General features: G+C 42.9%; 2 protein-coding genes across 2 annotated transcripts in view; one reads left to right on the forward strand and one right to left on the reverse strand.

Annotated features, from left to right (window-relative positions):
• AMMECR1 (AMMECR nuclear protein 1) overlaps positions 1–4,524 on the forward strand; it is a 137,557-nt gene extending 133,033 nt beyond the window's left edge. The window contains exon 6 of the mRNA XM_069100424.1: positions 323–4,524. Coding sequence (XP_068956525.1) covers positions 323–437 — 115 coding nt within the window. The 3' untranslated portion in view covers positions 438–4,524. The remainder of the gene's footprint in view (positions 1–322) is intronic.
• Positions 4,525–13,272: 8,748 nt separating this feature from the next.
• TMEM164 (transmembrane protein 164) lies at positions 13,273–60,596 on the reverse strand. The gene is made up of 5 exons (XM_069100425.1): positions 60,549–60,596; positions 41,180–41,246; positions 37,202–37,280; positions 19,222–19,322; positions 13,273–16,879 (listed from the first exon to the last, which is right to left on the reverse strand). Exons 2-5 carry the CDS (start codon positions 41,237–41,239, stop codon positions 16,673–16,675), a joined length of 447 nt encoding a protein of 148 aa, XP_068956526.1. The 5' UTR covers positions 41,240–41,246; positions 60,549–60,596; the 3' UTR covers positions 13,273–16,672.
• Positions 60,597–72,089: the final 11,493 nt, after the last annotated feature.

The raw sequence follows: 72,089 nt of genomic DNA on the forward strand, positions 1-72,089 counted from the left end.
TTCCTTTTTTATTCCCAGAGTTTAGCACCATTCCTGGCCCATAGTAGGTGCTTAATAAATATTGATTGATTGATCTTTCAATAAGGGGCAGTTGTGGGGAATGGGAGTGTAGAAAGAACGCTAGATTGATGAGTAGTTTAGGTTCATCTCTGTAGAAACCAGCTGTATGACCTTCAGTCAGAGAGTCACACCCCCCCTCTAGACCTCCCTTTACCTTTCTTTAAAATTGAGGCCAACTAAGCAGTCCCAGATAGCCCTTCTGGGCCTGTGTTTCTAGAGCTCTGTATTAGGCACAATTATCTTTTCACTCCTTGTCTTCCAGGTACCGTAGTGAGAAGATGACCATGAGCTACTCGGAGTATGTCGCCCACCGTCAGCATCATCACTTCCAGAATGGCATTGGGCACCCTCTGCCACCTTACAACCATTACTCCTGACACTGAGCCACGCGACCAGTCCCTGGACCTCTTTCCAGGAGCCCCTCCCCCTTCTTGGTCTAGCTATCTCTATTACTGTACCATTTTATGATGATAGTTTCCGTTGCCATAGTGAGACTTCTCCTTCATTGGTTAAGCTCATGATGGTAACGGGTGGGAAAAATGCATTTCTTAAGTTCAGCCCAGAATTGTTTTTATTCTTTTAGGTCATGGACTTTTTTTGCAGCATATATAATCTTTTTTTCTTTTTCTATAATATTATATCAAATTTGACTTCATTATATCAAAGCTTTTTTTTGTTTTTTACTGTGGATGGAAGGAAGCATTTAAAGTTTTGTGATTCTTTTACATATATACATATATACACACACATATTCATATTCACATATATATATGTGTGTGTGTGTATTTATATATACTTAACAGAGGTTGAATTTGTTTGGCTAGAGAACAATGCATATCAGATTCAGGTATTTACAGTTTACCCTGAATTCTGCCTTTCAGGGTTGACTTTCTTATGAAGACTTAGTCTATATAAGTCTTCCCCCCCAGAGTGATATTTTTCATATAGTCAAAATGTATATGAATTTCAGAGAGCTAATATCTAAAACAGAGAAGCCCCTATTAAGGTTTGTCACAAAAATCTTTTATGCCTGTGTGCCACTTATAAATAGGAAAAATGTCCTAATTGCATCACTGAGTCAATTAACAAACAAAAATATCATCTGTAAATAAGAAAAAAACTACCTTTCAAATATGTTACAAGAATCACTTTGAAGAGCATTGAATCTTAGGAAGAGAGCAGATGTAGATTTTAGTGCCTTTAACTGGGAAAGTGGAATCGTAGGGTGGGCAGATTAGGAAAAGACAATTTTGAGAAATCACTTGTAGCACTGTATGGTTTCTCTAGATGAATCCATGTACTAGACAATTTCCTTACTTTTTGGCGGTTGGTTTTGAAGCAAACGGCACGGCCAAAAAGTGACTCTACTGATGTCTTTTCACTTAAATGTGTTAGTTTCAGGTTGCATTAAATAAGGATTGGGCAAAGCTGAGACAAATGGTAATGATTCTCAAGTTAGTTATGCCATGACTTCAGCTCCTTCTGTCCAGAGACGGTGCTGGAGTCTTAGAATTACTAAGAAATAGCTTGAGTCTCTTTCTGCACTACACACTTGCAAAGAGAAACATAATTACTGTGTTGATAAGATTTTAATTTTTAAAGCTGTAGTAACAGAAATGGAGTTAGTTAAGGCACGTGTAGAAGACCCCCAATTATGGGGGGAGGCCAGTCTTCCCTTAATGTACATAAAGAAAACCTCTTCATGCCTTTGGGAGGTAAGTACATTGCCAGGAAAGTGACAAACCCTAGAAAACAAAAGAAATTTCTTCATTTAGAATAAGTGGAGATGAATGTTTTTAAAGCAAGAAACCAATATGTAAATGATGAATATAGGTATAAAACAAAATATATATTCTAAAGAGATAGGAAATGAAATTGAATATCCAATCATTATAAGCCATCCATTTGTTAAAGTGGTGGCGTGCTATTAGCCCAGAATGGGAATTGTGTCTCTCTTTTCTAAGATAGTTGGCAAAATTGTTGCCGCTCACCACTGTGGCCAAGCACCTCTGGTGGCTTTGGGCCTCGATGGTGGTTTTTAGAAGGTTATTGGTTTTCCTTCATCCACAGCATCCATTGTCTAGATAGTAATTTTAGTTATGATGCCTTAATTCAGAAGCCAACTGGGGGCCAGAAAGGGCCTCTCAGTCGCCAAGTCTATACATTAAGCTTAGAGATTTGCCAGGCAAGCATTAGCTATTGGGTTTTAGCAGCAACTTTGGTAGTATCATCTTGTTTCTACTTGGAAGCATTTCAGAACAGCATTGCCTTTCAGTGGAAACTTTTTTATATACCCTTATAGGGAAACTTGAGCACAAGCTGAATGATGATGTCTGCTGCAAAAAAAGAAAAAAAAGAAAAAGAAAAAAAAGACCAATATTGTTGTGAAACCCACATTGTCCATCATCTCAATACAGCCTGCTCCTCCTTTTGGGACAAGCTTTATTGTTAAAAGTTTTTTAAGAAGAGATCTCTTCTCTGTGTGTGTATTTAAGGTGCTAATCAACCTGGAGCAGGTCACATGACTGGTCATGCGGACTCTAAAATCATATCAGATTTTTTAAAATCCTTCATATATGCAGATGTTATCCAGAATTTCTTACCAGTGTAATAATACTATAGTGATGGTGTAACCATCCTGCCGGCTTCAGAGGACGAGGTCAGCAATACTCCATGGCCTGGAGGAGAAGGATAGTCTCTCTCCTTTTAGATACAGTATCATGCACAATTAATTTCTGTCTCTTAGTAGGTTTTGGCTTCAAGACTCTAGCAAAAAGGTCCTTCTCCAGACTGGATGGTGTACTTTAACCAAATCAATGCTGGGCCCACTTCATGTTTCCCGATATCTTATGAACTTTGTAATTTGAATTCACTTCGGACACATAGAAATGTATCATGTATTTGAAAACTCAGAGATTTTGATTCACTGAGTTGTGTTCTAACCAGTGGTAGGTTTATTTCTTTGGAAACACAAACTTGTATTGCACTTGTGATCACCCAGATCATTTTAATTCTCTTGAAACAGCCCAGAAATAATACTTGAACTCCATTTAAGTAGCACAAAGTTTACACGGCCCCTTTTAAATGTTAATTAGATTAGTTTCATTTTTACTTATAGAAATGTAACTGTGTAGTGCTTTTCCCCTTGGAAAAAAAAATTTTACTTGGATACTTCTCAAAAGGCTTCCATTTCTGGAAGGGTTTCCTTATTCTTCAATCAGACTGACCAGGTCTCAGTCTTTAACTGAAAAGCTCTTTTCTAGTCCTCCTCCAAGTGGCCTTCTGACTGCACCAACGTGTGGTGCTTCCCTCCCGAGCCTGCCCCAAACCTCCCCCCCCCCCATGAGGCCAACTGCAGCTTGGGACGGGGTCCCAAGTCTTCCTCCCCTACCCAGCCCCCTCCAAAGCACTCATTGTCCCAGAAACACATCCAGCCTCCTTTCCCAGAACACCAGAAGTTTGTTATACTAGTCTCTTGTCTTCAAATATGCAGGCTTTTGAAGCTGGCATCCAGAATAGGTTACATCTCTCGTGTGTTAGATCAAACCAAAGACACCTCCAGCCATGCCCAAATGCTGCTCCCACAGCCCGCCTTCCAGTCCTTACAAAAACCTTGCAGGATTCAGCGTGTTCACTTTTTTATTTTTGTACAGTTTCTAACTGATTTTTTCTAGTGATGTTAATTGAATTAAGTTTATTTGAGGAGTGTGAGCACATCCTCCAATTAAATAAACTGGTGACTTTCCTTTCATTAAAAAAAAAAAAAGAAACCTATTGTGTGCCTCTCAGATTTAAGGGTTTCTGATTACATTATTCTCAAGACCAGCAATGATTCTTTATATACAAAGATGTGTTTTCCATGTTTTTTATCGCTATTTCAAAAGAGAAAAAAAACCTCTTACTTTGCTCTGGACCCGCTAAACTGCGCTGGTACATGAACGCACTGAGAAAACGCTTTTGTAACAACCTATGACTGTTTTTGTATATCAAAGCTGATTCTTTTTGAAATATTTGGATCTAGTTTCTATCTAAGTTATTTTTGTGTTTTGTATGTTAGAAAAAAAATACAAAATTTCTTTGACTCGGTCACCAGCATAATGAATTCTTGGTAATGCAATGGTGAGACCTTCAGAGCGAGGGCTGCCTGGAGTAGCCTCTGCTTTCCTTTCTTAGTAACTCGATTACAAATTATATTATTATTATTACAATAATTAATCCCCTTTCTATTTTAACTAGATCCTCCTTCCTTCCACATTTAATTGCTATTAGTGTGAAGAAACTGTTGAAATGGGCATGTTAACATAAGTATGGCTTTTAAAAGGTTATAATGTGCAAAAAGACAAAAAAAAATAGGTTATCTGTGGGTCTGTGAGATGGCTGTGGAAAGATATTGTAGTAGTTTTAACACTATTGTTATTACCTTTTAAATCATTTACCCAATAAAATATAAAAAATGAGTCACCATTGGTAGTAGTCCAGTCCGTTTCTCTGCTTTTATACTTTGTCTTGGGAATGCTCCTGGGGATGTGCTACTGAGAAGGTAGACAAGGTATGTTATTAAATGCCACGACATAGGCTGAACAGGCCTAAGAATCCTGGTAGAAATGTGACCTCGGGCCAGCAGTAGCCTTACACCACGTAGCCTTCATCTGTGGCACTGAGAGATACATTGCTGGGTGCTTTATTGACCAAGACAGCCATCCTAGCCCCCAAATCAGGGAGGGAGTGGCCCCTCTCCAGAAGTTTAATCTGGTTCGTCCCAAATCAATGATCAGTGTAGGTTCTTCCACCTCATAGGGCTTGCTGGTGGGGTGTCTCTGCCATTTGCTGCACCCAAGGCATATCCTTTTCCTCTGCCATCAGGAGCTTTCCTGTTACTATGGATGTACAAAACCAAGGTATGGAAGAGTCCACTTCTTGAATTATAGGGCCACCTAGAGGTCACACACACACACACAAACACACACGGATTAACTTTTTTCCCAGGTAACTCCAGCACATCTACCACTCTAGAGCAGGGATTCTTAACCTGTTTCTGTGTCCTGGACCCCTTTGACAGTCTGGTGAAAACTTTGATCCCCTTTCTCAGAATTATAGCTTCAAAGAATTAAACAAAATGCTACATTTCAGTTACAGGTTAGTGAAAATAAAGATGCCCTTCCCCCTCGTCTCCCCCATCTACATTCACATGTTCCATTGAATCTATCCATGGACTTCAGGTTCGAGATCTGGAACCCCTACCCTAGACCTTGTACTGCTCAAAGACTGGCAAGTGATGACTGAATTCATTGTACCACTGGGCAGGGTAAAGAAAGGCCCCATTTAACTCAGTGGACTCCAGCTGTGTGATAGCTTTAAAGATGGAAAAAGCCCTAAAACCAAGGGATGAAGAAAACAAGATCAGGTAAGCCTTAGTCGTGGGCAGCAGAGGGCCATAAACAGTCTCCTTAGATTGAATTTTTCAGTGTTCTCTTGAAGGAGTTTTTGGGACAAGATAGGTAACACCTTGATTACGTTGAAATTGAATAGTTCAATATAATTAAAGGAACAGAGTAAAAAATATTAATGATGAATGTCACAAATGAAAACTTGACAGGTAAAACGAAGGTCCAAAGACAATTCCTGGACCGCAATGGCTAAGTTGTCAAAGGACAGAAGCAGAATTTTCAAAAGAACAAATTTATTAGTCATGTTGAAACTCCCCTGGCCAAAGAGATGCAAAGTGAAACAACATAAAGGTTGCACTTCACACCTGTCAAAATTAGCAAAACAAAATCATTTAAAGCAATAAAATTGGTGGGATTGAAGAAAAAGAGGAGATACCCATTCCGTCACCCAGATTTCCAACCACAGTCATCCTTGACTTGCAGCTTTCTCTGCTCCCTGTTCATCTCCATTTATGCCCATCTTGCTGATTGTGTGCCTTTGGTCTCATTTCTGCTCCTGTGGCTCCCACTGAGGGTCATATTCTTATTACCTCTCACCTGGCTAATAGTCTCCCATTGGCCTTTCTTCCTGCCTTGGGTTGCTCCCTTCTCCATTCCTTTCCATTCTCTGCCTAGCTGCCTAAGTGATTCCTAAAGCACATCCCCAGTTCTTTCTTCTAAGATTCAATATAAAGTCCTATGATTTTTGTCTCCCAATCTGCCTCCAACCTCCCTCTCTGGCTTAATTGCACATCTCTCTCCACACACTCTCATCCCAGCCAAACTGACCTCCCTGGTCTTCCCCATACAGGATACTCTCCCTCCTGTCTCTGCTCCTTTGCTGCCCCTGTACCTCCTGACCTAAACCTTAGAATCCCTGCCTTCCAAGCGCAACTCAAATGCCACCTCCTGTAGCAAAAGCCAACCTCCATTTCCTCAACTGCTAGGGCCCCTCCCCAGCTTTTCAAAAACAATATCGATTTTGTATAACCCTTTCTGTGTACAAATTTGCCCTTTTCCCCAGTAGAATGATCCAAGTTCTAGAGCTTAAAGGGACCCAAAGTCCTACCCTCTTTATTTTACACAGGAGGAAAGTGAGGCCTGAGGAGGGGGAGTTGTCTAAGGTCACTCAATCTAGAGTTGGAAGGAACCTCAGAAGCCAGCTAGTCCAACTCCCTCACTTTTACAAAGGAGGAAACTGAGGCCCAGGGAGAGAAAGGGACTTGTGTAAGGCTATGGGTAGTAGGTATCAGAGGTGGCATTCGAACCCAGATCCTCAGACTCTAGAGTTAATGCTTTTGCGTACCACCCTGCTTACCCCTACTTGGCGGTAAGGATTGTTTCACTTTTGTCTTCATACTCCAGTCCCTAACCCATTGCCTGGGATGAATCATTGCTGGTGGAATGGCAAACTCAGAAAATCTTTTTAGAAACAATCTGGAAGTATGCAACAAAAGTTGCAAAAACAGTAATTCCCTTTAACCTTATAATAATTTAATGTCTTTTTACCTTATCAGTCCATTGTTGAGAAGATACCCTTAACATGTCATTTTTAAAGTGATTGGGCTAAAGATTTTTCCTAGCAGTAACATAGGTAATTGCAAAAAGCTAGCCCGAGTTTGTCCAACAACAGGGTGGGGAGTGAATGGTTAAATAAGTTGTATGTTAAGGTATAGGGGTGCAATGAATAGAGCACCAGCCCTGGAGTCAGGAGGACCTGTGTTCAAATCTAACCTCAGACACTTGACACACTAGCCATGTGACCTTGGGCAAGTCACTTAACCCCAATTGCCCTCCAAAAAGCAAAAAAAAAAAAGTATAATGACTATATAACTACTAGAAAACAAGTGATGAAGAATCAGAGACAAAAATGAAACTGCACCTGCCCTCAAAAAGCTTACATTCTATTGGGGAAGACATGAACATATATATGTAATGCAAATAGAATAATGCAGTGGGCAGCTAGAAGGTACAATGGATAGAGCACTGGGCCTGGAGTCTGGAGGACCTGAGTTCTAATCCAGCCTCAGACACTTACAATCTATGTGACCCTTCACCCTGTTTGCCTCAGTTTCCTCATCTATAAAATGAGCTGAAGAAGGAAATGGCAAACCACTCCAGTATCTTGGCCAAGAAAACTCCAAATGGGGTCACTAGTCAGACAAATGGAAAAACAATTCCATAGGCATTCTTTCCAGCCAGTCTCCATATCTATCCCCCATCCAGACCCAAGCATGCTGTTGCTCTAATCATCTTCCTACTGAAGCCTCAACCTCCCACTGGGGCCCTGTACTCCTGATTGGTGAGAGTTTCCATGTCATAAAGCTTTCAATGGTATTTTTCATTCCTTCCTTCCTCCGTTCAATCATCATGGTGCCTTTCCCATAGTATCTTTCTAACACACTGGTCTGTTTAGGTCACTTAACTGCTTCTGATACTTTCTGATAGCTCCCCACCATGTCCCAAATAAAAGCATGCAGCAAAACACGGCTAATACAGAAATGTGTTTTGTAGAACTTCATATGTATAGTCGATATATTTCTTGCCTTCTCCAGGGGTAGGAGAGGGGAGTTTGAAATTCCAAATTTAAAAAAATGAATGTGAAAATTTATTTTACATGTATTTGGAAGATATTTAACAAAATGAATTTAAAAAAAACTTTATGGCAGAGCATGAAAGTCCCCTCTAATCTGGCCCAGTTTACCTCTTAGCTAGTATCTTATTGCAAGTGACTTCCCCTTTCTTGTCCTAAGTTAAGGCCTACTTTCTCACCTTTGTGTCTTTACTCAGTCCATCACTAATCTTATTTTTTTTCTGAGGTGGGAATGCAGGGCAGTTGAGGTTAAGTGACTTCCCCAAGGTCACACGGTTAGCAAGTGTTAAGTGTCTGAGGCCGTATTTGATCTCAGGTCTTCCTGGCTTCAGGGTCCCGTGCTCTATTCACTGCGCCACCTAACCAGTCTGTCACCAATCTTTCAAAACCTTTCCTACTGTTCAAAGTCCAATTCAGGGTCACCTCTTCCATGAAGCCTTCCCTACATAAGGGAGGAAGGAAACAAGGATTTATGAAACACCTACTATGTGCCAAGCACTTTACAAATGGTATTTCACTGGATCCTCACAACCTTGGAACATAGGTGCTATTATTATCCTCATTTACAGATGAGGGAATGAAGCAAAGGCTCATAAGTGACTTATCCAGGGTCACATAGCTAGTAAATGTCTGAGGTAGGATTTGAATTCAGGTCAATGGCAGACCACTGTACTATTTTTGCCAAGCAAACCCCAAATGGGATCATGAAGAGTCAGACTTGACTGAATAACAGAACTTCAGTTTCCAACATTGGGCATTTTGTGCATTATGGCGCCACCTGGTGGTCCACATAAAGCAAAGAGTGCTCTCCCTCAAAACTTCCCCAACTCTTTCTGTTTCCCTTCCACATTCATCTTGTGTCCTAATTTGTATGTCCTTGTCTTACCCTCCCTACTAAACTAAGCTCTCTGAATGCAGGGCCTGTCTCTGACTTCAAATCTGCACTAGCACTGCCCTCAATATGTGTTTCACCAATTCATTGTGCTAGAGAGTATCCCATAGCACATTATGTGCTTCCAAAGTGCCTGCAGTCTATTGTTGAATTGAATTGAAGCAAGCAGAATTCCTTATACTTTATCCTTTGCTGCTGGAGATTCCAAATGGAGGTTTACCCACTGGACATTAAACTTTCTCAGCATCTCTGGGCACTGGCCACCTTGACAAAGTTAATGCCAGCTTTGAGCCAGGTTTTAGCCATCAGGGCTGCTCACCAGCCTGACCAATGGCCTGAACATGAGGTCCAGAGTCACTGTTACACTTAACAACTAATTTTTTTTTACTTTGATCAGTACACTCTCCATTTAAACACAGTTATTTAAGGCAGGTGATCAAATCAGTTTCTTGAATATCAGATGATGAAGCTGCTATTTAACCATCCAATTCATTTAGGACTCATCAGATGATAGAACCATAGTGGTGGCTAGGTGGCACAGTGAATAGAGCACCAGCCCTGAAATCAGGAGGATCTGAGTTCAAATCTGACCTCGGACACTTAACACAAAAACTAGCCGGGGAACCTTGGGCAAATAACTTGACCCCAACTGCCCTCCAAAAAGCAAAAAAAAAGTGATTGAGCCATAGCTGGAAGAAACCTTTAGGGAGATCATCTAGTCCAATCTCCTTATTTTATAGGTAAGGTAACTTGAGAGAGGGAAGTGACTTGCCCAAGGTCACATGTAATAAGTGGCAAAGCCAGGATTGGAACCCAGGTCCTCTGATTCCAGTAATCCTTCCACCTACACCACACTGCCTTTCATTTCTGTTCTAAACAAAAGCTTGGAGCCAGTCATAAGGGAACCTCGGAGTATAATCCTCCCCTTTTGCATGAGGGGAAACTGAGGCCCAAAGAGGGAAAAGGATTTGCCCAAGGGAATCTCTGCTGTTAGTACAAATGCTAGCAATGACTTGCAAACTCCCTAGAAACTAACTTTCTGATCCCTAACATTTGCTTTGTAGTCGATTCAAATCAATAGCCAAGCAGCTATTTATTAAGCAAAACAGGCATCATGGTGTAGTGCAGTGATGTCAAACTCAAATAGTAATGAGGGCCACTACAGGCCACATGTTGATTTAGAAAAACCACATGTTAACATTGTCTATGTTTTATTGTGTTTTTACTTATTTTGTTAAATATTTCCCAACTACATTTTAATCTGGTTCAAGAGTGTGTATTTGACAGCTCTTGGTATGGATAGAGTCAGGAAGACCTGGATTCAAGTCCCACCCCTTGCACACATTAGCTCTGGGCCCCTGGCAAGGCATAATCCCTCGATGCACATCTAGGCAAGTCTTCAAGGTTATAAATGTCAAAGAAGCACCCCTTGCATTGGTGAAAGAAGTTTCCTCTCCTGGAAGTTCCCTATGCCAAGCAAATCACAGGCCCAGTCCCTACCCCTTAATGAAGCAAGGCATTGTGCTGAAAACAGAACACTTCACAGAAAGGTCCTTGAGACCAGGAACGATTAGTCTCCCTAGTACGTCCCACATTGCTCGAAGTTAAATGTTGTTGTCCAACTCTTCGTGACCCCATGTGAGGTTTTCTTGGTAAAGATACTGGAATGGTTTGCCATTTCCTTCTCCAGCTCATTTGGAGAGGGAAACTGAGGCAAACACTGACTTACCCAGGATTACACAGCTAGTAAGTATCTGAGGCTGGATTTGAACTCAGGTCCTCCTGACTCCAGGGCAAGTGCTCTATCCACTGCAGGACTGCCCTGTGGTGTTAAAATAGAAGGTCCTAAACATTTATTGATTGATTAGACTATATGTTCCCTGAGGGCAGGAACTGTTTCACTTTTGCCTTTGTATACCCAGCCCTTAGCGCACAACTTTTGCTTAACAAATGTATTGGTTGATGGAACCCTTAGAGAGCCTCTAGTCTAATCCTTTATCTTAGATATGAGAAAAGTGAGACCCACAGGGGAGAGGGTTTGGGGGTGGAGGCAGGGGAATGTGACAGCATAGAACAGTAAGGAACGGGAGGTGGACTTGCCTAAGATCACCCCCAGACTCCTCTAAATGCATGTAAAAAAAAAAAGACTAAAATTCTAGAGCAGCAGAAATCACAAAAAGACAGAGTGGAACAAATTTCCAGCCTGGAAGGCCAGTAGGAAAGGTCTGTTGCACCAGTGTGAGGGAAGAGCACAGTCCAGGGCAAAATGTGCCAGCACAGACCTGACCTGGGCAAACCCAGATCAGGCCTCAAGGCAATTGAATCAGTGGCAGCACTGGTGGTTTCCAGACCTCTGGGCCCACAGATGCCAAGGAAAACTTAGAAGGTCAGGAGGAAGGATCTGTCAGACTTGGGTGAGACAGGAGTGCAGCCCAGCATGGTCCAGGCCCCAGCAATCCAGAGCAGGCCTTGGGATCACTGGATTAGCAGTGGCACTGGCTGCTTCAGGAGCTCTCAGCCCACAGACAGTGAGGGGGTCGAACAAGCGGGTGGAATATTACAGAGGTCTCTTCGCTAGCACTGAGGCAGCACTCTGTTGTTTGCCCATACTTGGATCCTGGTCCCAGGCTTCGGTGGCAGTGCCAGGGTGGAGACGAGCACTAGCACACCAGAGCTTGTGGCCACCATGGAGGCAGGACCCTCCTCACAATCCCAAGGCAGAAAAGAGTGTTTGTGGTCTCTCACAGACCAGAGCATAGGCCAGGGGAGTAGTAAACGCTTCTCCTTAGAGGCAAAGAATTAGAAATTGAGGGGATGCCCATCAAGTGGGGAATGGCTGAAAAAGTTGTAGTATGTGATTATGGTGATTACAATGGAATACTATTTGTACTATAAGAAATGATAAGCCTGATGCTTTCAGAAAAACCTGGGAAGACTTACATGAACTGATGCAAAGTGAAGTGTTCTGTGTACAAAATAACAGCATCATTATAAGATGATCTGTTCTCAGCAATACAATGATCCAAGACAGCTCTGAAGTACTTTGGATGAAAAACACTATTGGTCCCCAGAGAAAGAACTGATGGTGTCTGAATACAGATTGAAGCATACTCTTAAAAATTTTATTTTTCTTGTTTTTTTTCTGTTTTCTTTCATAACATGACTATTATGGATATGTTTTACATGACTACACATGTGTAACCTATATTGAATTGCTTGCCTTCTCAATGGGAAAGAGAGAATTTGGAACTCAAAGTTTTAAAAACAAATCATAAGGAAGTTCAGGGTGGGTGAACAGAGCCTGCTTAGGAAAGAAGGTTGTGCCAGCCCTGTGTGAGGCCCTCTAGGGTTACCTAGAAACAAATGCTGGAGTCCCAAGTATTTCCTGGGAGGCCCATGAAAAGACTAGGCAGTCTTTAGGGGTTTGCAGCCTACTTGGAGTTCATAAATGTGACTGGAAAAGTTTCAACTGAATTAAAACAAGTATTAGTTGATTCCTACTGTGTACCCAGCATTGTACTGGAGAAATATGGAAGTATTGTACTTGGAAAAAAAATGTTTAATCTGTCAGGAGGGATAAGGGATTCCTTTTCCTTCTTTCTAATTTTTCTTGAGTCATTTTTTCAGTCTTGTCTGATTCTTCATAACCCCATTTGGAGCTTGCTTGGCAGAGATACTGGAGTAATTTGCCATTTCCTTCTCCGGCTCATTTTACAGATGAGGAAACTGAGGCACACAGGGTGATGTGACTTGCCCAGGGTCACACAGCTAGTAAGAATCAAGTGTCTGAGGCCATATTTGAACTCGGGTCCTCCTGACTCCAGGGCTGGTGCTTCATTCACTGCACCACCTAGATGCCCTGAGCAAAATGCCTCTTTGTGGTGTGGGAGGGTAACCTGAGTAAACTCTGGGAAATCTTGCCAGCTGTCAAGGCTTCAGGCATGGGTTTGATGGCAGGCTACATCTTTCATCCAAGGACTAGCCTAAGACCTTACCTGGCCAGTCACCAGTCAACAGGTCTACATACCACACAGAGAAATTCCAATCTGTGCCATTGGGAGCATTCCCAGCCACCAAAGAACACAGATTTTTGGAAAAGCTGGTAAGAGTTGGTATTTACATTATGCTTTGCTTCTAAAACACTTTCTTAGATTTTCTTGCCATTATCATTTTCATTTTACAGGCAAGGAAACCAGAGAGGTTGTGAGTGTTCAAGGGCCAAGGACCAAGTCCTTGGGCTCTTTCCTCCCCCTCATGCCATCTCTCCCACTTTCAAGGCCCAGAAATGAAGCAGACACAGCTGGGTTCTCATAAATCATTTAATGATGTCACCCTACAAAACATTTGCACAATAGATCCCCTAGTGAAGGCCCCACCTCACTCAGGGAGCTTCAGAAACAGAAATAGCCAAGGCTACAAGTCTAATTACTGCAAAAGAATGACCTGAGAGGCCCCATTCCAAGCAGGGTCCAAAGGCTACAAAACTTGAGAGAACAAAACACTTTTACGAAAACAATGACAACAACAGCAACTTAAGTTCCAAAAGGTAGGTGAAGGAAGGGCTGGAGGGAGTCGCTGAAGGCCAGTCCAGCGGGGTCAACGCTGTTCGCTTGTCCTGCAGGTTATGAAATACTGGGAGTGCCGCTGCAAAGACAGCGCCGTCTGCGGCTGTTGAGTGCCCTGTAGAGCCCTGCTTCTGGGATGGGCAGGGAAGGACTTGGCATTGCTTGCTCTCATATTCAGTAAAGGAAAGCGAGGTGCGGGGACACGCATTTTCCAAAAAGCTTGGTCTGTGATGACCCTAGCTGAGCCAGGAGCTACATGCCTGTGTGTGGGACTATGTCACTGCCAAGAAGAACAAATAAGGAGTGGGTATTTTCTTCCTGTCTGGGGCCTGCAGCTTCAGAGCATGCAGCTGGCAAGGAGCTATGTCCCGACCCACCGTGACCAGGCTTACTCTCCTGGTTGACCCAGCACCATCCTGCCTTCTGGTTTTGCGGCCCACACAGGATTTGGTTTGGGCCACAAATCTACCAGTAATTCTCTGGAGGGGAAAGTCCCTCTGCCCATTCAGCTTAGCACCCACTCTGAAATTTAGAAGACTTAGAGCATGGCTTGGGTCACAGAGAAGTGGTAAAGCCTGGGTTTGAACCCAGGTCCTCTGACTCCCAATCTAGCTCCCTTCCCACTGTACACTCTACCTCTCAGGGATCATTATTCTGATTTGGTTTTCCCCAAACCAACTTTACAATCTTGGAGCAGAGAGAGAAGTGACTGACCCAGGGTCTCACAGCCATCATATATCAGAAGTGGCGCTTGTGTCCAGGTCAACCTAACAGTAACCACTATGCAACACTAACATCCCTTCACCTCTTTTAAGAAAAAGCAATCTGAAAATCTCCAACTCATAAAGGAAAACACAAGCCCATCTTGTGAAACTGAAGGGGGTGGGAGGAGGGGCTGGGGAAAAGAAGCCCTGAGTGAGCGAGCCAGCTCACTTCCAGTGCAGGGCTGACCACAGATCACCCTAATCATGGGGAAGGGTCCCAGTTTATCAATCCCAGGATTATCAACCATCAGAGGTAAGCAAAACCCTGATTTTGGCTATAACAAACGGAATTCAATTATCTGGTCCAAGTTCCCAGTTCCACTGAGGTCCCTGGCCCACCCAGCTGCAGAGGGCATGGGGTGGGGAAGGGGATATCATTGGTGACCTTTGTGAACTTGCTCATTCCTCCCTGTGCAAAGGATCGCACACTGCCCCAGCTCAGCTGTGAGCTCCTCACACACCACCAACTCCGGCCAACCATACCTGGGGCTTTTGGCCTTGGTGCTGACTGGTCAGAAGGAAGCAGCCTCCCTTCCCACCTGTACACACTTTCCCCACATATCGATGAACAAGGACCATCAAATGGCACGTGTGAACTCAGACACAAGGGTTCGAGAGTTATCTTGGCACTGTCAGGAAAGCTGGGGGAGATACGAGGAGCATGGAGAACCATCCAAGACCTCAACTGCCTGCAGGAACAATGGGTGCTCACCCAGAATGCATATTTATGCAAAAAAAGTGCTGTCTCTACCTAGAAGGCTGAGCTTAGACACATGCAAGCTTTTCCTCCATTACTGCTTTCTCTTTCATTAATACCCACAATGGTAAACACACTAGAATTATGATAGGCTATAGAGAATGTCCTGAAGGACAGATAGTCAGGAGAAACTCCTTCAAGGGTCTTCCCCCTTTGCTAACTAAATTATTTTGGTTTGAATGGGGAGCCACAGAATGTTCAATCACAACCTTCTTTCCTGAGATACATCTGCAGCCGAGTTGACCACACCCAAGCAATGGATGTTACCTTCCCCTGCAGCTCATGCCAACCATGGTCTCGAGCCAGGGAGTGTGTGGATGGTACAAAACAAGCCAACACTCCCAAGAAACCACTCAACACCAAGTGGGCCAATGATGAGGGATATGGTCCCAGAAAACACGACCGGGAAGTGCTCCACCTTGAAAAATTCCTGGACACCCGAGTGGGCATCCTACAAAATCATCAGGGCTCTTCATGCTGGCCAAATTATGGATAATAATAGCACTTTCCCTATATTATCCCATCCTAGCCTCCCAACGACTTTGGCAAGTAGGTGCTATTAGAATTCCATTTTAGAAATAAGGAAACAGAGATGAAATGACTTGCCCAGGGTCTCCTATAACTAATACATATCTGAGGCAGGATTGAAACCCAGTTCTTCAAACTGTCTGCTGGGCCACGTGATGTGCCAGCCTCTCACATAATCAAGGTTTCTGGGGCCACTTTTCCTTGAAATATTCACTTGTTTAAAGCTCCAAGGCTTCTGGAATCCCAGCATTCTTTGTGCTCTTCAGATTCTGTGGCACAATAGCTAATTGACTAGCTTATTTACAGTCAGCATTTACATGGAGGTCTCTATCTTGATGGCAATGGGAGGGGCGAGGGGCTTTCCCAGTCTATGACACTTGGAGGCCACTGATGGCAACCTCCTCCCCACCCCTCATTTTTCAAAGGAGGAAATAGGCCCAAGAACAGGAAATGACTTGCCCAGGGTCCCACAAAAGGACCATAAAATCAGAGATTTAGAATAATAAGGGAACTCAAAAGCATTCTAGTTCAATCCCTTAATTTTACAGAGAATAACTGAATCCTAGAGGAATGATTTACCTAGGGTCATACTGCTCCCTAAACCACCCCCCCAAAAAAAAACCTAACTGTATCCTCTCATCCTCCCTGTGCCCTCCCACTCCCAGTCCCTTCCCCCCCACCCCCCAAAGGGCCTACTTTGGGATTTTGGGAACTTCCCCTTCCCCGATCCCCTGGGCTCACTGCTGGTACAGAGATGAGGTATGGGCCCATGGTGGGGGCTGTGCTAACAGAAGAGGACAGGCTTGGGGGTCCCTGGCAGTGGAAACATGTTTTCCTGGTTTTGCTGCTATAGCACCTTCCTTCCTCATGAAGAGAAGATCAGCTGCCACCCCCCCCCCCAGGTAAGGCCACCAGGAGGGGGGGAAAGAGAAATGGGCCCAGGGGGGCATGGCTTCAGGCTCTGTGAGCAGCCTAAGCCATGAGGGAGGGCAGGGGGACAGGAAGAGAAAGAAACACAATACACACAATGCCCCCTTCCTGATGTCATCAAGAAAGGAGCTTTCTCCAAGTGGGGAGAGCAAACTCTTCAGTCAATTTTCTTGGTTGGAAGGTGGAGCAAATCCAGCAGGTACTTGAACATGGGCCTGGCAGTGGAGGCAAGCAGAATGATCAGCTTGCCATGGGTCATGGTCATGAGGGTCTGGTGGCCTGAGGCCCAGATCCGGTACCAGGGGCCATAGAATGGATCAGAAATAGCTGGGCATAGCATGTTGTTCAGATTTACTTCAGTGGCCTGTGGGAACAAAAGAGGGACAATGGGTACTCACCTATGGGGGCCTCAGGCCCAAGCACTCACTCAAAGCCAGGGAGCCAGAGAGCTTTGCTCAAGCAATGTCAGGTTGGATCCCAAAGTTCTGTAATGTGCAGCTGACTTTACATTCATAACTCATTCTTTCTGCCCTGATTGGATAGATAGGATATCTAATCTCCCCAAGGACAGGAAAAAGTCATGAGAGGTTTTACTGACTTCTTTTGGAGGGGAGCACCACAATCATTTCTCAATTTATCCCTTCCCTTCTACTCCACCCAACCTACTCTCATAACAAAGGAAAACACTGAAACAAAACTATTTAATAAACAACCATAGTATATACAATAGTCTGCATCCAAAGTCCCCCACTTCTATTATGATTTTTTAATTTTCATTATTTATTTATATTTATTTATTTAGCTTTTTGGAGGGCAATTGGGGTTAAGTGACTTGCCTAAAGTCACAGGGCTAGTGTATTAAGTGTCTGAAGCCACATTTGAACTCAGGTCCTCCTGATTCTAGGGCTGGTGCTCTATTCACTGCAATACCTAGCCACCCCCCACTTCTATTATTATTAAGAGGAAGACAGTGTGCTTGTCTATCAGTTGTCCAGGATCAAGATGAGTCATTGGAATCAGTTTAATCGTGTATGCCTGATAATGTTGCTTTCATTTACATCAGTGTAGTTAGTGTGTGTACTGTGTTATTACTTCTGATTTTTTATTCCACCTCCATTCATACAAATCCTCCCATGTTTTTCTGAATTCCTCTTATTCATTGGTTCTTACCACACTACAGTGTTCTAATATGTTTCCAGGCCACAGTTTGTTTTGCCATTCCCTAGTGCAGGGCTGGGGAACCTTTGGCCTCGAGGCCACATATGGCCTTTTAGGCCCTCAATTTCAGCCCTCTGATGATTCCAAAGGGCTGCACTTGAGGACCTAAAGTGCAAGGATTTGTTCTGTGAAATTTGGATTCAGTCAAAGGGTCACACTTGAGGACCTAGAGGGCCACATGTGGTCTCAAGGCCACCGGTTCTCCACCCCTGCCCTAGTGGATAGGCATCCACTTTGTTCTTAGTCTTTTGCTACTGCTGAAAAGGCTGCTATGTGAGAAATAGCTTGGTGGTACAGTGAATAGAGCAATGGACCTGGAGTTGGGAAGACCAGGGTTCAAATCCTACCTCAGATACTTACTGGTTGTGTGACCCTGGACAAGTCACTTCACCTCTACCTGCCTCAGTTCCCCACCTGTAAAATGGGGATAATAACAGCCCCTCCCTCCCACAGTCGGGCTGTTGTGAGGATCAAATGAGAGAATATAAAGTAAAAACACTACACAAATCTCAACAGACTACGGAAATGTTAACTATTATTATTATCGTTTCTGTCTTTGACCTCCTTGGGGCCATAGGCCAAATAAATAACATTTGTATTGCCTGTTTGAGTTTGCTTTCCATACATTACCTCATTTGGACCAATTGACAACCCTGGGAGCTATGTACCATGGGTAGTATTGCCTTTCACAGATGAAGAAACTGAGGCAGAAGAGATTAAGTGACTTGTCCAGGGTCAAGCAGCTACTGTCTAAGGTGGGATTTAAGCCCACCTGTGGATTTTTGCAGTTCTTCTGCCCTGAACTTCATAATGCATAGCATGCTTATTATGTTTTTCATTTTTTTAGTGAATAAAAACCTATTTCTCTTCTTTTCACCAACCCCAACACACACACACACACAAATACAGCAGAATCAAATCAAATTTCCATATTGACAATGTCCAAAAAATATATGCCTGATTCTGCATCCTGTGTCTATCACCTCTGTCAGGAAGTGAGTAATATACTTCATCATAAGTCCTCTGGAATCAGGATTGGTAATTGCATTGATCATAGTTATTAAGTCTTTGAAATTGTTTGCTGCCTTTTCTCCTCACCCTGTCCCATTGGTAATCGATTCCTAAAGCCTCCATTTTGAGAAAGGACCCAGACAAGTCCATCTTCCATTCTCTAGATACCATCTGCAGGTCTCCTTCCCATATCTCTTCAGCTCCCTCCATTAGTGCTTAGTTTGGTACCTTGCTAAATCCTTCTTGACTTGATGTGACTTCCCTAACTCCAGATCCACTGGGCCAAGGACTGTGGATAAGTGAGTGACTTGAAAACTAATCATGAATTAAGACTTCTGAACCCTCTGGAGGGGCCAGCATTAATTAGTTGGCTTCTCAGACTTGAACAAGGCCTTACACATGAAGTCCTGGGAAAAAAGGAGTACAGTGCTTTGAGAGGAACCATCATTTGGGGGTAAAGGACATTGGGACACTCACCAGACCCAGGAACTGTAAGATGCTGAAATGATAGAAGAACATTAGGCCAGTTGCCAGGAGGGCCCACCAAAAATTGGAGAGTGGCTCGGGAGTGTAGACACCTGTATGAGAAATGAATCTGGTGAGACCAATCCAAGGAAGACTTTTGCAGCTCAGTGGCGAATGGAACCAACCCTATGTGGCCCATTTGAGAGGTGCATTCCTGCTGCCTTATGAGTCAAGTCACTGCCCCTCTGTCTGCCTCAGATTCCTCACCTGTAAAATGGGGATCATAAGAGTACCCATCTCCCAGGTTGTTGTAAGGATCAGATATTTGTAAAGCACTTAGCACAGCACCTGGAACATAGTAGGCACTATGTGACTGGTAGCTGGTATTGTTATCATCATCATCATTATTATTATTGCTTCTTTTGGAGGGGGGAGGGCAGGGCAATTGGGGTTAAGTGACTTGCCCAAGGTCACATGGCTAGTAAGTGTTAAGTGTCTGAGGCCGGATTTGAACTCAAGTCCTCCTGACTCCAGGGCTGGTGCTCTATTCACTCCAGCGCCACCTAGCGGCCCCTAGAGGGGATTTTTTTTTACACATATGTCAAGGGTGATGGGACCTCTGGACTAGTAGCTGGAGCATCCCGCCATGCAGTGGGTTGGAACCAATGACCATATTTTATATAATCATAACTAAATAGTGTGATGCACCACTTCAGAGGAATTTACTGTACTCACTGGGGCCTGGCTGTACTGTCACCTCCCTCTAATCAACCCCATTTTCACTCCAAAAAAAAAGTAGGGCAACCTCACACCTGCAGACCTGAGTTCCTGTTCCAGCTCCAACAAAATGGATCCCAAATTTAGATGCCCTGTTACTGGGATCCTGGGTGCTGGTACTGGAAGTGGGGGGAGAAGCTGATTCTGGGGTGGAAGAGATGGGAACCATCTTTACTCTAGTGAGGGAGGATCCATTTTTTCCACCATCCCCGGCAGGAAGTAGGTAGATCAAAAGATGATTGACCTTGAAATCAGAGGATATGAGTTCAAATCCCACTTGATGGAGGGGAAGGTGGCAGAGAGGGTCCATTCCTGCCTAAAGTGGATGGGAGAAGAGAGGAAATTCTGGGCAAAGTGTGACATGCTCTTAAAATTGGGGGAGAAAAAAATATAGAAGGGAAATGAAAGATTCTGGATCCCAGCTAAGCCTTAAGTGCCAAGGAAAAACTATTTGATGAAAGCAGATACTTTATTTTTCTTTTCTTTTTTTTTTAAAGCAATTGGGGTTAAATAACTTTCTCAAGGTTACATGGCCAGTTATTTTTGTGTGGGTGCCGAGTATCTGAGGCCGGAACCAATCCCGGGTCTCCCAGCACTGAGGCCAGTGCTCTTACTCACTGCGCCACCTGGCTGCCCTGATACTTTATTTTTCTATTATGAACTGATAACCAAAAAGTATTAAAAATAATGCAACTGAAATTACAAAAAAAAAGGAATGAAAAAAGGGGCTTTCTCTTATGTACAGGTTGTTTTTCTTTGAAGAACAGTCAGTGTTTAATGATACAATTCTGTCACATTAAGGTTTTGTTTCCACTATTTACATTTGAGAGATATAGGCACTGAACCTGTGAATTCACTGGTCTAGAACAGGGGTGGGGAACCTGCCTCAAGACCACATGTGGTCCTCTAGGTCCTCAAGTACCTCAAGTACTTTGACTTCTGTGAGGGTTGGATTCAGTCAAGGGGTTTGGATATAAGGAAATTCATTCTGTAAAGCCTGGATTCCATCAAAGGGCCACACTTAAGGACCTAGAGGGCTGCATGTGGCCTTGAGGCCACAGGTTCCCCACTCCTGGTCTAGAGGACTCTAGAGGGAAGAGGAAACTCCTCATACCAGCAGAGGGCAGCATTTTCTCTATAATTAGAGCTTTAGGGTAGGGATCTTAACTGAGGGTCAGGAAGTTTTTAAAAGAAATACTTTGACAACTCTGTTTCAATATAATTGGTCTTCTTTGTAATCTTAGGTATTTTTTTAAGCATTTAAAAATGTAATTCTGATAAGGGGTCCTTAGACATTCCCAGGTGGCCAAAAGGAATCCATGACACCCAAAAGGGTGAGAGAATTCCTGGTTCAATGACCTGTTCAGTGTTCCTTATACCCAGCCAGTAAGTGTCAGAAGTGAGGCATGACCCAGGATCTTGTTGACCTGGGTACTATCTCCCAATAAATTGCTTCTTTTTCTATGCTTGGAGAATCCCAATAGGGTCAGGAGCTCCATATCCTAACAAATGCCTAATAAAAGACATGTTGGGGCTTTGGGCTGAAGTGGAGTACCCTAGGGGCGGCTAGGTGGTGAAGTGAATATAGCACTGGCCCTGGAGTCAGGAGGACCTGAGTTCAAATCCTGTCTCAGAGACTTGACACACTTACTAGCCATGTGACCTTGGGCAAGTCACTTAACCCCAATTGCCCTGCCCTCCCCCCACCAAAAAGCCAAAAAAAAAAAAAAAACCTAAACCAAACAAACAAACAACAACAATAAAAAGAAAACGAAGTGGAGCGCCCTGGAAACCAATGGGATCAAACTGAAGTCATACAGAAGAAACCACTGTGGGCCACTGATTGACTTAGCTTTAAGAAGTAATAGTATCGGGGCAGCCAGGTAGCACAGTGAGTAAGAGCACAGGCTCCAGTGTCGGGATGACCTGGGGATCAAATCCGGGCTCAGATACTTAGCACCCACCCAGAAACACCTGGCCGTGTAACCTTGAGCAAGTTACTTAACGCCAATTGCTTTAAAAAAAAAAAAGAGAAGTAATAGTATCAAGGGTAGCTAGGTGGCGCAGTGAGTAGAGCACTGGCCCTGGAGTCAGGAGGACCTGAGTTCAAATCTGACCTCAGACACTTAACACAAAAACTAGTTGTGTGACCTTGGGCAAATCACTTAACCCCAATTGCCCTCCAAAAAGCAACAACAAAAAGAGAAATAATAGTATCCTATGTTTTCTTGTATTTTTTATTTATTTTGTTAAATATTTCCCAATTACATATTAAGCTGGTTCAAGCTGCCCTACAGACAACACCAAACCTTCTTCTCCCTTTCCCCTCCAATTTTCTTGGTTACTGCAAAAGGAAGGAATTAGTAGGGTTTATAGCAAAATTCCCTTCCTTCACCTAGATTCCATGGTATAAGTGTCTCATTCAAGAGCCAGCCTGGGGGGGGGGGGGGCGCGGAGCCAAGATGGCGGAGTAGAAGCAGGACCTTCCCGCTGCTCAGGCTTCCACCCTCCCCAATCCATGTAAAAGAGGACTCTAAACAAACTTTAGAGCTGCAGAACCCACAAAATGACACAGAAAAGCTAACCTCCCTCTGAGGACAGCCTGGCAGGATGGCAGGAATCGGCCAGTGCAGTGCTCTGGGAGCCAAGCCCAGCCCAATGCTGAGGCTTTAGCCCCAGGGCGGGCCTGACCATCCACTGGCCTGAGGGACTCCAGATCAGCAGCAGCTGTGGCTGTTTCCAGATTTAACACATAGATGCAAAGGACAAAGTGAGAGGTCAGTACAGTCTGGACTTTGGGACCAGTAGGTGGGAGTGCATGGCTTTTGCCCCCATAGTAAGAAGCCACTGAGATGCACGCACAGCTAGCCAGCTCCACCTGGCAGCTTCATCTCCTGGACCAAGGGGGACCAAGCACCAGTCTGAGGGGTAATCGCTATTGCTTTAACCTTCTTGGATCTGGATTGCAGTCTGGGGTGGAGGTCCTGGGGTGTGTGTCCAGCTTGCCAGGGCGTGTGGAGGCCTCAGAGATGGCACCCATCTAATACCTCCGGAAACTGAAAAAACCCCAGCGTTTGGGACGAAAGCTCCCCTGTCTGGTGGCAGAGTCTTACTGTGGCAAAAATCCCAGGGGTCAAGTGACTGAGGGGAGACATGACCAGGCAAAGGAAACAAAGCAGACAAAAGATTCCAACATTACACTCCTATTTTGGGGACAAAAAGGAGCAAAGCATGGAACAGGAGGAAAACAGTGAAGTCAGAACTCCTACACCAAAAGCTTCAAATGAAAATACAAGCTGGTTACAGGCCATAGAGGACCTTAAGAAGCAGATAAGAGAAGTGGAGGAAAATTGGGAAGAGAAATGAGAACAATGCAAGATAATTACAAAACAAGAGTCAACAGCCTGACTGAGGAAAATAATACCTTAAAAAACAGACTGACTCAAATGGCAAAAGAGGCTCAAAAAAGCAATGACGAGAAGAATACCTTAAAAAGCCAAATTTGCCAGATGGAAAAAGAATATCAAAAGCTCACTGAGAAGAATCATTGCTTCAGAATTAGATTGGAGCAAATGGAAGCTAATGACTTTATGAGAAATCAAGATGCTGTTAAACAGATCCTAACAAATGAAAGAACAGAAGGCAATGTGAACTATCTCATGGGAAAAACCACTGACCTGGAAAACAGATCCAGGAGAGATAATTTAAAAATTATTGGACTACCTGAAAGCCATGACCAAAGTAAGAACCTAGAAATCATCCTCCAGGAAGTTCTCAAAGAAAACTGTCCTGATGTTTTAGTACCAGAGGGCAAAATAGAGGTTGAAAGAATCCACTGATCACCTCCTGAAAAAGATCCCAAAAAGAAAACTCCTAGGAATATTATAGCCATGTTCCAGAATTCCCAGATTAAGGAGAGAATATTACAAGCAGCCAGGAAGAAACAATTTAAATATTGTGGAAACACAATCAGGATAACACAGGATCTTGCAGCTTCTACACTGAGGGATCGAAGGGCTTGGAATATGATATTCCGGAGGTCAAAGGAGCTGGGATTAAAACCAAGAGTCACCTACCCAGCAAAACTGAGTATCATGGTTCAGGGGAAAATATGGTCATTCAGTAGAATAGAGGACTTTCAAGCATTCTTGCTGAAAAAAAAAACAGAGTTGAATAGAAAATTTGACATTCAGATACAAGAGGCAAGAGAAGCAAGATAAGGTAAACAGGGAAAAGAAATCATAAGGAACTTATCAAAGTTGAACTATTAACATTCCTACATGGAAAAACAAAAATTGTAACTTAGGAAACTTTTCTCAGTAGTTGAAGGGATTAGAAATATATATATATATATATGTATATATATACATATACATATATGTCTACATATGAGGGTATATGGGCATATGAATACATATGTGAATGTGTGTATATAAGTTTATAGGTATACATAGATAGGGGCACAGGACCAATTTAACAGGAAGGGATGATACTTAAAAGGTGAAATTAAGAGGTGAGAGGAATATAATGAGAGGATATGGGGAGAGACAGATTGGGGTAAACTATCTCATACAGAAGACGCAAGGGAAGATGGTCACAATGGAGGGGAAGAATAGGAAGGCAAAAGGGAATGGGTCAACCTTATTCCCATTGAATTTGGCTTGAGAAGGGAATGAAATATACACTAAATAGGGTATCTCACCCTCCAGGAGAGTAGGAGGGAAGGAGATGAGAGGGGGGATGATGTGAGGGCAGGCTGGGGGGGAGGGAAGTTGGAAGCACCCACTTTTGAAAAGGGACGGGATCAAAGTAGAGAATAGAACAAGTGGGAGGTGGGATAGGAGGGAGAGAAATATAGTCATTCTTTTACAATATACCTACTATGTTATTGTTTTGCATTAGCCACACATGTACAACCTATACTGAACTGCTTATCTTCCCAGTAAGGGTGGGTGACAAGGAAGGAAGGGAATGAATCTGGAATTGAAAGTTTTAAAAGCAAATATTCAAATATATATGTATATATATGTGTGTGTGTGTGTGTGTGTGTTTATATATACTATTATTAATATCATCTTACATGTAATTGGGAAATAAGATATACAGGCACTGAGGCATAGAGATCCACTGGAAAAGTTGAAAGGGGTATGGGAGAAAATATGGGAGAGAGCAGATTGGAGGAGGGGATATCCTGTGGGACTGCTATTTTGGGGCGGTGGGTACGGGAAAAACAGGGAGAAAATTTATAAACTCAAAATCTGGCGGAAACGAATGACGTAAATCAGAAGTTAATAAAACATTAAAAAAAAAAGCCAGCCTAGGCTAAGGCCTCCTGTGGTGGTTTAAAAGGTTGGGTTTGAGCAGGCACCCATCCTAAAGTATCTTGAAGCCCTGATCATAGTCTCTGAGTCAGAATGAAGCAGAGTTGGCATCCTGAGTTGGGAAAAAGGAGGTTCTGGGAGTATCCAAGAGTGGAACAATCAGTGAGCATCCAGAGATTGTCTGGGGAGGGAGAGGAACAGAGAGTAGGGGGAAGGTGTGGGAAAGGACAGGCCTACCCACATAGTGACAAGAGTTCCAATATGGCCTCAAGGACCAATTTTATTTTAGTGAGGGAGGACCCACTTTTTTTATACCATCACCAGCAAGAAGTAGGCAAGTTAAAGGATGACTGGATCAGAGAAGCTGGGTTCAATTTTCACCTCATATTTCTTATTCATGTGACCATGGATGCGTCACTTCATCCCTTCCTGGGTCTCAGTTTTCCCCTCTGTAAAATGAAGGGGGTTGAGCTAGATGGCGTAGCTGTAGGAGCCTATAAGAAGCTCCATACTAATCCTTCCTTCCCTTTAGTATATCTCTGTGAATTTCTGTACCCATCCTAGCTGGGAAACTAGGTGGTGCTGCAGTGGATAGATTACTGGACCTACAGTCAGGAAGACCTGAGTTCAAATCTATCCTCAGACACTTAGGTGTTGCTGGACAAATCACTTTATTGCCTTCAGTTTCTTCAACTATAAATTGGGGAATCATAATAACAGCTACCTCCCAGGTGTTGTGGAGATCAAATGAGATCATATTTGTGTAAAGTGCTTAGCACAGTGCCTGGAACACAGTAGTAGGTGCTTAATGTATCCCTATTCTCTCCCTTCTTCCTATAGAAAGACTGAGGCCCTGCGAGGAAAAGTCCATGTAGATTATCCACATTTTATTTAATAAATCCAATAAATAATTTAATAATTCACATATTATTTCCAGTGGATTATCCACAAGGGTCACTGGGATTGCTTCAAAAAAACCATTTCTCTTCCTTGGATTATCTCCCCATCAGTTGACCAAGGAATTCCAGCAGGCCACCAATCCAAGAAATAGCGCACTCTACAGTGAAGGAGAAATGAGGTTCTAGGCTTGACTCGTTGAGAACGACCAGGCTCAGGCAGAGCCAGATAAGACTTAAGCTGTAAATGTTCCAGGACCCATGGGAGGGGCAGAAGTGCTGAAACATTAAGTTACTATCAAGGGTTTTCTGGCAGGTCCTTCCCTCAAATATATCCTGTGCTTTCAACCCATCTAACCTGCTTTGCTAATTAGCTTCCCATGCCCTTTGAAAAAGCCCAGTCCTGGTAAGACAGAACCCATGGTATCTCCATCTACCTCATTCTAAAAATAGCTACCCCTTCTCCTGCTAGTCACTGACAAGATGTCAAGGCAGACCGCTGGTCTCCACAGGCCTACTTGGGACACGGTTTGGGTACATAATTGCATAATCAATGTTCTCTGCCAAACATTCTGAAAAGGGTATGTAAGGAAGGATATGGGAGGTTGGGTGGATACCATGACCAGGCCTAAATCCCAAGAGACCAAAGAAAGAGGAAAAGGACCCATATAGACACAAATACATGTAGCAGTTTTTCTGGGAGTGGCAAAGAATTGGAAACTAAAGAGGTTCCCATTGGGGAATGGCTGATCAAATTATGGCATATGAAGGTGATGGAATATTATTGCACCTTAGGAAATGACAAAAGGGATGAATTAAAATGAAATCTAGGAGGACTTGTACAAACTGAGGCAGAGGGAAGTAAGCAGTAACCTAATGACTACAATGTTGTAAAGACAATCCTGAAAGACTTGAGAATCTGATCAAGGCAATGACCAACTATGATGCCACAGGACCAATGAGGAAGCACTGACCACCCACTTCCTGAACAAGAAGAGCCATACTAGTGGCACAGAATGAAATATACATGCTGGACCTAGCCGATGTGGGGGGGGGGGGGAGGACAAAAAAAAGGAAGAAAAGATATTTGAAAAATACTCACTCTCTGGGAGATCTTATCAGCTCCCATGGGTTCAAATATAATCTCTAAGCAGATAACTGACAAATCTATTTATCTTTCTCCTGGAACTCTACTCTTGCTGTCAGCTTGTCCTTGAGATCTCAAAATCACAGTGTCTAAAAGATACACATTCTACAAATCATCTATACCGGTCTCTTTGCTGATACTCACAACACTCCATCTACCATCTCCACACTTTTACCTTGGCTGTGCCTAATGCATGAAATGATCTGCCCCATTCCCTCTACCTCTTAACTTCCCCAGGCTTCCTTCAGTGCTCAGTTCAAAAACCCTCCCATCTAATTCTTCTATGCAACATGATTAATGTGTTTAATAGGAATGTATGTGTAGAGCCCATATCTGATTGCAAGCCATCTTGGGTAGGGAGGGGGAGAAAATTTTAAAACTTATGGAAGTTAATGTTGAAAACTAGAAATAAATAATTTTATAAAAAATAAATTTAAAAACCCCTCCCGTCTCCCCACTCTAGTCCTTTTCTTCTGAGAATGCCTTTTGTGTAGACTAAATGTACATAGTTATTCATATGTTGTTTCCTCATTAGACTGGGAACTCCTTGAAGGCAAGGACTGCTTTTTCTTTTTTTTTTTTTTACCTTTATTTGCTTAGCACAGGACCTGATATAGTAAGCACTTGTTGACTAGATAGTTGACCTCTAATCCACAATCCCCTCATCTGACACAAACTGTGTGACTAAATTGCGGAGAAGACACCCACCTTCATTGGGATAAGGCATTTTCCTCCCCTATATCAATGACATCACAGGTTGGTTCCCTCTGCCACAAAAACAAAAATATCCAGCATTTAATCTCCTAGAAAGCTGTTGTTCAGTCATTTCAATTGTGTCTGGCTCTTTATGTTCTTGGCAAAGATACAGGAGTGGTTTGCCACTTCCTTCTCCAGCTCATTTTACAGATAAGGAAACTGAGGCAAACAGGTTGAAGCATAGGTTCACACAGCTAGTAAGTATCTGAGGCAGGATTCAAACTCATGAGTTTTCCTGATTTCAAGGCCAGCAATTTATCCACTACAGTGCCACCTAGCTGCTCCCCTAGAAAATAAGGAACATAAATTTGCTTGTATAATTGAACCTGGACCTTTACCCAGTCTGTGTGACCCTTACCTTCTACAGAGTGCAGTTTGTGATGACTTAAAATGAGGGATTGGATCCTTCCCTCTTAGACATGCTTGGATCATATGATTCCTACCCCAAGAAACACATAGCCCAACCTGCCTGTGAAGGCTCAGTAGGCTTCCAGCCATCATCACCAAAGGCAAAACACAAGGCTCTCTCCTGCAGAGATAATTATCTTAATAACAGTCATGATGGCAACTTACATGGGGGCTTTATAGTTCCCATCCCTTTCGATTCTCATGGCAGCCCTGTATTTACTATCCAAATTGTACAGATAAGAAATGTGCCTAAGGTCACAGGCTTAACAACTCCCATCAAAGGCTTCTGACTCCTTGGGCAGAACTCCTTCCAATGTACGATCAGTCCCTCACACTGAGGCCATGGGCTGCAGAGAGTGCCTCTGACACTCAACTAGCTTTGTGATGTGAGGCATGCCCCTTCTCCTCCCTGGGCCTCAGTCTCCTCATCTGTAAAATAAGGACCTCTGAGGTCCTTAATCCATGATTACAAATATTTACTAAGCAACTATCATGTGTTAGATGTCCAGGGAGACACCTACTTTCAATATGACACAGTCTTAGCCCTTCTGGAGATCTTGGGGACAAGCCAGACATCCACACAGATACTACACAATATTCCATGATATGACATTGGAGAATGGTGCGAGAGAAAATGCAAGAGGGAAGATCATTACTCATTGGGGTGGGGAGAGGAGGAGGGGGATATATACCAAGGAAAACATAATGTAAGAGGTGGCCTTCTTATCTATTAAAGAATGAGCAGAAAATTCAACAGATACAGAAAGGGAAAGGAAGAAATTCCAGGTATATGGAAAAAAGGCATGGCATTTGCATGGGAGGAAGGGAGGACTGAGCACATCAGTGCCTTTCAAATAATCTGTTTTGGCCATTATATTCAATAAGACCAGAAAGGCAAAGGGGTGTCAAATTTTCAGATTGTTGGTCAATCTGTCAATTTTAGAACTTCTGAGACATTGTCATCTCTACTTCTTGATCACCCCACACAGTTAATCATTCCCCAAATTTCATCAGTTCTGTTGTTATTCAATCTTTTTTCAGTCATGTCCAACTCTTTGTAATTCCATTTGGGGTTTTGTTGGCAAAGATATTGGAGTGGTTTTGTCATTTTCTTCTCCAGTTCATTTTACAGATGAGGTTAACAGGGTGAAGTGATTTGCCCAATATCACACAGCCAGTAACTGCCTGAGACCAGATTTGAATTCAGGAAGATGAGTCTTCTTGGCTTTAAGACCAGTGCTCTATCCACTGTAGTGCCACCTAGCTGCCCTCCTTGGACGTCTTAATGCAGCCATAGATAGCATTCACTTTTTGGCCACCGAACAACAAATGCTACACTGATGACTTTTTTAGAACCTGTAAGACCCCCAGAGCTCTTTCAGACCAGCTGTTGTCTCAGCAGGCCTCCCCACATCATACTTACAAAAATGATTTCTTGAACACACCATAAGACTGTACATTTATCCCTAATGAATTTCATCTTATTAGATTTAACCCAGTGCTCTACCTTGTCTGTCAACCTTCTGGATACTTCCTGTCAACCAGTGTCAGCTCTCACTCTCAGCTTGGTGTGGTCTGGCAATCTGAAGAGTCTACCTTCTATGCCTTTATCCAAGTCACTGATAAAAATGGTAAACAGCTCTGAACAGATCCTTGAGGCACACCACCTCCTGCCTCACCGATATCAAACCATTGATGCTCTTTGTATCTGAGCATCCCATCAGTTCTGAATGCTTCTAATTAAACTCTCATCTTACCCACATCACTCCATCTTTACCACAAGAAGAACAGGGGATCCTTTATCAAATACCAGCTAAAATCTGGGTAAGCTATCTATAGTGCTCCTGATCTACCCATTTAGTAGTCCTGTCAAAAAAGGAAATAAAGCATGCTGGCTCTTTGAAATTTTCCTTTTTGAGATGTTCACAAAGTCTCTACATTATAAGCATTTTCCAGGGATCAAAGTCTTCCCTTCTTTGAAAACAGGGACAATACCCACTCTTCTCCAGCCCTGTAGTACCTCTCCTGTTCTCCAAGGTCTTTCAAAAAGCACAGATACATCTGGCTCAGCAGGTACATCCTGAAGTCTTGGGTACTTGATGATGCAGCTATCATGGTCTGGGTGACTCAAACCTAGCCAGGGCATCTGAAGACTCAGTTTTCTTCCTATTTCCTCAGCAATCTGGGGACCAACTCCCTCTAAGTCCTTTTTGTTCTGCTCTTTGTAGAGAACTAGTAACTGGTCTCAGGCAATTAACTAGCTCCTTGGCAGAGAAAACAGAAGCAAAGTAAGACCTGGGCACTTCAGCTTCCTCTCAGTTGTCATCATTCCATTAACTAGGAGCCATAACTGATGACAGAGATAAGGTAAATTGTTCATCCTTCCCCTTATACAGAGGTGGTCAAGTTGCTCAGTGGATAGAGCCCTGGCTCTAGTGGAGTCAGGAAGACCTGAACTCAAATTCCACCTCAAATACTTACTAGCTGTGTGACCCAGGGAAAAGCATGCTGCCTGCCTCAGTTTCCTCATCTGTAAAATGGAGATAATAAGAGCACCTACAAGTGCTTACCACAGTGCCTGGCACACAGTAGGTGCTATATAAATACTAGTTGTTGTTGTTGTTGTTAGTGTGTGTCTAGTTCTTCCGGTTCTGCTTTATTCATGTTACATTATTTCAAAAAGCCCTTTTCAGAATTTTTTTTTACTACTCCTCAAATTTGCTAGTCTGGTTTACATAAAAGAATTCCATTATATTACGGTCCCTCACTTGGTTTGACCATTCCCCTTTTATGTCACTTAATTTGACAAGGGCAGCTAGGTGGCGCTGCAGTGGATAGAACACTAGACCAGAAGTCAGGAAGAATCAATAGATTTCACTTCCTAGCTGTGTGATCCTGGGCAAGTCACTTAACACTGTGTGCCTCAGTTTCTTCATTTGTAAAATGAGCTGGAGAAGGACATGCCAAATGGGGTCAGATACAACTGAAAAACAACGAAACAACAAAAGTCTGACTCCAGGGTTTTTTTTTTGTAATGCTGCTATGAACATCTATGAAGAGATTTTTTAAAAAATTAACACTCCGGGTCTATTAAAGGCAGCTAGGTGGCATAGTAGATAGAGCACTGGGACCCTGGAGTCAGGAAGACTTGAGTTTGAATCTGACCTCAGTCATTTTCTAGCTATGTGACCCTGGGCAAATCACTTAACCTCTATTTGCCTCAATTTCCTCAACTTGGGTCTTTTTGACTTCTAAGTTGACTTGTCTTGACTAAGCTTTGACCTAAGTCTTGACTCCTAACCTTATCCATTACACAGTGATGGCCTGTTCTGTTTGGGCCTAGACTGTAGAACCAAGAGGAATACAAGGAAGGCACAGACAGGTAAACTGAGGCTTAATATCAGGAAAACAGTGAGTTTGGGTTCTTTGTTTATTTTAAACAACCTAGACTTCTTTTGACATTTTGTTTGTATCCTCTGATAATTAATCCAGGGCAGACAAAAAGTTACCTTTGTGAATGTTTGGCAGTTCTTTACAAATAGTATATGCCAAGTTTTTAATTTTGACACAAGCAGACTGTATAATTGTCCTTACCCAGGCATCATGTATATTTGCCATAAATATTTCTTTCCAGTCTGTTCTTTTCCTTTTTAATTATGCTTTTTTTATTACACAGAATTTTCTATTTTAATGTAATCAAGCGCATCTATGTTGGCTGAATAATTCCCTTTTATTTGCTGAATAGAACATTATTTCCCCTCTCCAAACCTCATTCCATTTTCTTCCATCTCTTTTTTTTATCATTTTTTCTTAATGTTTCAGGTCATTACAAGCTGCCTCTGAGGTAGACTGTGCAAGATCTAAATCACTTCCCCACCAAATTGCCACCTAATTTCCTTCCTCCTGCCCTTTTGTTGAACAATGAATCTTTCCCCTGCCTTATTTTCTCTAGGCTTATCAAACAATACCCGTGGTCTGCCATTTGCTTGGACATCAGTTCATGTCTTCTATCAATCTATTTCATTCTCCCTTTTTTTACTTGTACCAGATAGTTTCTTGTGATAACCAATTTTTAATATGCTTTCAAGCCTGAGAGTACAAGATGACTTTCATTCGTTTTTCTTTTCAGCATGCCCCAGGAGAGAATTGCCTGTTTGTTTTTCCATATAAATTCGATTATGGTTTTAGCCAGTTCTGTGAAGCAATCTCTTGGTGTTACATTATGTATGGAAAATCATTTTGAGAGTAGCACCTTTTCCATTCTACACTAAGCCAACCCATCAATCATCATGTAATATCCTTTCATTTGAGTCATTACAGGTTTATAATTGTCCTAAGACAGGCTCAGTGTATTTCAAGGTTGGTTAATTTTTGAATAGTGGATGGTTTTTGTTATTGTAAGCCAGGGTTCTTCATTATGTTGTTTTCTTAGTCTTTATTGTTAAGAAATAAGGATGCAAAAAATTGTCTTCACATTTAATTGGAAAAGATAAAATACTATTTTAAAAAAAGAAAAGAAAAAAGGATGCAAATTAGCAGAGAATGGGGAACTGGAGAGAAAGATAGTGTCTGAGAAGAGAACTGAACCAAAAGCATATGTGAATGCTACTCCCAGCCTGGAGAGTGGGGAGGAAAATGATTGACATGGTGTAGACCCACCCATGCATGTCTCATGAGGATTGGGGTATCATTGGAGATGTCCAGTCAGAAGAAGACTCAGGGAGAACATGATGAGTAACTTCCAGTATTGGAAAATGTCACATGGAAGAGGGATTTGGCTTCTTCTGTTTGAACCTATATTGTAGAACCAAGAGGAATGCAAGGAAGACACAGACAGGTAAATTGAGGCTTAATGTCAGGAAAAATTTACTAACAATTAGAGCTGTCTGAACATAGAAGGGGCTGCTTTGGGAGGTGGTGGTTCCACCCCTTCCCCTGAGCCTCTCCAACTAGAGGTCTTGAAGCAGTGGCCAGATAAGCACTTGAAGGGTAGATTGGAGTGCGGCTTGACCTGAGTGGTCATGGAGGATTTACAGAGTGGTGGAGGGGCAGGAGATGCTACAATAGGGAAGTGAGCCCAGAAGGGAGGCTTTAGTCAGGCTCAGGCCTGAGGAACCAGGCTGCAAGGAACTTTTAGTCACTATTGGTGGGACCATTTGGGTGGAAGAAGAGAGTTGGGAGTGACAGTTGACACTTTTGACGAATGTGGGGCAAAATGTGCCTGAAATCCCCCAGGCTTGGCTCAGCAGAGGAAGGAGGCAGCTGGCTCTCCATTCAGGCCTGGAGTCTGGGAGAGGGAGCCTTTGGTAGGAAGCTGAAACCCTCTCATATAAATGGACAGACAGAACCCGGAACCTGGGCCTGGAGTCAGGAAGACCTGGGTTCAAATCCAGCCTCAGACACTTACTAGCTATGTGACCCTGGGCAAGTCACTTCACCCTGTTTGCCTCAGGGTCCTCAGCTGTAAAAAGGAGATGATAACAGCATTGGTGCTCGTGAGGATCAAATAAGATATTTGTGAAATGCTTAGTCTAGTGTCTGGAGTATAGTAAGTGCTATATAAATGTTTGTTTTCTTCTCCTAAGCTCAGGTCAGATGCTGGAGTCAGGCAGACAAACCAGTAGGGTGTGTGCCTCTCCATGGACCTAGACCAGCCTTTCCCAGGAGGGAAAGTGGGAAAAGGCCTCAGCAAGCCCAGTCTCCTCAATCAACAGGCAAAGAGATAAATATTCTCCTATTTTGAATGGGACAGGGTGATAATGCCCCAGGATGGGGACATTTCAAATGAGATTAATCATTTAGCTTAACACAGTGTATGGCACATAGTAAGAGTTACATAAATGTTAGCTATTATTATTGTTACCACAGACTCTAGGCTACAGTACAACATAGTGCAGTGGAAAGAGCCCTGACCTTTCCAGGGCCTGAGTGCAAATCTGGATGCTGCCACCCTTCCCCTCCCTGGGCCTCAGTTTCCTCTCCTGTAAAATGAGGTAGCTGGACTCAGTGGTCTCTGGGGACCCTTCCAGCTCTAGAGCTAGGAGCCTATGTGTGACCCTGGGTGAGTCACTTCCCCTCCTTAGGCCTCAGTTTCTTTCTCTGTAAAATGAGAGGGCCTTCTAGCTGGACACCTTGGATCTGATCATCTGATAGTGCATTTACAGTCAGGAAAAATACCTAGGCTCTCTTGAGTTAATTATCTTAAATACTTCATAAAAGCAAAATCCCAGAAAGCCTCAGATGTCCTAATTAACAGGGCAATAACCCTCCCACTATTTACCACAAAGCTATCTCCATTGTGAGCCAACTCAATGTTTTCTGCTCAGGGGAAGCCTGTTTTCTCAAGTCAGCTGATCCCCCAGGACGACAGCAGATGGCAGCAGAGAGCCAGAAACCTCCTCGGGTTCTCCCTTGGCCCCTCCTCAGGCCACCACACTCAACACTTCTTCCATTATGGCCCCCAACCTGATCTGTCAGGCAATAAATTAGGGTAATTGCTCAGGCTTGGCCTTGAGCAAAAGGGCAAAATTCCCTCTCCGGAAAAGGGAGCTCAGTCTCTTCCCCTTCTCTGCTCGTGAACTGTTACGATGGCCTTATGGGAAAGGGACAGAAGAAAGATCCTGGGAAATTAAGGGGATGTAAAAATTTTGTAAAAATTAATTTTAAAATTTCATTTAAAAAAAGGACATTTTAGGACTACCCATATGACCAAATCACTTCTTTCTGGGCCTCAGTTTCCTCCCCTATAAAGTAAAATAAGGGGTTGAACCTCAAGATAAATACATATCCCTCTTATCTTATACCAGTGGGATACATGTCCACTAAGTTAGACCAGGTCAGATGTGGCCACCGTGAAGCTGATGGGCAAGGATGTGCATGGTCAGAGGGGTTCATCTTAATCCCTCTGGGCTGGACTAGGATTAAGGTTCAAACCGAGCAGCCATACTCCTCTCTCACAGAGGCCAGGCTGCCAGGCCTAGAGCTTTCCAATTTAGCCCAATCCGTCCCTGTTGAAAATTCTTATAGTCATTTCTGAGCACTATACCCTCATGGTTCATTCTTCCCATTTTACAGAAGAGGAAACTGAGGCTCAAACAGGCAAAGTGGTACCCAAGGTCATAATATCCAATCCAATCCAAATCACTCCAATTTGTCTACTACCTAGGATGGTGGTTACTTCCTCTCCTCCCAAATCCTATGATTGCTTACATCCTGGTCTCTTTGCCCTTTCCTTGGCTAAGAGAACCAACTTCCCAATGTGAACTCTATGTAGGCTTATTAGTTTCACTCTACTCCTTGGCCACATACAAAGCCCACACCCTGGTATCATGCTCTTGGTCACTAGGGAAATGATGGGGTTGGAAAGTGGGCAGATCTCCCCCTTCCCCATTGGAAAAACTCTAGTGTACAGTCCTTGCCTGGGGTAGATTAGCAGTGGGATCTTGCTATATGAAAGGGCTGTAGGGCTTCAAATCCCAAACTCTAAACAGTACTATTATTGTGGAAGCAAGAAATTAAGCTTCAAGTGGTAATTAAACCATAATTAAACTAGAAACCAAGGTCTAAATCTATGGCTAATCCAAAAGCTAAAAAATCCAGGGTCCCAATGTCTCATTTAAGCTTTATCGCCTGGTAACAGGAAGGTAGGAACAGCAACAGTCTGGAGCCAAATGTTCTTTGTTCTGGAAATGCAACAACCAGAAACTAGAGCTGGGAGTAGAAAATTCACCTTTGGGTTCTGAAGACTATTATTTTATGTCCTGCTCTACACCACAGACAGCCCTTCGACTGGATTTCTTAATTCCTCAAGATAAATATTCTGCCCTGATTCAGAACTGCACCCACTATGCTGGGCCAGAGATGGTTCCTAAGGCTGCTTGGGCAAATGTAGAAAACACTCCAGAATAGGCTGGCTACTAGAAGCTCCCTCCTCTATGGTTCCTTGTCACTGATTCACTTCGGGAGAGGCACTGTCCTTACATTTACATTAGCTAGGTGCCTGTCTGTCTGTCCGAGAGTCTACTGATCTACTCTCTACCTCCCATCTATCTATCTACCAACCATCCATCTACCTACCTACCTACCTACTGATCTACCAAGCTAGCTAGTTATCTACCAATTATCTACTTATCTACCTACCTCTTATCCTTCCTTCCTTCCCTCTATTCCTTCCTTCCCTCCATTCTTTCCTTCCTTCCTTCCCTCCATTCCTTCTTTCCTTCATTCTTTCCTTCCTTCCTTCCTTCCTTTCCTTCATTCCTTCTTTCCTTCCTTCCTTCCTTCCTTCTTTCCTTCCTTCCTTCCTTCCTTCCTTCCTTCCTTCCTTCCTTCCTTCTTTCCTTCCTTCCCTCCATTCCTTCCTTCCTTCCCTCCATTCCTTTCTTCCCTCCATTCTTTCCTTCCCTCCATTCCTTCTTTCCTTCCTTCCTATCTTATAGCTATCTACCATCTATCTGTGCTTTATTTATATACACACTATAGACACACAGATATGTATTTAAGTAAATAATAATATGACCCTAAATCCAGTCCAGAGGGTTTGTATTTTTCTTCTTCAGTCTTGTCCCATTCATACAGCCAGTTGGGGACCCTGGAGTAGACACTCTTTCCAAAAACACCACCGAGTCAAGACTGGGCCATGGTGATGGGCTAGTGGTGAGGGAGAAGTGTACTTGGTTGGGTCTTACCTCCTTTCCACAGCAGATAGACAGGCACCACGTAGAGCATGATGTGTTGAACATAGTAAACTTCCAACTCCAAGGGCAGCTGTGGAAAAAAGGAGGGGAAATCAGGAGAGTACTTCAGTGTAGGGGTTGGACAGAACCTCTGGGGCCATAGCTGAGAAAGAATCCTCTTAGTTAAAGATTTAATAAGGAGCCTTTGACTGAAGGGAGTCCAGCCCATAGCCTCAGATCATGCCTCAGTTGGCGTCTTTGCCACTCCAAACCACTGCTCCTTCTGCTATTTGGAGTCAAGCAGGACAAGTTGGATCTCTAATGCCAAGAAGCAAAGTCAAGCCTTCTGGCCTCTAAGCAGCTAAGCTATGGCTAAGAGTGCTGGACTTGCAACCAGGACAACCTAAGTTGAAATCCCATCTTGGAAACTTTCCAGCTGTGTTACCCTAGGCAAGTTACTTTACCCTCTTTGCCTCAGTTTCCTCAACTGTAAAATGGGGATCATAATAGCAAGTACCTCACAGGATTATTGTTGAGGATCAAATGAAACAATGTTTGTAAAGCACTCAACACAGTACAGTTGTTATTAAGTCATTTTTCAGTCATGTCTGACTCTCCGTGACCCCATTTGGGGATTTTCTTGGCAGAGATAGTGGAGTGGTTTGCCATTTCCTTCTCCAGTTCATTTTACAGATGAGGAAACTGAGGCAAACAGGGAGAAGCAACTTACCCAGGATGACATAGCTAGTAAGTATCTGAGGCTGGATTTGAACTCACGTCTTCATGACTCCAGGCCCAATAATCTATCCACTGCAGCACCACCTAGATGCTCTCTAGCACACAGTAGGTGCTATATAAATGCTTATTCCCCATTAATTGTAGATGGTTTTCTGAAGGACTGTCTTCCCCAGGAAGGGGAGGAGAGAGATAGGATAATAGCTAGTGGAATTGGACAGATCAAATGGGTTTGGTTGTTTTGTTTTGTTTTTTAAGGATGGAAGAGAGACATGGGTATGTTTGTAGGTAGCCAAACTCCTCGACATTTCTTCCCTCTAGCCCCCCCCCCCCAACCTTCAACAAATAGAAACATTAAAATGAATAGAAATGTTTAAAAAAACATGCAAGAAAATACAACATTAACAAATCAGGGTGCTAATTAATGGCATTTTAAAAATGCTGTTCACAACTAGATCAGCTAATATGCCAGAAGTAATGGAGATTAAGAGAGGGGGAGAAATGACTGCAAAAGCTATCCCAAGAAATGTCTCCAGGTGGAAAAACAATACTTTTTTTTAAAATTATGCAAGAATTGGCAAGGTTCAGAATATCACAAGACCAAATAAAGTGCTTTAAGGAAGGAGAAAATCGAGAGAGAAAAGTAAGCAAGAATTCAGAAATACACACATATACAAAGAATGAGATGATGTGATAAAGAAATTGATCTATAGGGAGGATACAATCCAAAATCTCAAAAAATAATAATAGCTAACATTTCTATAGTACCTACTATGTGTGAAACAGTATGCTAACAGCTTTACATTGATTATCTCATTTGAACTTCACAGCAGCCCTTGGAAATGGGTACTATCTCCATATGGAAATGGGTATTATCTCCATGTTACAGATGAGGAAACTGAGGCAGGCAGAGGTTTAGTGACTTGCCTGTGGTCACACAGCTAGGAATTACCGGCAACCAGATTTCAACTCAGGTCTTCCTGACTCCAGGTATGGCATTCTATTCACAGCACCACCTAGCAAGACTCCTACAGTAGAAAATCGAATTGCAACATGAAGCCAGCCAAGTAGAAATAGAGGCTCCAAAAAATATTACTGCATTATTCAAAGGATTGAAAAAAAACAGAGCCAAGTGACAGAGGTTACCAGAAGTGGGGAACCTGTGACCTCAAGGCCACCTATGATCCTCTAAGTCTTCAAGTGTGGCCCTTTGACTAAATCCAAACTTCACAAAACAAATTGCCTTAATAAAAGGATTTGTCTAGCCACTAGACCATAGAAGGTAGACCATGGTACAATGACTTAAGAATTACTGACATCCCAGAGGACTTAGGAAAACAAAATAATATTTCAGGAAATCAAAGAAAACTCCCCAGAATTTGTGAAAGCTAATGTTGAAATACCATAAGGAAGACTCCACAGGACTCTCCAAAGGAGAACCCAAGATAGAAGATGGCTAAATACATCATAATTAAATTGCAAAGCTATAAAGATAAGTGAAAAATATTGCCAGCTATAAGAAGCAAAGAAATGACTTGCCTCCAACTACAATTAGGATCACAGAAGACTTTTTGAGCAGGATAAGGGAGGTTCACAAGAATGGGAAGAAAACCTTTACAAAAAGAGGAAGCATAAACTATAATGTCGAAATTATGTCCCTATCCAACATTATACTCTATGAAGGCAGGAGAAAGTTATTTGAGAAACAAACAGACTTTAAGAAGTTAACACTTTGAGGAACTCCTAAAAGAACAAACAAGTGTTTTGGTCAATTCACAAAAACAATTTTCATAAGAATGTTTCTGAGAAGCAAAGCCAAGGAGATAAAAGGGAGAGAAATCGAAGCTGACATTCCTACCTTTGACAAAGGGGAAGTTTGATGACCTAGATGGTTATTTGTAGAAGACAGAGGAACTTTGTTTAAAGTAGTTCTATTATGCTAGGATTAATACTAGAATCAGTGAGGGGAAAGGTGTGTATCCACTTCCCAACGACCTTCTCTGATTCTCCACCACAGAGTGGAGGTGGCAGTGGGTTCTTATTGGTTTATGGTAGTGGAGCTAAGCCTGAGCTGGCTCTACCATGCCAGAAATGGTTCAGGAAAAAATCCTAGCAGCAGGCCAGAGAGGCCCATCAACATCCAACAGGTTGGGACGGCTTGGTCATAAGTGATTTGGGGTTTTCATTATTTCTTATCTCTCCTGTATATAGTTTCTTTGTACATAGCCACTTGAATGTTGTCTCCCCCATTAGATTATAAACTCCTTGAGGGCAGGGACTGTCTTTTGCATCTTTTTGTATCCCTGGGGCTAAGCACAGTGCCTGACACATAGCAAGCACTTAAAAAATGTTTGCTAATTGACTGACTCCAAGACCAGCCCTCCAATCTTCTGTGCCACCTTACCTGTTTGTGCCAAAAAGAACAGCATCAGGCGGAGAATCTAAATGCTGTCTTCCTCATTCGAATATAAACTTTTTGAAGGCAGGAATTGGTTTTGCATGTTTTGTAATGCACAGCACAGTGCCAGACACAAAGAAAGCTAGGCAGCACAGTGACTGGAGCTCTGAGTCTGGAGTCAGGAAGGTCTGAGTGCAAACCCAGCCTCAGACACTTCCTAGATGTGTGACCTTAGATGAGTTACTTAACCTCTGTTTGCTTTGGTTTTCTCATCTGTACAAAGGGGATAATAATATGACCTACTTGCCAGGGTTCGTGTGAAGATAAAATGATATATGTAATATTTGTAAAGCACTGAGCACAGTGCCTTACACATAGTAGGCACTTAATAAATGCTTGATCTTTTTGAAGGAAAGAACCTTGAAAGCAGGAATAGCTTCATTTTTGTATTTGTATCTCTAGTACCTAACTCAGTGGCTTAATAACTGTTTGTTGCTTAACTGATTCCTATGCCTGCTCTCTATTGGAACTCTCAAAACTCTTTAGAGACCCTGTCACTTAACACCACCAGGCAACAGTCCTCAGTGCCTAGCACATAGTAGGTGCTTAATAAATGTTGATAGACCGGCTGATTCCTATGCTTGGTTTCTGTCTACTGTAACCCTCAAGACCCTCTCAAGACCCTGTAGCCCAGCACCATCAGGCAACAAAGTCCTCAGTGCCTAGCATATAGTAAGTGCTTAATAAATGTTTGTCAATTGACTGATAGTACACCAAAATGGGCAAGTGCCCAAATTCATCATGTAAAAAGAAAGGTGGTGAACTCAAATGTTGTGTCTCTCTTCTCCAGCACTTACCAGCCGAGTGTTCACCACGGGAAAAAGCAGTGCAAGAAGGGCCCCATTCAACATGTGCATTTGTAGCCTGAAAAAGAGAAATGGGCAGAAGTCCATAATTACACTCACAGTCTGCTATGAAATGGGAAATCATTCAAGTGGAAAGCCTGTCCTGGGAAGAGGTCTGGATGTGGACTTATGGCTTGGGAAGGGGGGAGAATTTACACAAAATGGACACACATGGCTTGGGGGGAGAATTTGCACAAGATGGAGGCATGCCTTGTGAACACAGACGCTTTCTGAGGGGTGCCATTAGAATGGTCCATGTCCTCAATATTTCCCAAGAGCTACCTGGAAATCATTTTTTTTTAATTACAACATTTCCTTACAATTGACATATATGCTTCCTAATCACCTGCTCACACTCAGGGTCAAACCTGTATTAATAATAATGATATTTGGGGTGGCTAGGTGATGCAATGAATAGAGCACTGGCCCTGGAGTCAAGAGGACCTGAGTTCAAATCTGGCTTCAGACACTTAGCACTTACTAGCCGTGTGACCTTGGGCAAGTCACTTAACCACAAATGCCCTACCTTCCCTCCTCCAAAAAGCAAATATATATAATGAGATTTCTTGCTGAGAGGGAGGGGAAGGGCATGGTATAGGAGGATGGGAGAAATTCACATGACTAGAGAGATTTTAGCTTTGCTGTGGTTCAGTCACAAGCCCTTTGCTAAAAATCCATCTAGACTACATCTATAGCATTCCCTGGCCTTCTAATTTGATGTAAAAAATGGCACAACTAAGTTTTGATGAAGTCATGTTAGCTCTTTGTAGTTAACATTTTCTTTTCTAGATGTTCATTAAATATTTCTTAATAATACATTCTAAAAATTTTCCAGGAATTAAAGGTATATTCCCTGGCCTATGGTTTGCAGGCTTTCTTTGCTACCCTTTTTCAGATATCAGGATGATATTTGCCCTTTTCTCATCTTAGGGTGCCTCTTCTGCTTTCCACATGGCTTGGCCATCCCATATGTCAAGTCTATGACGACCTGAGGATGTCTTCTTCTCAGGGAGAGGCTTAGAATTCATCAAGGGCATCCAGATGCTCCTTTACCATCTCCTTAATTATCTTGAATGTCAGCTCCCTCTTAGCAATTTTTATACAGTCCATTCTGAAGCACAGATTGGTCTTTTTGGGCAGAGAAAACAGAAACAAAAAGAGTCAAGCAGCTCTGTCTTCTCTTTCCATTGTCACATTCAACAGAAGCACAGGATTATGTTTAGCAAAAACAGATAAACCAAGAGGCTCCATTCCTATTTTGGGCCACTCTTTGATCCCTCTCTTTCATTTTTCTTTTTATATGGATTTAGCTTGAGTATAGCCTGTTCTTCTGATCTTGCTTTTTTCCTTCCTTGTATTATCTCACAAAGGTTGCTTCAGATTTTTTTTCCTATCCTGCAAATTTGTTGGTCTTAATTGCATTTAAAAATTCACTATACTAATTTATTTATTTCCTTGTTTTTGGTCATTTAGTTTGACTCCAGTCTTTTATTACTTCTACGATATTGCTGCTATGGAAATCTCTGACAAGTTTTTTTTTGTTTGTTTCTAATGACACTTTTGGTATATAAATTCTTCCTGCTCTCTGCCAGAATGCTCTCTAAGAATCATTCTACAAGTTTATCACAGTAATGAATTAGTGTACCTGTCTTTTCACAGTCTCACCAGCATCAAGTCACACTGTTTTTAATAATTTTTGCTAATTTGATGGGCAGGATGTTATATTGATCATTTTTTCAAATGTTTATGTACAATTTGAAAATATTTTGTTTATGTTCTATGACAATAAGAAAAGGTAAAGGAATAAGTATTTTTATAGTATCCACTGTGAGATATAGATAGATAGATAGATAGATAGATAGATAGATAGATAGATAGATAGATAGATAGATAGATAGATAGATAGATATGAGAGATACTCACCTTGTGTCCTGCTTTTTGCTATCACAAAAGTACTTCAATAAACATTTATGTCTATCAATAACTGCATATCTATATATGTGATCCTTTCCTCTTATCTTTGAGCTCCTCCTTTGGCTATCTGGTCAGTAGTAGAATCACATGTTCAAGAGATAGGTACAGTTTTGTGACTTTTCTTGCTTGGCATACAGTAAGCACTTAATACATGTTTTTTTCATTGAAAAAACATTTTCAATAGTTTTCCTAAATGATTGGACCAATCAATGCACAGATTCAATGTCTATCATTCTATGATCCTCTTGTTACTTTTGTTGTTGAGCCATTTTTCAGTCATGTCTACTCTCTGTGACCCCATTTGGGGTTTTCTTGGCAGAGATACTGGAGTAGTTTGTCATTTCCTTCTCCAATTCATTTTAGAGATGAGGAAAGGGAGGCAAACAAAGTTAAGTGACTTGCCCAGGGTCACACAGGTATTAAATGTCTGAGATTTGAACTCAGGAAACTGAGTCTTCCTGACTGCAGGCTGGGTGTTCTGTGGTGCCACCTAGCTGCCCCCCTATGCTTTTCTAGCATTTACCATACCTGTCTATTGTCATCTTTCACAATCTGCTGGGTGTGAGATAAAATTTAAATTGTTTGCATTTGCATTTGTTTTATTATTAGTGATTTGCAGCATGCTTTTTATATAATTGCTGATAGTTTACCTCACTAGGTATGGAGTATAAGGGTTACCAGGAGCCCTTTCCTACTGTGGTACTGGCTGGACTCAGTTTAGGTTCAGAGGCACAGACTGGGGAGTCTGGCTTCCTGACCAAGCCAAGTCTCTGTCTCTTCCTAACCCCACCAACCAGGTCAAAGCCCTAGGGCAGCCCTGCCTCAATGGGGAGAGGGACGCCCCTGGCTTCATCTGTTACACACTGACCAATGCCTATGAAGTTTTAAGTCACCTTGTCCTACCCCAGCCAAGGGTGTACTCCCTACTCCACCAAATCAGGCTAAAGCCAGGATTCCCTTTGCACTGATTAGAGCCTCCCTCACACAGTCAGGCTAGAATGGATAATGGATAAATCAAAGAAAATAGGCCCATCCCTGTGGTTGATTTTTGGAAGTATACAGACATGAGCTGACAAGGATAGACTGTGCTCTATATCATGGGAAGAAGGGTAGTGTCCACACTGATGAGATCACAGGTCCATTGAAATATTCTTATTAAAATGATTCATATTTATACTTTTGTTCATGTTGATCCATTCTTACATTCCTGGCATAAATCCCAAGTGGCCATAATGAATAATTTAACATAATGCTGTAGTCTCTAGGATACTATTTTATATCATATTTTTGCAGCAATATTAGTGATATTCATTTAATGTCTTCTTTTGCCATTCTTTACTTCTCTCTGACTGAGCAGCCATCCTTTCTCTATTTGTATGAATACTTTATGTAGCATACAAGTTATTTATTGTTTAAATGCTGGAGAGAATTTGCTTTTATGTCCATCTGGATTGGGGAATTTTTTTTCTTTCAGAGTTCATTCACAGCTTGCTTGATTGCTCTAAGCAGGTTGTTTAGGGTGGGTCTCTATTTCCTGTTTGTTAATCTGGCATTTTCTATTTTTATTAGTATTTGTCAATTTAATTTATGTTTTCTTGGTGGGGCTGTGTGTGATATAATTGGGGTCTAGAAGTTTCTGATATCTTTCTTTTTTTCCTCTCCATTCCTTGTTTTCTCCCTTCTCATTTTTCTGTTTGGGTAATTTGCTTTTCCTCTGTTTTTAATTTTAGCAAATTACTCTATGCAGGTCACAACAACATTCTCCTTGCTCTCCATACTTCCAAGAAATAAGACCAGCAGTCCTCTGTCCCTGTTGGTAGCTCCCATGTGCCAAAAATAACTTCATCATCATAATACTAGCTAGCATTCATATGGTGCTTGAAGCTTGGAAAAGCAATTCACCAACGTAGGTCTTATGTGATCTTTACAACAACAACCCTGGGAGCTAGATGCTATTAGAATCCCTATTTTACAAAAGAAGAAACTGAGGCTGAGAGAGGTTAAGTAACTTGCTTGGGGTCATATAGCAAGCTGTTGTTTAGTCTATTATTCCTGTTCCCATTTGGATTTTTCTTGGCTAAGATACTGGAGTGGTTTGCAAACTGAGGTAAACAGGGTGAAGTGACTTGCCCAGGGTCACATAGCTAGTAAGTGTCTGAGGTCATATTTGAACTCAAGTCCTCTGACTCCAGGCCCAGTACTCTCTCCACTGGGCCACCTAGTTATAAGTAGGTATGTATGAAGCATATATAGCAAAGCAAGTAGGTGTGTCCAAGGCATCATTCAAATCTAGGTTTTCCTGATTGCTAGTCAGGACCTAGCAACCAAATATTAGGCATGGTCCAATCTCCTTGATCTTTCTCCTACTTTGGCTCAAATATAGCCTCCTTGCTCCTTTCCACCAATCTTAGCCTTTACATTAGAGCTACAATTTTTTTCCCTAGACTCAATCAACTGACAGTCATCACCAAACTGCCTCACTTTTGCTACTCATCCACTCTTTCTTTGCTATACATTATTAGAAATTTATTTGTGAATGAGTGTAACTAAAGATACTATGAATCTCTTCTCTGTGCTCAGCTAAAAAGTGTACAAAAGAGCCCTTTGCCAAGTACTTACTCTATTTACATAAAACCAGATACAGGGAAGAATTCCTCACTATTAAAAATTCAACTCTAGGTGACTCATCTTAAAGTCATCCTTTGTGAAGAGACTTATATAACACATCCAACCAAGGAAACGGAGGAATGAAAATAAAAAGAGATTAAGAAATATCCCCATTAATGCCCTAGATTACCATAGATTCCTTTGGAATGCCCTGCTTAATGGCCAAGTGAGTAACCCTCAATTCAACAAATATTTATGAAGTATTAAGGTTGGGGCAGATAGGTGGCGATGCAATGGATAGAGCCCCAGGCCTGGACTCAAGAAGACCTAGGTTCAAACTTGGCCTCAGACACTTACTAGCTATGTGACCCTGGGCAAGTCACTTTACCCAGTTTGCCTCAGTTTCCTCATCTATAAAATGAGCTGGAGAAGGAAATGGCAAACCCCTCCAGCATCTCTGCCAAGAAAAACACAAATGGGGTCATGAAGAGTCAGAAACAACTTTAACGACTGAGCAACTACATCTTTAAGGCACATGATACTGGGGAGACAAAGACAAAAAGGAAACAATACTTGTTTGCCTTCAAAGAGCTTACATTCTAAGAGGAAAATACAATACCAATAGCATATATACAAAGGAATTTCAAGAAGAAGAGTGTTAATGATGTAGGAGACAGTATCTAAGATAAAAGTTGTCTATAAGATGGAGGTGAGGAGGGAGTAACAAAGAGGCAAGAGATAAAATGTTAATATACAGAGAACAGGTCATTTGAATTGGGATGGAGAGCATATAAAGGGAGTAGAATGAATTCATACCAAAAAGGTCAGTTGGAGCCAGACTGTGAGAGACTTTGAATGTCAAAGTGACGATTTCTTCTTTTATTCTAGAGCCAATAGGGAACCAGTGAGGATGTTTTAGTAGAGTGGTGTGGAATCAGGCTTCTAGGTTTGACTTATTTTGTGTGCTTCTAGAGAGCTGAAAAGTACTTCAAGGGACTCTGGGTAGGCTAGCTATTGTTCCACTGAGAGATTATAAGACATTCTCTTTCCCATTGGAAATCTTACTGTCTGGAGGCAGAACAATGGGGAAGCACCTGCCTGACTTGCAGTCATCAATTTATCTGCTAAAATGTTATTTGGTCCCAAAATGTTCCCATTACATAACTCAGCCATTCTGTCCTTATCAATGCAACTCTGTATACTTTTCTCTCTCTTGTTTACTACCTTTGTAGCCTTGTCCCAGGACTGCCTTAGCTATCAGGAAAGACAAAGGATTCCCTGCTGGCCCCTTTCCACCTCTTTATCAAAGACTGACAATCATATTTACATTACCTTTGCTCCCATAAAGGGCGTGAAAATCTCCTGCCCTGGGGCTCCACTCAGAACTTCTGGTTTTCTGACCTATAGGCTACCTAGATCAAAAGTCCTTTCCATGGCCATGACTCCCCAGTCTGTCATTCCCATTCATGGCTACTCTAATCCTTCAACATCCCCATGCAATTCTTTCCTAGCTTTCTACTGTGCCCTTTGGGACCCCTGTTACATTATTAACAAACTGTCCTTCATATTAAACCTACGCCCTGCCCCTGGAAATTATTCAAAAGAGTATAGATCCAGAGTTGGAAGGGACCCCACAAATAATAGCTCTAGAACTGGAGAGGCCGGCTCTCCAACAGCTTCATGATATCCTTTTCAGTTTTATCTGTATAGCTAATATTTCCTTCATCACTTTCTTAGGTCTAGATAAGCAACAAAATAATCAATTAAGCCTAGTTTTAGATAATGTTTTAAGATTTTAATGTTTAATTTATTATTTAATATTTTACATAATGATTTCTGGGGTATAAATGCTGGCACTAAAAATTTAACAATGGCCTCTTGTATAAGCTGTTTCCAGAACATGCCTAAATATCATACTGTGAATCAGTCACTTAGGGCCCCAAATGGGATCATGAACTCTGTCTGCCTCCTTCTCTAATGCCTAAGGCAAAATAGCAATAGGAGAGAGATTCAGCTACAGATTTCCAAGCCAGCTCTGAGCTTTTATCCATCTAACTATACAATTAGTTTCTTTGCTAATTCTCTCGGTTTTCTAAGTAAATCAGCACATCATAAGCAAGTCTCACCATACTTGAAAAGTGACCTTTGAGACCACAGAGTTCCTACAAAGATGCTGCTCTTGCGCAAAGATAGCTGATTCAATTCTATTCAACATACTGAGTATAAGACATAGTTCAAGGAGTTTACAGTCTAAATAGGGAGATAATACTTGCCTAAAGATTTCCAATGCTAACACCTGGCTTTTAATTGTTACTTGAGAGTCACTGAGGTGCAATACTGCTCTGAAAGTCAAGAGGCATGGAATCTAATCCCATGCTTGCCATTAATGAGTTATGTGAGCTGGAGTCTCAGTTTCCTCACCTGTAAAATGAAGAAGTAGAACTAGGTAACTTCTAAGTTACTTCTAACTTCTAACGTCCAATGTAGCTCGATAGTTGATTTAACATATAAAGAAATTGCCTCTTAACCTTAACTCAGCTTGGCCAGTACTTATTAAGTAACTACTCTCTATAAGATACCATCCCAGTCACTGGGAAAAGATGAGAATCAGTCCTTGCCTTCAAGGATCTTACATTCCATTGGGAGATATAGTCATACAGATTGAGCAAATATGATGTAATTTGAGGAGGACAAAGGCACTTACAGCTAGAAAGTCAGGCAAATTTGGTACAGTAGGAAAAATAGTGGCTCTGGAGTTAGCAGACCTGACCCTTACTAGCTCTGTGACCTTGGGCAAGTCACTACACTTCCCTAAACCTCAGTTTCCTCTTTTGGAAAATGAGGGGGTTGGACTGGATGCCTCTGAGGCCCTTCCAGATCTAGAGGCAGGATTCTTTAGAAGGGCCTTGCCCAAAGCACAGAGGGCTGGGTGGCTGGGTGAGGAGAGGTGGGAGAGGAGAGAGTGGGAGGAACTATTTCTGCTGAGGGTGTCACTGACTTTCCAGACTCCAAACTTCCCTTTAGTTCCTCCTACTCTCTCCTCTCCCACCTCCTAAGAGTAGCCAAGTGCTGCCAATTCTGCCTCTATGGTATCACTCTCAGTTGGTCGTCCTTACCACTCACAGCCACTACCCTAGCTAACCACCATGCTTATCATTTCTCCCCTGGAGAATAGCCTCCTAACTGGACACCTTGCCTCCAGTCTCTCCTACTCTCTCTGCCACATAGCTGCCAAAATAATCATTCTCATGCACAGCACTTTAATCTTCTGCTCAAAAGTCTTCAATGGCTCCCCATTGCCTCAGCGTGGCCTTTTCCTTCTTTCTTTCTTTCTTTCTTTCTTTCTTTCTTTCTTTCTTTCTTTCTTCCTTCCTTCCTTTCTTTCTTTCTTTCTTTCTTTCTTTCTTTCTTTCTTTCTTTCTTCCTTCCTTCTTTCTTTGGTGAAAATCAGGGTTAAGTGACTTATCCAGGGTCACACAACTAGGCAGTGTCTAAGGCTAGATTTGGACTCAGAGGCTCCTGATTCCAGGACCAGGGCTCTATTCACTGTCTCACCTAGTTGCCCCAGCATGGCCTTTTCAAGTCTGGCTCCATCTCATTTCATCAGTCTTCCTTCATGGATTGTCTTCCAATCTATAATGCCCTCTCTTCTCTGTGCCATAGTGCCCACTATGCCACAGACCCAACATATGCTCCCTACTAATCCCTACGTTTGGAAACCCTTTTTTCCCCTTTAAAGCACCACTCAGGGGCTACCTCCTCCAGGTGATTTTTCCTGATTCCCTTCCCATCAACCCCCTGTCCCCAACCAAAAGTGAGGTCTCCCTCCCTGATTTCAGGCCACTCATCTGCTTCCTGTCCTCTTATTCATATCTGCCTTGTGTTATAGATATTTTTCAACATGCCTCATCTTACCCTACCAGACTGTAAGTCAATCTACCACACTGGAGAAGAAGGAGACTAGCCAAGAATTTAGACCACTTGCATTTGTTGGTTTCATAGATGACTCTGGCCAAAAAAGGCACAGGTCTTTGATTTGGAGGTCTCTGAATTCAAAAGGCAGCAGGAATCTGCTGCCTGGAGAACACCCCAAAATCCTCTACCATTGTATGGCCTGCCAAAGCTCTGTTGGCAGAACCCTTGAGAACACCAGGTCACACACACACACAAACAAGCACTGGGGTAGGGCTTTGTGGAGGTGATAGTGGGCAAGGAGAAAAGTCTGATCCCAGGTCCCACATCTTGTACCCATGTCAACACATGGCACCCCTGCTTGGGCAGAAGGGCCTAAAGATGAGCATCTTCCTCCAGGTAAGAGTCAGTCAGGCTTTCTCCTGCAATTTCCAGATAATCTCTATGACCTCACAATGGGTGCAGAGGTTCGGGTCGACCTGGTACAAAAACAAACCAAACAGTGAATCCTTCTGTTCTATCTATCACTTGTACCTACTAAGAGTAGCAGGAGCCCGTTGGTGTACCATATCCAACTAGCAGAGAAACAAGATGGCAGACATCACTCCCGCTCCAACAGAGCAAATTTCAATGCTTTCCTCTTTCTTTCCCATGCCACAATAATTTATGGATATTCTCCCCTCCTTAACCTTCCTTTGTAACAAGGAAAAACCAGTTAAGCAAAACAAGTCAACAGAGTAACCACACAGGTCAACAATGCAATGCTCCACACCAACCTCTGATAAGAGAAAGGAAGTACATGCTTCTTCAGCCCATTTCTAAAACCAAGATTGGCCATTCCAGTTAGTCAGGGTCCATCTTCCTTTAGCAATGACCACATTCACATTATTGTATGTTCTATGTTAATTGTGCCAATTTCTGTTTACTCTGCATAATTTCTAGAACTCTTCTCATGCTTTAAAATTTCTTTATCTTTGTTGTTTCTTGAGAGTTAGCTTTGGTGGGATGGATAGAGAGCTGATCTCAGAGTAGGGAATAGCTGGGTTCAAGTTCTGTGTCTGATATATATATATATATATATATATACTGTGTGACCCTAGGTAAGTCACTTAACTTCTCAATGCTCTAGGCTAGGGGTCAGCAAGGTACATACTGACCAAAGGTCCAATCCAGCCTGTCCATGAATGGTTTCTACATTTTTAAATAAAATAAATGCAAATTTTTATTTTTTAAATGCAATGAATGTAAAATTTTATTTTTAAATGCAATAAATGTAAAACCCATTCTTAGCTCATGTGCAAAAACTGATGGCAGGCCATAGTTCACTAACCCTCGATCAAGTCAACGAAGTATAAGTTATGGGGAAGGAACCAACCTTCATTGGTAGACTCCCTTATCTGGGAGTTACATATACAAATGAAATCATAGGTTCAGCTCCTACCCCACATCAGCCAGGCAATAAACATTCATCTAGCACCTACTATGTTTCAGACCCTGTGCTAACTGCTGGGAATACAAAGGGGAAAAAAAAACAATTCCTGCCCTCAAGGAGCTCTAGGAAACCACATACAAACAATTACATACAAACAGGCAGCTAGGTGGTGCTGTAGTGGATAGAGTGTGGGGCCTGGAGTCAGGATGACCCATCTTCTAGAGTTCAAATCTGGAGTCAGACACTTACTAGCTGTGTGACCCTGGGCAAGTCACTTAACCCTGTTTGCCTCAGTTTCCTCATTTATAAAATGACCAGGAGAAGGAAATGGCAAATCATTCCTGTATCTTTGCAAAGAAAATGTGAAATGGGGTCATGAAGAGTCAGACATGACTGAAAAACAACTCAACCACAACATACAAACAAGATACACACAGAATACATCGGGGATAGTCTCACAGGGAAGACACTAATGTGAAGGGGGATTGGGCAAGGCTTCTGGAAGAAGGTGGGAATTTTGGCTGGGACTTGAAGCAATCCAGGAAAACCAGGAGGTAGAGATAAGGAGGGAGACCATTCCAGGCAAAGGGCAGCCAGAGAAAATGCCTGGAGTGGGGAGATGGGAGTGTCTTGTACAGCAGAGGCCAGTGTCACTGGATCCCAGAGTACATAAGACTGAGATCTAAGAAATCTGGCAAGGTAGGGACAGGGGAAAAATGATTATGAAGGACTTCAGATGCCAAATAGAGGATTTTATATTGATCCTGGAGGTGATAGGAAGCCACTGGAGTTTATTTGGGGGAAGAGGACAGTGACATGCTCAGATCTATACTTTGAGGGAGACTAGCAAAAACTGGTCAAACAGCATTCTCTGATACTCAGTCCTAGGCCCCAGTTTGTTCATTAGATCTCTAAACCTGATGTGGGTGTTCGTCCACTTGGTTTGTAGTGTTAAGCTTTCGGAACAGGTACCACCCATGTCACTCTTATCTCAAAGCTAAAAGCCTGGGAGTCACTGATCTAGAGTAAGAGAAGAATAAAATCTTGAAACCCCCAAGGCTTCCTAGGGCCTTTCCAGGGCCTTTAGTCAGCAGATCCTCTGGGTCTCGGAGCTTGGCACAATAGATACCTCAGGTCAGAACCTTGTCAGTTGGATGCAATCAAGAACCCCAGACCCCAGTCAGAGTTACTGGGGGAACTCTCTCTTGCCAGCTAGGCTGGATTGGGGGAGCCCTGCAAGGCCCCCACTTCTCCTGGCTCCCACCAAAAGAGGAATAGACAAACACAGCTTAGCATGGAGAATGCTGCCTACAAAGCCCAACAGATCTATTTCCTGCAGAGTCTGGGCCCAGTGCCAAGAGGATAGGCCAGGTCCTGCTTAGTTCAGATGAGATCTTGGTGGGCCAACACCAGAGGCCAGCTGAACTACAGGACAGGGACCTACAGTGGTATTTAATGAACCAATGGGGCACACCAGCATTAAAGGTACCAATCTAAATGTCTCAAGATCTTTTCTTTTTGGAGATAGTAAGCTTTATTTGCATAGTTCATTTGGCAAGGAAAAGTAGTAAGGCTGAAAAATACTGATTTCTTGGAAAGAGAGTAGCTACAAAATAGATTTATAAAAAATCTCCATATTTTAATAAATATCAAGTCAGTAAGAGGGACCTTATAAAACATTACATTTTGTGTTGATAAAGCTTAGAGTACACTAGTCACTGCTTAATCTACTAAAAATTCATTTCTTTTAATTATTCTCCCATGATCACAATTTTAACAGCATGATTGTTTTTTTCATAAAAGGTCAAAAAGGGAAAACTATCAAGTATGAAAAAGAATTGCTCCCCCACGAAATGGACAATTAGAAGGGAGAACAAAAGACAGAAACAGTGGTATCTCACAGCCTCACAAAAGCTTTGGGGCAGAGAGGTCTTTGAATGGCTGCCATGGAGGGTGGGCCCAGAGCCACCTGTCTATGTATTGAAAGTTCCTGAACCATTATTCTGGTTGGACTCAGGCGCCCTGCATGAATCCTCCAATCCCGACTGGCAATCGGACAAAATATTACCATTTAGAGTTTAAAAGTGGAGGGAAAGGGGGAGTCCCTGGGGAATGGAATTTCTTTCCATCCATTTCAAACCATCTCTAAGAGTACAGTGGCAGAAAATGAGAGGCTTTTAAAATTGATGCCTCCCACCAAGGGCTTTGGGGTGGGGTCATTACATGCCTCTTAGGGACCCTCCCCCACTCCCTCAAGCATTTGCCAAGGGGGAAAGATGGATGACTAGACTGCCTTTGGGAGCTGATGGAAGAAAGAGGGGTGAATGTAAAGCAAAGCCAAGAGTATAGACCTCCAGTGAGGCTATCCACCCAAATACGGGAACATGGGGGAATGGAAGAGTTAGACCTCTGGCCAAATGACTTTGAAAGGTTTGACAAAAAGGGAAGGGACAGAGAGAAAACAAAAACCACCAAGAAAATGGTAAAGTCCTGATGACTCTGGATGGCTAGAGAAACAGTGGCTGGGTTAAAAAGTGAATCCTTCCCTTTTTTCCCCTTAATCTCCATTCCTGATTTTTACCTTCCCTGTTCTATCTCCCCATGTCTTAGGGTTACCAGTTACCCCTTTGGGCACAACCCACAGGAAGCTTAAGAAGAAAGGTCACAAGTGGGCCTCAAGGCCACATATGGCTTTCTGGGGCCTTGGGCTTGACCTTTTGACTGAGTCCAAGCTTTACAGAACAAATCCTTTTATTAAGGGGATCTGTTCTGTGAGGTTTGGATTCAGTCAGAGGGCTGCCCTTGAGGACCTAGAGAGGATTTGTTCTGTGAAGTTGGGATTCAGTCAAAGGGCTGCCCTTGAGGACCTAGAGGGTCACATGTGGCCTGAAGGCCCTGTCTCGGCATTTCTCCCATGGTGTACAGCTAGTGGGCATCCAGGTAAGCCTCTGGAGGCATGATCAGCCGTGCTGGGGTCACTGGGAGAAGGCAGCTTTGTGCTGTTTGAAAAGAACCCTTTGGGGTTTCTTGCCTCTTCCTGTCTTCCCCAATCTGCTCCACTTTGCCTTGGCTTCAGATCCACTACTCAGGGATGGGGCATGGACCTAGGCTTCAGAGATGCTCTGGCGCCTTTCACACATTCAGGGCCCACAAGGGTCTTGGGGAGCACAGCCAGAGCCGTCAAGCTGCTGCTTCCTCCAGTTGTCCCAAGGCCTCCCTGGAGAAAATGAGCCCCAGCTCTTGAAAGCTGAATTTGCTATGTAGATTCTCATCCACCTCCTCACCTCCTTCATCATGGTCTTAAATGTTCAGTGTTGACTAAACAATAACATGGAGTGGAGATGCTGAATTCACAGTAACTCACTTTTACAGAGCATTTTCCATACACCAAGCTTGGGTGGCAAGGAATGCAGGAATTATTATCTCCATTAAAAAGATGGGGAGGGGGCGGCTAGGTGGCACTGGCCCTGGAGTCAGGAGAACCTGAGTTCAAATCCGACCTCAGACACTTCACACACACACACACACACACACACACACACACACACAACTAGCTGTGTGACCTTGGACAAGTCGTAACTCCAATTGCCCTACCTTCCCCTCTCCAAAAAAAAAAGCAAAAAAAAGGATGGGGAAACTGAGGTTCTGGGAAGTGCTAAGACTTGACCCTCAAAGCCAGTGGGATTTGAACTCAGGATTCCTGACCTGAGGCCTCTCTCCTGCATCTCTCCATTGCCTCTCCTCTGTGACTTAGTTTCCTCCTCCAGGCCCCCTAAATGGAAGGCTCTGTCCTCAGCTCTCATGCCCTCCATGCTCACTGATGTTTCTGCAGACACTTCCCAGACCTCTGTCCCGGGCTCTCCCCCATTTCCTGTCCTGTATCTCCCACTATTTCAGGTTGGCCCCCTCAGCCCTGTTTTACTCTTTGCCCATCCATCTTCTCACCAGCCACCTGCCTTCCTGGCCATCCACACCTGGATGTTCCCCTGGTCCCTGAAGCTGTCAGAGCACCAAACCTCTCTCCCTCCCCACTGAACCTGCCCCTCCCTGGGATGGATCTGCTCTAATCAACCTTGGTGATGAGGCCAACTTCTGTTTGGAGCTGGGCTAAGGGCACTTTGGCCCCAGGGACTCCTTCTCTACTTGGCTTTTTAATTGGGGAGTTGGGGTTTGACCTAGCACAATGGGCTCTCTCTACACCCTCACTGCCAACCCTGGCAAAGAGTGAAGGGAAACCAGGAGACTGGCCACTCAGAGACCAGGCAGCCTCCCATGTCAGTGTGAGCTTTGGCTGGTTGGAAGAAAGGATGGAGCCAATTGTAGGAAGTGCCCAGTCATTAGTTCTGAGCTGGGGCATGTTGGGGCTCTGGCCAATCCCTATTGGGTGGTTGATTCTAAAATGTGCTTGGGATCCAGAGTTGCCCTGGGCTCCTTGGCCCCAGTCCATTGGCAATCCCAGCTAGACACTGCTTTTCCTCTTGCCTTTTTCACTGTCAACCTAGCTAGTTCAATTCCCTTTTCCCCCCTTGGGATTATAGGTTTAGAGCCAGAAGGAACTTTCAAGATCATATAACACAACTTGCTTATTTTACAGATAAGGAAACTGAGGGATGGGTCACTGGATCATAGATTTTGAGCTTACAGGGACCTTTGAGATTGTGTAACCCAATTACCTCATTTTACAGATGAGGAAACTGAGGCACAGAGAGATCTTAGAACAATCATAGATCTAGAACTGAAAGGAACCTCAGAGACCATCTGGCTCAATCTGTCCAACAAAAAGATTTTACAAAAAAGGAAACTAATCCCCTTAATAAAAGAATTTGTTCAGGGGCGGCTAGGTGGCACAGTGAATAAAGCGCTGGCCCCGGAGTCAGGAGGACCCGAGTTTGCTTCCAGCCTCAGACACTTAGTGCACAAGAAAAAAAAAAAACCACTAGCTGTGTAACCTTGGGCAAGTTACTTAACCCCAACTGCCCTTCAAAAAGGCAAAAAAAAAAGAATTTGTTCAGTAAAACTTGACCTCTGAGGCCCAAGGTTCCCCACCCCTGCTCCAAACAATCACTCTCCACATTTCCCAAAGTCGGTTGCTCCATCCCATCACACCTACTTTCCCAGGCCCTAGGACTGTAAACCTCAGGACCCCTCCCACCTTTGCCTCATCCAAGTCTGGTAGATTCTTCCTCCACACCCTATCTCACATCAGTCCCCCTCTCTCCACCCTTATGGCCATCATCACCGTTTGCCTAGACTACAGCAACAATTCCCTAATTGTTTTTACCTCTGTGGTCTCTTCCCTATTATATGACTAAATTGGACAGTAATGCAGAGGACAAAGAGTGATGGCACTAGGGTGTCATAAGATCTAGCACTTGTTAGCTGTGTGCTAATGCAAGTCTTCTCTCCCTAGGCCTCAGTTTCCCTTTCTGTAAAATGAGAGGGTGGGATTAATTGCCCTCTAAGGTGCCTTCCAGCTTTAGGACCCTCTGTGTGACTTTAGACAAGTCATTTCCTTCCTTGGGCCTCAGTTTCCTCATCTGTAAAATGAGCCGGAGAAGGAAATGGCAAACCAACTCCAGTATCTTTGCCAAGAAAATCCCAAATGGGGTAATGGAGAGTCAGACGTGACTGAAATGACTGGACAACAACAACTACAATAGATTAACCTGAGTGACCTTGGGTAAATCACTTCCCCATCCTGGGCCTCCAGGAGTTGTACTAGATGACCTCTGAGGTCCCTTCTAGTCCTAGGTCTATGCCCCTTTGGCCATATCAGGCCACTACGCTGCTCTCAAGACAACTCCATTATTTTCTTGACTTGGCTCACACTGTTCCCTCGGCTTGGACAACACCAACCACATCTCTGGCCACTGAAATTCCATCTAAACTTCAAGGTGCAGTTCTAATGCCCTGACTTCTATGAAGCCCTTCCTAAGCCCCCCATCACATCCGGGGCCATCACCAGTCGTCTTGACCTATGCCTTGCCACTGGACCCAGATGACCCAGGGGGAGATAGTGAGGTTGGTGACTTTGCACAGCCCTGCCTCACTTAAATCCAATTCACTTGGAATCAAGACATCCCCCTCCTGACGTCACTGGTCCCCTTGGAGAATGAAGGACAAACAGCAACAAATCCTGAGCCCCCTGGGTGCTGCCTGTCCATCATCTCTTGCACCCTGCTAACAACTTGTGTCCCTCTGATGGCACATGTGATTCCATATGATGGCTCCTTGTGCACCTGTGTGTTCTTTTCTTGTCTCCTCTTCTCCCTTATGGATACACTCCCTGAAAACAGGGACTGTGTCTCATTTCACTGTTTCCTCTCCCAATTGTACTTGGTTTGGGGGTTTTGTACAGAGCAGATACTCAGTCAATATTTGCTGACTTCGATTCAATGAAAATCAATTCAGCAAACATTTATTCAGCTGTTATTCATCTTCTTCCCAGTTGGAATACTCATCTCACCCAACTTCCACCCACTCCCTTCTGGCTCCATTTTCCCAATGAGGAGACTGTTACCCCAGAGCGGGGACATACACAAAAACAGATACTCCTAGCTGTCAGGCTGAAAGGGCTCTTAGAAGGCACCCAACCCAACCCTCTGGTTCTGAGGCTCCTAGAATAGAAGGAGTCTATCCCAGGCTGCTCCTATGAAGCGAAAGTTAGAACTAGAACCTCAGAAGCCATTTCATCCAACCCCTTTATGTAAGAAACGAGAATTGGGGAGGCTAGTTGGCACTGCAGTGAATAGATGACCAGCCCTGGAGTCAGGAGGACCTGAGTTCAAATCTGGCCTCAGACACTTGACACTTACTAGCTGTGTGACCTCTGGCAAGTCACTTAACCCCAAATTCCTTGCCTTCTCCCCTCCAAAAAATTTTTTAAAAAAAGAAAGGAGGAAACTGAGGTCCAGAGTGTGAGGTAATTTGTCCAAAATCACCCATAGAATCCTAAAATCCTGGAAGAATCTCAGAGCCAACTAGTCCAACCCTCTCATTTTAAGGAGGAGGAAATTGAGGCCCCAGGGAAGTGACTTGTTCAAGGTCACACAGCTAGTGTCTAAGGCAGGATTTGAACTCAGGGATTCCAGGGTCCAAGTGTAGCTCTTTGCCCACTATACTTTAGATCAAATAGTGACGCTAATAGAGTGAGGACTAGAATTTAGGCTAAGAGCTATATTGGTGTTTTTTTTTTTTAATGATGTGTATGTGTCTATAGGGGGAGGAGGGGTGATGTGGAATAGAGATGAGGTAAAAACAGACCAAATGTATATATCCCTAAACCTGTGTCATCCCATAAATTGACTGTATCATATTGATGGAGTTTAGGCTCTGGGAATCCCCTGGAATCTTCCCACTTGATGAGACATTTGCCTGAGGCCATAAGCCTTTCAAGGTCCTAGAACGAAATTTCTATTACTCTTAACCTAGCCTAGGCCTCCACTGTCTGTTATCTCCGGGTAGCCTTCAGTTACTTCCTAGCCTTAATCCCATTCTCTTGGCTCCTGGAGTCTGACCTGTAGTCACCCTAGTCCCATCAAGATCCTCCTTAGACTCCTCCTCAAAACCCTCCCTAGACCCCTTCTCTCAGACTATTAGACCACTCCTAGATCCAGCCCACAATCTTTCTGTATATAAGACCCATCCCCTTTCTGTGAAGGGGCTCAGATTCTATCTAGTCTGCCAAAGGCTGAGGTTATATCTGGCCCTCTTGAATCAGCAATACAAATGCTCAGCCTCCTTAAGTCTATCCAAAATGGTGAATCTTTAATAAACTTTGCCTTTCTTTGGCTGAGAGAAGGCTTGAGTTGAATTCATTTGGGCAGGAGCCAGTATGTCAGTATTTTCGGGTCCCTCAAAGCCTGAACCTCAACAGTCATAGCAATAACTTTTAAAGTTTTTTATACATTGGTCTAGTTGGTCAGAGTTCCCCTCTAATACTTTTTGGGGGAGGAAACTTTATTTATTGTGAACTAAGAAACAAAATGAGTATTTCCACAACAGTAGTAGAATAGAAAAAAAAAAGATGAAATTACACATGAAACTACAAATCTGTATGTACAACTTGCTATTCCTTCTAAATCCTGTTAGTGTGTGATCATAAGAATATGATTCTAAGGGAGTGTCTAGTGGTCTAGAAAAAAGGCAGTGGAGGGTGGGGCATCAACAAGGGTGAGCCCAGTATACCAGCAGGTTCCTTTGGGTTCTCTGAAAATGACTCAGAGCCTGCACAGGCATTGTTCTCACATTCAAGCTATCCCCTCCTTAGAGACCTCCAACTCAAGGTTGGATGACCACCAGTTGGATATGTATAACTGGGACAATTAAATTTTCTGTACCACATAGTTTTATTTCTGAAAAATCAGGTTTTGATAAAGCCCATTCAGATTCAAATGGAGCTACTTAACTACACCTTAAACTGAAATCACTCCGTTTCTCACAGATTTGGCCAATAATGGGCCCTAGCCCAAGCCTCACTTGTTCATTGTTTGGGTTTTGCGGGCTCAGAGTGAACCTAAATAGCAATTGTTTCTGTTCCAGCCAGAAACCCTTAGGGTCTCTCCTCCCAGATTGATTTTTTTTTGAATAGGTAAACTAGGCCATCTTTTGCCTCAGTTCTTACCTAGCCTTAAATCACTGAACGGGTGTTGCCTCAGATAAACCTGGGAAGGATCTTAGCTCAAAAAGGCCAAGGTCTCCCACTGCATTTGCGGCCATCTGCAGTCATCCTGACCTATGTCTTGCCACTGAACCTTGAAGACTCTGGAGGAGAGGCTGATAACTCTGCAGAGCCCTGCTATCAATTAAATACAATTCACTTGCAAGTCAAGACATCACCCTGCTGATGCCATTGGCTACTCTTCAAGGACTAAGAAGGAACAACAACTAACAACAGCAAGGAGATTCTTTTTCAGGAGAGAATGGATTAGATGTTTCTGAGACTCCTTCCAATCCTGAAATTCTTTTTTTCTGTGATTCTGGTATTTCTAAGATTGCTATGGCTTCTGACATGGTGCCACCTTTCTCTCTTCTTGTTAAAGGGCATGTCTTAAAAAACAGTACAAAGCAATTCTTCTCAGAACTAAGAACTGTATCCTTAGTGAACTAATTAAGTTCACAATCAAAGGCCCTTCAGGAAAAAGAATCAATCCTTCCCAGGGCAACATCTGAGGGCCTCCTGAAAAGTCTTGCCAGGATATCCACCTTCCCCAGGGAACCTGGCTTTTTCAGAAGGAAGAAGCTGACAGTTGGACACAAAGCAAGGATGTAGACACATTCCTGGCTTCTTCACTCCTCCTCTATTGGCCTTTGGCTGACCTGAATCTCAGAGATCCTAAGAAATGTCCCAAGTCAAGGCTGTGATAAGGCTTTCAAAGCAAGAGCCTATAACCTTACCTGAAGATGACCACAACACCTGGACAGGGAGGGCAGGCCAGGAGGAAGATCTGGAATGAAAAACAAATGATCTTGGGTTAAAACAGACACTGGAAAATCAAGGTGATTAAAATCAGAATGGAAACATCTTTGCAGGAAGTGTCTCTGTTAAAAATCTCATATCCGAGATATGACAAGAGTCATTCATTCCTCAGTGAATAGGATAGAGGATAGGAATAGGTAGTTCTCAAAGGGAAGAAATCCAATTGATCAAGTCATTTAAAAAATACTCTAAATGATAAGAGAAATGCAAATTAAAACAATCATACCTATCAGATTAGTAAAGATAATATCAAAGGAAATGACAAATGCTGGCAGAGCTGTGGAAGGGCAGGCACACTAATGAACTGATGGTGGCTTGTGGTTGTGAAATGGTCCAAACATTCTAGAAAGTAACTTCAAAATGATGCCCCAAAAGTCACTAAACTATGCTTACCCTTTGATCCAGAAATGCCACTACAAGGTTTATGCCCCAAAGAGATGAAAGAATGAGCAAAAGGAGCCCATTTGTACCAAAATATTCGTAGCAGCTCTTCTTATTATAGCAAAGAACTGGAAACAAAGAGAAAGCCACTCAAATGGGAAATGACTGAACAGAATGTGGCATGTGAATGTCATGGAATATTACTGCACCCTAAGAAATGATGAAAACAATTCCAAAGGACTCATTATGGAAAATGCCATCCACATCCAGAGAAAGAATTATGGAATTTGAATGCAGAGCAAAGCAGACTATTTTCTTTTTTTGTTTTGCTTTTTCTTTCTCATGGTTTTTCCCATTCCCATTCAACATGACTAATGTGAAAATGTGTTTAATAGAAATGTATATGTAAAGTCTATAGCCGATTGTAGCTCATCTTAGGGAGGGAGAAGGAAAAAATTTAAAACTTATAGAAGTAAATGTTGAAAACTAAAAGTAAATAAAATTTAAAAGAAAAAAAAAGAAATTATGAAAAAGATTGAGAGAAACCTGGGAAGACTTTATGAACTGATGCATAGTGAAGTGAGCAGACCCAGGAAAACAATGTATAGATTGACTACAACATTGTCAAAGAAAACTATGGAAGACTTCAGAACTCTGATGCAACAACCAACCACAACTCCAGAAGACCAGCTTTTCACCACTTAACAGAGGTGACTGACCATAGGTATAAAGTCAGACATACATTCACAGAGACCAATGTGTGGAATATCTTTTTTGGTTGATTATACTTATTCATTACAGGGGAGGGCTTCAGTTTGTGGGCTGGTAGATAGTGATATCAATCCACAACAAAGAACAAAAGAAAGTCAATGAGACATTTAAAAAACACAGAGAGCAGAAGAAAATTCAGAAGGGTACACAACTAAGAGGGGGAAGTATGGTCACTACTATGCTATATCTAATATACACTCAAAAATTATATAATAGATGATCCCAGTTTTCTATCCAGTTCTTTTTCCTGTTCTTCTTACATATCAAAATGTTTGTATCTGTAAAGTACATAATTTTTTAAAAATAATTTTTAGGGGCCGCTAGGTGGCGCAGTTAATAGAGCACCAGCCCTGGAGTCAGGAGGACCTGAGTTCAAATCCGACCTCACACACTTAATATTTACTAGTTGTGTGACCTTGGGCAAGTCACTTAACCCCAATTGCCCTGCCTTCCCCCCTCCAAAAAGCAAAAAAAAAAAAAACCATTTTAAAAAATTAAATTTAATTAATGAAAGAAGTTAATTTAGATGTGGTTATTGAGGGAATAGGTAGCTTAATCTGCTTGGAGAAGTTTTCTTCGGCTGTCTCAACCATTAGGACAAGACAAGATTTCTTGACCACCCTTGCTGGACCCCTAAAGAGAGAAGTAGGGGAATGGCTACGTGGCACAGTGAATAGAGTACTGGCCCTGGAGTCAGGAGGACCTCAGTTCAAATCCAGTTTCAGACATTTAATACTTACTAACTGTGTGACCTTGTCACTTAACCTCAATTGCCCTGCCTTCCCCTCTCCAAAAAAAAAAAAAGAGAGAGAAAGAATTTGTAGGGAGAGGGATAGAGAGAGTGCCAACACAACACATCACATCAGGATACAATGGAGAGAACATTGTCTCTGAAGTCAGAGGAACTGGGTTCAAATGCTGCTTCAGGCATTTGTGTCATTTGAGGTCATCTGTGTGACCTCTGGCAAATCACTTCACTACTCTGGGACTCAGTAAAATGAGGGGCTTAGACTGACTCCTGAGGTCCCTTCTAGATCTAGGATCCTGGGGGGGGGAGTGACCTTGGGCCTCAGTTTCCCCCTCTGTAAAATGAGGGGGTTGGGCTTGATGCCCTCTGAGGGTCCTTCCAGCTCTAAATCTAGGATCTTGTGTGTGCCTTTGGACAAGTCACTTCCCCTCTGTATGCTTCAGTTTCCCCTTCTGAAAAAATAGGGGTTTGGATTCAATGGGCACCTATGGTCCTGCCAGCTCTAGGACTGGGATCTTCTGAAGTTCCTCTCACAGAATCCTAGACTATAATGTGTAACCAGCCTTGGGGAGGGAGGGATGGGGGAATGGCAGGACTAAGCCAAGTTCCAAAGTTTCTGAGTAGCTAGAAGAGAACATGGGTGGCATTCAGCATCATGTTCACCCCTGGGGAAGCAGTGAGGGGGGACAGAGCTGAGCTTGGAGCACCCATACGTCCCCTACTCTCTCCTCTTCATTTTATTTACTTGGTCCTGTCTAGATAAACTCTCCCTATCTGGAGTCAGGAAGACTCATCTTCTGAGTTCAAACCTGGCCTTAGACATTTCCTAGTTGTGGGACCCTGGGCAAGTCACTTCACCCTGTTTGCCTCAGTTTCCTCATCTGTCAAATGAGCTAGAGAAAGAAATGGCAAATCCCTTCAGTACCTTTGCCAGGAGAATTCCTCAAATTGGGGTCATGAAGAGTTGAAAACAACTGAAAACAACATCTCTTCTCCAGACCTAATGTTGAAGGCATCAGGGTGGTCTGATGTACAGCTTGCCAGAATTAGAGTCAGGAGGACCTGAGTTCAAATCCTACCTTGGGGAGTCTTATTAGCTATGTGATTCTGGATAAAACATTTAATCTCTCAGTCTCAGTTTCCCCAGCTGTAAGATGGAGGAAATAATAAGATTTCCTTCCCAGGCTCAAATGAGATAGGAAAAACATAAAGCACTTTGTAAACCTTAGAGCAAATGTTAGCTCTTATTAGCTGTTGCTGTCTCTGAGTAGAAGGCCTGGCCTTTGGATATATGCTGGCAAGACTCTGACCCCAATGGACACAGAAGCTGACCTTTTAGCTCCTGGGGCCTGAGGCCTTGGCTGAGTTGCTGGAGGTCACAGGAAATCAGCAAGAGTGAGGCCTAGGGGGGCGGATAGGTGGCGCAGTGAATACAGCACTGGCCCTGGAGTAAGGAGGACCTGAGTTCAAATCCAGCCTCAGACACTTAACACAAAAACTAACTGTGTGACCTTGGGCAAGTCACTTAATCCCAACTGCCCTCCAAAAAAAGCAAAACAAAAAAAGAGTGAGGTCTAGGCTTTTTATCCCTTTGCTGTATCCATTAAACTACAGTTGGTGACAGAAGTACTGAGAAATAGCATTTGATACACTGTCCCAGCAGACTGAAATCTAGCCACTCTTGCCTGTGGATCATGCTGTGCTAACTGCATCGGGCCTTGCAAAATGACAGGGCCTCCTTGATGAGATCCATAGAGTTCCCAGAGGCACCCAGGAGAACTGGGCAGAGAGGAGACATTACTGAGATCAGGGGATGCAGCAGGCTGAGCAGCCTACTTGTTAGGCCATCAGATCTGAAAGAGGCCCGACAGAGGGGTGATGAACTAGGCCCAGAACTGAATAAGGAAAGAAACATTTAGTAAGCACCTACTATGTGCCAAGCACTTTACAAATGGTATCTCATTTGAGCTTCATATCTACCTTACAAGGTAGATGCCACTATTAACCCCATTTTACAGTTAAGGAAACTGAGGCAAACTGTTGCCCTGGGACACACAGCTAGTAAGTATCTGAGGCTGGATTTGAACTCAGGTCTTTCTTGACTCGAGGCCCAGCACTCTATCCACTGGGACCCTAAGGTCACACAATGCAAATAGTAGTAGAGGGGAAAGAAAGATCACTGTTTGTGAAGTCTGAGGACCTGGGTTCAAATCTTGACTGTTACTTACAAATTATGGGACCTTAGACAAGTCATCTAACTGCTCTGGCCTCAGTTTCCTCCTCTGTAAAATGACAGGGCTTGGAGAGGGGGGCTAGGTGACACAGCAAATAGAGCACCAGCCTTGGAGGCAGGAGGACCTGAGTTCAAATCCAGCCTCAGACACTTAACACTCACTAGCTGTGTGACCTTGGGCACTATCTACTTAACCCCAATTGTCCTACCTTCCCCTCTCCAAAAAGCAAAAAAATAATAAAAAAAAAATGACAGGGCTGAACTAACTGGCTCCTGATAACCCTTCTGTAATGTAATCCCAAGGAAAGGTAACTTCCCAAGGTTCAGAATACCAGCATAGGTGCTCTCCATTTTATTCAGAAACAAACCAAGAACAGAGAAGGTCAAAACATGACATCATTCAAAATACAGCATTTACTAAGGGTGATTAAATAATCTCCAAGTACTACCCCACCCCAGGACCTTCCATTCATTCAATCAATTACAAAGTCCCTGTTCTAAATACTACACCCCTAGGCTGTACCTTCATTTAGTCCACCACAAAGCCCCTCTTCTCAAATGGAGATTAGTTTCCAATCTAAGTAAAGTACATTCTTTTGTTCAACCATAGAACACAAAAAGGTCAAAAGTTCCCCACCCCTGGATTACAATTGAATCTACCCCAGAGTTACATCAAGTTTAAGCACAGCACTTAATACCCAAATGGAGGTCTTTTCTTCATCTTGACACGAGGCAAGTTCTCAGCAATCTTAGTTCCTGGGGAGACAAGGCTTAGCAAGGCCACAAGATACATTGCCAGTCTCTTCATTAATTCATCCTCTGTCTGCAGAACAGTCCTAGAACCCCTGAAAACACTAGCAAAACCCTCTCCCAGGATTTCTGTAAACATACAACAAGAAAATCCTTCTTCAGGGCTTCTGAACCAACAGAAAGGTTCCCAGACCCCTGCAACAACAGCACTGTCCTTCACCAGTGGACAGTATTCACTCTCAGTCTGCAGGACAGTCTCAGGAGCTCTTAGCCAACAGCCAGGTTCAATGTAATGGAAATGCAAATTTAAAGATCTTCCCTGCCCCTAGGCTAAAGTGCACCTGGAGCCTGGGGTGGGAGGCTTGTTTTTCAGTAGATACTTCTTGATTGGCCAGTGGGTCAATAAGGTTGTTACATTCTCTGAGCCAAGAGAAGGTTATATAAGCCCTGATGTGTAGCTTTGTTTTGGGGCTCACTTTGAGAAGTGTTCTGTGATTTGATATGGATTCTGCGAAGCCGTTGTCCTGAGCCCCCCGGCTTTAAAAAAAACCCAGATGTTAAAACCCCGATGTTGACTGGGTATGGATGTAATGGTTGGACAGTTTGGAAAGCTGTCTACTTGATCTGTTTCTGTCTTGATAATTCTGCCTGTATACTTTGAAGTTCAGGGTGCTGACCTTTTTCCCCTGAACTAGGTAAACGATACATATTTGACTGATTAAAGTAAACTTGTTAACCCATTTTGAGTTGCTTTCCTTTATCAAAGCAGATCCAAGAACCTGTGGTGGCAGCAAACCCTGAGGACCCTTGGGGTGCTTGCTGCTACACCTTCCAGCCCTAGATCTTAGATCCCATATGTGTGACTTTGGGAAAGTCCCTTCCCTTTCCTGTGCTTCAATTTCCTCCTCTGTAAAATGAGGGGGGTGTACTAGCTGGTTTCTGAGTCCCCTTCTAAACTCTATGGTCTTATAAGAAAAGTAGTTAAATAATGCAATGCAAAAAGTGATAGACTTCAGAGGAAGACCCAAGTTCAAATGCTGCCTCAGGCCCTTACTGGCTATGTTATGGAAGCTCTCCCAGCCTCAATTTCCTGCCTCATGGCATTATGAAAATCAAATGAGATCATAGAAAGTACTTTGCAAATTTGAAGGCACTAGAGGTTTTTTTGTCATTAGAAACAACTTCTAATCTGAGCTGCTTAGAGCCTTGAGAAATTAAGTCACCCAACCAGAATAAATTGAAGACAGGATTTGAACCTAGGTCTTGCTGATGATGAGGCCAGCTCTCCATCCACTAGGGCCAGTTGCCTTGCTAGCATAAAATGAATACTTCTAGGATGTGTTTATCATTCCCAGATAAGGGTTCCAGCAAAGTGAGGGAGATATAACCATTCTGGAAAGTAATTTGGAAGCATGTCAACAAAGAAGCTAAAACATCAATATCCTTTGACCCAGAGATTCCCCAGCTAGGCACACACCCAAGGAGGCCATTGGCAAAAAAAGGAAGTGCCCATAGACACTGAAATATTTCTAGCAGCTCTTTTTGTGGCAGTAAAGAATTGGAAGCAAAGTAGATGGATTGGAGAATGGCTGCACAGATTATGGTCTGTCAATGGAAGATTGCTGTAAGAAATGATGATTGTGATGAATACCAAGAAATCCAGAAAGAGCTGCATGAACTGATGCGGAATGGAACAAGTAGACCCAAGAAAACAATTTGAACAATGATTACAAAAATGTAAATGGAAATGCAACCACAGCAAATGAATGGAAATTGAAGGTTGCAAAATGATAAAGAATAAACTTGGCCCTAGAGGAGACACACAAGAAGATACCTCCTTTGCTCCTTTGCAGAGGTGGGGGTTCATAGGGGTGGGACATAGCACATAATGTTAGATATTTTTTCCCATGTAGTAATCATTTTTTACTGATTCTTTCCCCCTTTTCCTCTTTTTCATATTTTCTTTTTAAGAATCCTTTGTGGCAAGGGAGGATGGATACAAGGGAAAATGAGGGTGATATTGATTGGTCTGCATAAAGTCCCTGTCAACTTGGAGATTCTGTGAAACGCAGTCAGAAAGGTCTAGCCCATTCTGGATTCTGAGCAAGGCAAGATCATGTGTAGTTAAGAAAGGCAGAAGATAGGAGTGGCTAGGTGGTGTAGTGTATAGAGCACCGGCCCTGGAGTCAAGAGGACCTGAGTTCAAATCTGGCCTCAGACACTAAACAAAAACTAGCTGTGTGACCTTGGACAAGTCACTTAACCTCAATTTCCCTCAAAAAAAAAGAAAGGCAGAAGGAGGGGAAGTAGATTCTTAAGGAAGCCTTCTCTTTGTGATCAGATACTCTGACTTCTCTCCCCTCTAGTGCCTGATTCATAGATGGCCAGGAACATAGAAGAAGCTGGTGGGGTTGCCTGCCACAAGGCTCTCTGTACACCAGTCCATTCTCCATGCAGTTGACAAAGGGATTTTCCTAAAACACAGGTCCAACCATGTCACACACATTCCACCCCCCTCCCCCTGATAAACTCCCTATCACCTCAATGATCAAATGTAAAATTCTGTTTGGCTTTTAAAGTCCTCCATAAACCTAGCTCCCTCCACACATGATTGCACTATTCTCCTTGCCATTCCTTGAACCTGACACTCCTTTGCCCTGCTCTGTGAATTTTCTTTATTTTTTTTAATTTTGGAGGGCAATTGGGGTTAAGTGACTTGCCCAAGGTCACATGGCTAGTAAGTGTGCCAAGTGTCTGAAGCCAAATTTGAAATCAGGTCCTCCTGACTCCAGGGCCAGTGCTCTATTCACTGCGCCACCTAGCCACCCCTGCTCTGTAAATTTTCTCTGGTTGTTCCTCATGCCCGAAATACTCTCCCTCCTCACCTCTGCATCCCAGCTTCCCTGTCTTCCTTCAAACCCTAGCTTCTCCAAGAAGCTTTTCCCAGTCTTCCTCAACTATGAAGTAGCTAAGAGATGCCACAGTGTCTAGAGTGCTGGACATGGAGTCAGGAAGACCTGAGTTAAAATCTAACCTCTTACTATCTTACTTATATATTTACTGTTTTACTTACCTCTTACTACCAGGTCTCTTACTATTTCTCTTGTACACTTATTAGCTGCATGACTCTGGGCAAGTCACTTCACCTCTGTCTGCCTTAGTGTTCTCAACTGTAAAATGGGGATAATAATAGAACCTGCTTTGCAAGGTTGCTTTGAAGATCAAATGACATATTTGTCAAAAGCACATAGTAGAACGCCTGGCACATAGTAGGGACTACATAAATGCTTACTTCTTTTCTTTTCCCCTAATGCCTTCCCTCTAAAGCTGCCCCCAGTTTATCCTGTCTGAACCTTGTTTGTACATAGTTGTTTATATGTTGGCTCCCCTCTTAGACAGGGAGCTCCTTGAGAACAGGTCCTACCTTTTCCCCTTTTTAGTATCCTCCATGCTGGGCACAGTGCCAGAATTAATAAATATTGTTTGACTTAGGTTCTCTGAGCCTCAGTTCCCCTATGGGCCTCAGTTTCCTCCTCTGTAAAATGAATTAGTTTGACTGATCTCTGAGGGCCCTTCCACATGAACTTCTGAATGCTGGCACTGTCCATTCAAATCTAGGACACTGAGGGGAGTGAGAAGGAAAGAAGGGTGTGGTGGGCCTTGGCTCTTCTAAAGCCAAAGCATTCCTGGACTGGCTTTCCTCAGGTCTAAGCACCAGGAGTTAGACAAGTCAGCCTCATTAGGCAAAATGGCCTGCTTTTCTCTTTCTCTAGGCCAGGGTAGGCTGTCCTTCTGTTTTCAACTCTCTCCCAGAAGAAGGCTCAATCCCACAGAAACGTATGGGACCCCAAAGCCCTCTAGAAGAACTAGTCTAGAACACAGCAGGCTCACAACAGATACCTGGTAAATAAATGAATGATTTTAGACAACTTTTACTTAATGATCCTCATTAAATTCAAATCAAAAATTCCTCATTAATGCTCTCTCTCTCCCCCCAAATTATTTAATTCTTTTGACCTCCTTTTCCCACCCAAAACTATTAAGCTTCTTGAGGTTCAGGGACTTCTAATCAGGAGGACCTAGGTTTGAATCCTGTCCTCAGAGATTTACTAGTTGTATAACCCTGAGTGAGTAATTTACCCACCACCTGCTTCAGTTTCCTCATCTGCAAAATGGAGGGGGATGGGGAAGGAGAGAAAGTGATACTTGAAAGTCTCTAAGAACAGTAATCAAATCAACACTACCATTCTGGGCAAGGCCATATGACCTCTGATGCCAGATACCATCCTTCTTACTTCCCTGTCCAAAACATTGCTCCCAGGTCACCAACCTCTCCATAACCCTTCTTTCTCCCTATTAGAACGAGAACTCCTTGGGGGTGGGAGCAGTCTTATTTGCTTGTATTTGTATCTGCCAATGTTTAGTATTGTCTTTGTTACATTGTTAGTGGGGGCAGCAAGGTGGCACCATAGTTCATAGAGTGCTGGGCCTGGAGTCAGGAAAATCCTGAGTTCAAATCTGTCCTCAGACACTTACTAGCTGTGTGATCCTGGGCAAGTCACTTCACCTTGTGTGCCTCAGTTTCCTCATCTGTAAAATGAGCTGGTGAAGGAAATGGAAAAAAACTCCAGCATCTTAGCCAAGAAAGCCTCAAATGGGGTCACAGAGAATCGGACAAAAGTGAAATGACTGAAGAACAACACTTTAAGTGCCTATTTGTTCATTTGCATTCAATTCATGACCCCATGAATCATGGCACACCAGGCCCTTCACCCTTTTCAATCATTCATTCAGATATTCATCCTTAGAATACTTCTAGTTTGGAATCTATGAGCCTATGATCTCTCCCCTACTTTTTTGGTCCTTCTTTGGCACCCTAATGGGGGAGAAAGATTTCTCACAAATATACATGCCCTCCAGGCCTGAGGTAGGCACCAAGGTTCAAGGCTGGGGAAAATAGAGTCAGAGTTTTCTCAGACAGGCATTCCCTTTGAAGTACCCACCCCACTCCTCTACAAGAACAAGGGACAAACCACAACACCCAATCCTTACTGATTTCACACAACCTAACATCATTGACCTTAAATGATGACCTTAAAGAGACAGACTCTTGGGTGGGGTTGAAGTTTCTGTAAGGAGTTTCCTGAGCTGGGAGAGGCTGTATTTGTGCTCAGAGAGTGTAGAACAATGGGCCAAAGGACAATAAAAAGGGATTATTTAGTCATATAGACGTGAAAAGCGGGGGGAACTAGTAAGAAGTAAGGCCCCAGCCTGTAGGGAAGAGGTAGATGGGATGAGCAAAATCAGAGGAAACTTGGAGTTCTTATGTTTTGCTTCTAAAGTCACTTCCAAGGAAAATAGTTGGGTGGGAAAAGACATCAAAAATAGGGAGTAAAAACTCTACTATTTTCAGTTACTAATAATATTAGTGTGTGTACACAAAAAAACATACATATGGAGTTTACATACGCTATTTCACTTGATCTTCTGAGGTAGGTGCCATTATATTATCATTCCCATTTTTAAAATAAAGAACTGAACCTGAAAGTACTTAAATGCAAGATTCTAACTCAAGTCTTCCTATTACCAAACCCAGAACTCTATCTACTACAACATCCAACGGATTTGATTGCTGAACTATTATTGTTCTTTGAAAGACCATGGAGGAAAACATATAAAAAAGAAGTTGTGAAGAATGGGAGGGGTGTTTCAGGTCTAGAGAAGGGCAAATGTCCCATTTTTTTTAATTAGAAGAAAGGAGGATCTGTAAACCATAGGCCGGAGCTAGACATTGAATCTTGGCAAAATGCTAGAATGCATTTATTAAAGGGATGTTTGGTGAAGTCTGAAAAAGGAAGCAACAATCACCAAGTACCGACCTGGCTTCATGGAGAGAATCAAGTTTTACCTGACTGCCCTCATTTCCTTCTTTTAACTGTCCGGTGATTAGTATAGTTTAAATAAGTTTTAGCAAAGCATTTGACAAGTTCTCTCATTTCATTCTTGTAAAAAAGCTGAAGCATCTGGGCTCATCTTGTGGTGATACTTAAGCCCAAAGAGTAGTCCTGAGAAGTTCTATGTCAACTTGGAAGGATTTCTTCAGTGAAACGGCTAAGGGATCCATACATGGCCCCATGATGACAGATATTTTTATCAATTACTTAGATCTTGGCCTTACAGATCTACTGGGAGACAAATCTAATTTGGGTAGGGTCAGAATCTCAAAAGATCTCACCAGATTAGGATATTGAACCAATCAAATAATATGAAATTTAACAGGCATAAATATAAAGTGCTATGAGTAGGTTCAAAAAATCAACTTCACAAGGACAAAAGGGGGCAGGCGTGCTTAGGCAGAAGTTCATCAGAAAGAACAGGGAGATTTAAGCTGGCTTCAAGTCTAGAATGAGTTGATGGGACAGTCTGATGGGGTGATGGCACATGGATCACTAAAAGGAAAAAAACGTGTTTTTGAAAGCAACCCAGTCCCTGAATTTTCCTACACATTTCAGCAGCCCCAACTCATCCAAGGCATCAGGCCCATTCCAGCCCACTTAAATACTCAACCATCCTTTC

The sequence above is a fragment of the Petaurus breviceps genome, unplaced genomic scaffold (assembly GCF_028583685.1).
Source record: "Petaurus breviceps papuanus isolate PSGF00001 unplaced genomic scaffold, PetGlider_PUasm1.0 400, whole genome shotgun sequence".
Classification (NCBI taxonomy): domain Eukaryota; kingdom Metazoa; phylum Chordata; class Mammalia; order Diprotodontia; family Petauridae; genus Petaurus; species Petaurus breviceps.

Bases quoted from the DNA above. Each gene is read 5' to 3' on its own strand.
- TMEM164 (XM_069100425.1), bottom strand. From the start codon at position 41,239: ATGCACATGTTGAATGGGGCCCTTCTTGCACTGCTTTTTCCCGTGGTG. The intron at 37,281-41,179 runs GTAAGTGCTGGA...TTTTTTCCACAG, and splicing joins CCGTGGTGAACACTCGGCTG to CTGCCCTTGGAGTTGGAAGT. The intron at 19,323-37,201 runs GTAAGACCCAAC...TTTCTCATACAG, and splicing joins CTATCTGCTGTGGAAAGGAG to GTGTCTACACTCCCGAGCCA.